Source organism: Lissotriton vulgaris, chromosome 9 (assembly GCF_964263255.1).
Source record: "Lissotriton vulgaris chromosome 9, aLisVul1.2, whole genome shotgun sequence".
Classification (NCBI taxonomy): Eukaryota; Metazoa; Chordata; class Amphibia; order Caudata; family Salamandridae; genus Lissotriton; species Lissotriton vulgaris.
The window spans coordinates 1,238,130,795-1,238,202,690 of record NC_141697.1 but is presented as its reverse complement, the minus strand read 5'-3'; positions in this window follow the sequence as shown (position 1 = coordinate 1,238,202,690).

The following is a 71,896-nucleotide window of genomic DNA, read 5'->3' as shown; positions in this document are numbered from 1 at the left end:
AGTGCGAAAATGAGAGGAAAGATATAGAGGTCGAACAGTAAAGGGGAGAGAGAGGAACCCTGGGGAACACCACAGGTGACGGGGAGTGAGGTGGTCGTGAAGTCTCCTAGCCGAACCGCCTGGGTGCGGTCCCTCAGGAAGGAGGAAAGCCAGACCAGGGCTGATCCCTCAATTCCAGCCGCCTTGACACGGGACAGTAAGATGGTGTGGTCCACCGTGTCAAAGGCGGCGGAGAGATCGAGGAGCACCAGCGCCTGGTGTTTGTTATGATCCATACCCTTCCTGAGGTTGTCTAGGACCGATACCACAACTGATTCGGTCGAGTGCCTGGGGCGGAAGCCGGCCTGGCGGGAAGCCAGACCCCCATTTGCCTCTACGTGGGCGCTGAGTACCGCGGTGACATGGCGCTCCAGCACCTTGCCCAAATAGGGCAGCAGGGAAATGGGGCGGTAGTTGGCTGAGATGGACAGGTCAGCGCCAGGCTTCTTTAAAATGGGCACTATGGTGGCTGATTTGAGCGCAGGGGTCACTACTCCCTGCGCTAGGGAACTATTGAGGAAAGTAATGGGGGGTTCGGGACAGAAGGAATAGATTTGTTGCAGGATTCGTGCCGGACAGATGTCTGCCGGAGAACCCGATTTTACTTTGGGGAGTATCTCCAGGAATGCTTCCTCAGTGAGGGGGGGAATGGAGGTAAGATGGCATTGAACAGTGGGAGGGGAAGGATCGACAAAGGCAGACGAGGGGAGGGGGATGTTGGCCTTGATGGTTACGATCTTATCCAAAAAGTAGGTGTTTAGTTGGTCGCACAGAGGCTGGGATGGGGGAATTTGGGGTGAGGCTCTGTCGGAGAAGGCTAGGTCATTCACTATACCGAAGATCTCCCTAGGTTTATTTTCGGCAGACGTTATTTTAGTTGAAAAATAGGTGGTTTTGGCGGCGAGGATTGCTGTTTTATATTCGGCAAGTGATGTGAGGTAAAGGGTTTTTAGTGAGGGGCAATCATTTTTTCTCCAATGCCTCTCTGCCTGTCGAACGGTCAGTTTTAGCTCTTTTAGGTGGTCGTTGAACCACCTGTTGGAGTCCTTGGGTCGTCGGATGGAAATGCGACGCAGAGGAGCCACTGAATCACAACCTCCAGCCAGCCAGGCATTAATAGCATTGGCTTGAAAGTCGGATGAAAGACCAGAGAGGGTCGGAATGGAGTTCCGAAGCAGGGAGGTCAAGGAGGGAAGATCAACTCTGTTCCAATTCCACGCCCAGGTGTTTGATTGTGTGTGATGGAAACACAAATAAGGAAACGGAACATGTTCATGACGTAGAAGCAATCCTTTCTAACATCCTGTTTGAATTGCACGTAAGTATACTCAGTTTCTGTTTCCTGCTGCAGGCAAAAGAGCTTTGCCAATGAACAAATTGGCTATATTAACACCATCTGGGTGAAAGTGGTAGCTCTTTCATCCTAAACGATAGCAATCAACGCTGAGCGCTGACCAGCTAACTTTTACAAAGAGTGTGTGGTTCTGAGGCACTCCATGGACACTGTTTTCAGTATGTTTTGATTCGTTTAAGTAATAAAAGTTCCTGCATTCTGCAAATTAAGGAGCAAAAGAAGAATTGTGTGAAAGAGAGGCAAATCCATAAGTATGAAAAACTGTGGAATAACTAGGTTAAAAGGCACAATGGCATAGAGATAGTAATGATGTGGGAAAAAACCTATGGAATAACTAGGACAAAGGGTACATTCACATAGAGATGGGAATTACGTGGAAAAAACGTAGGGGCATATTACCAAGGCGGCGCTATATTTTCGTCCGAAAAGTGGCGATAATTTTATCGCTTTATCAGCAAAGACACACTTGCATAAAGATGGAATTATGTGGAAAAAACTGCGGAATAGCTCAAACAAAAGACACGTTTGCATAGGATGGGAATTAAGTGGAAACAAGCATTTGCAAAGCAATAGGTCTCGCATTAGGAAAGTGTGAGCTATTAGTACTGTAAATGACAATTTTTTATATATGTGTTGGCTTTCAAAATATATAAATTAATAGCATTGTTATTCACAAAGCCAATAGCTTACATTTTCCTAATGCGAGTCCTATTGGCTCTGGCAATGCTTGGTGGTAGCAAGCAAGGACAGTGCTGCTGTGGTGCTGAGTGATGCTGTTGTGGTGCTGAGTGATGATGTGGTTGAGCTGAGTGATGTGGTGGTGTATTAGAGTGACGTGGTGGTGTATTAGAGTGATGTGGTGGTGTTCCAGAGTGATGTGGTGGTGTCCCTGAGTGATGTGATGGTGTCCATGAGTGATGTGGTAGTGTGCCTGAGTGATGTGGTGGTGTTCCTGAGTGATGTGGTGGTGTTCCTGAGTGATGTGGTGGTGTCTGTGAGTGATGTGGTGGTGTCCCTGAGTGATGTGGTGGTGTCTGTGAGTGATGTGGTGGTGCCCCTGAGTGATGCCCCTGAGTGATGTGGTGGTGTCCCTGAGTGATGTGGTGGTGTCTGTGAGTGATGTGGTGGTGCCCCTGAGTGATGCCCCTGAGTGATGTGGTGGTACCCCTGAGTGATATGGTGGTGTCCCTGAGTGATGTGGTGGTGTTCCTGAGTGATGTGGTGGTGTCTGTGAGTGATGTGGTGGTGTCCCTGAGTGATGTGGTGGTGTCTGTGAGTGATGTGGTGGTGCCCCTGAGTGATGCCCCTGAGTGATGTGGTGGTACCCCTGAGTGATATGGTGGTGTCCCTGAGTGATGTGGTGGTGTTCCTGAGTGATGTGGTGGTGTCTGTGAGTGATGTGGTGGTGTCCCTGAGTGATGTGGTGGTGTCTGTGAGTGATGTGGTGGTGCCCCTGAGTGATGTGGTGGTGTCCGTGAGTGATGTGGTGGTGTTTCTGAGTGATGTGGGGGTGTCCCAGAGTGATGTGGTGGTGTCCCAGAGGGATGTGGTGGTGTCCCAGAGTGATGTGATTGTGTCCTATAGTGATGCAATGGTGTCCTATAGTGATGCGATGGTGTCCTATAGTGATGTGGTGGTGTCCTAGAGTGATATGGTGGTGTCCCTGAGTGATGTGGTGGTGTGTGTGGCATTCAGCAGTGTGAGGCGTGCAGCAGTGTGAGGCATGCAGCAGTGTGTGGCGTGCAGCAGTGTGTGGCATGCAGCAGTGTGTGGCATGCAGCAGTGTGTGGTGTGCAGCAGCGTAAGTACTGCAGCAGTGTGCAGCGTGCAGTATTGTGAGGCGTGCAGGAGTGTGAGGTGTGCGGCGGTGTGAGTCATGCGGTAGTGTGCAGCATGCAGCAGTGTGAGTATTGCAGCAGTGTGCAGAGTGCAGAAGTGTGCAGTGTGCAGCAGTGTGAGGCGTGCAGCAGTGTGAGGCATGCAGCAGTGTGAGGCATGCAGCAGTGTGTGGTGTGCAGCAGTGTGTGGCCAGCAGCAGTGTGTGGCGTGCAGCAGTGTGAGGCTTGCAGCAGTGTGAGGCATGCAGCAGTGTGTGGCGTGCAGCAGTGTGTGGCATGCAGCAGTGTTAGTACTGCAGGAGTGTGCAACGTGCAGCAGTGTGAGGCGTGAGGCAGTGTGAGGCGTGCAGCAGTGTGAGGCGTGCAGTAGTGTGCAGCATGCAGCAGTGTGAGTATTGCAGCAGTGTGCAGCGTGCAGCAGTGTGCAGCGTGCAGCAGTGTGAGGCATGCAGCAGTGTGAGGCGTGCAGCAGTGTGTGGCATGCAGCAGTATGTGGCGTGCAGCAGTGTGTGGCCAGCAGCAGTGTGCGGCATGCTGCAGTGTGCGGCATGCAGCAGTGTGAGGCGGGCAGCAGGGTGTCGTGCAGCAGTGTGTGTCGTGCAGCAGTGTGTGGCGTGTAGCAGTGTGTGGCGTGCAGCAGTGTGAGGCATGCAGCAGTGTGTCGTGCAGCAGTGTGCAGCATGCAGCAGTGTAAAGAATGCAGCAGTGTGAGGCATGCAGCAGTGTGAGGCGTGCAGCATTGTGAGTCGTGCAGCAGTGTGAGGCATGCAGCAGTGTGTGGCATGCAGCATGTGTGGCGTGCAGAAGTGTGAGGCGTGCAGCAGTGTGAGGCGTGCAGCAGTGTGAGGCGTGCAGCAGTGTGAGGGGTGCAGCAGTGTGTGGTGTGCAGCATGCAGCAGTGTGAGTAATGCAGCAGTGTGCAGCAGTGTGAGGCGTGCAGCAGTGTGCAGCATGCAACAGTATGAGTAGTGCAGCAGTGTGTAGCGTGCAGCAGTCTGAGGCTTTGAGCAGTGTGAGGCTTTGAGCAGTGTGAGGCATGCAGCAGTGTGAGGCGTGCAGCAGTGTGCAGCATGCAGCAGTGTGAGTAATGCAGCAGTGCACAACATGCAGCAGTGTGAGGTGTGTAGCAGTGTGAGGCGTGCAGCAGTGTGAGGCGTGCAGCAGTGTGAGGCATGCAGCAGTGTGTCATGTAGCAGTGTGAGGCGTGCAGCAGTGTGAGGCGTGCAGCAGTGTGAGGCATGCAGCAGTGTGAGGCATGCAGCAGTGTGCAGCATGCAGCAGTATGAGTAGTGCAGCAGTGTGCAGCGTGCAGCAGTGTGAGGGATGCAACAGTGTGAGGCGTGCAGCAGTGTGTGGCATGCAGCAGTGTGTGGAGTGCAGCAGTGTGTAGCATGCAGCAGTGTGTGGCATGCAGCAGTGTGAGGTGTGCAGCAGTGTGAGGCGTGCAGCAGTGTGAGTCATCCGGTAGTGTGCAGCATGCAGCAGTGTGAGTAATGCAGCAATGTGCAGCATGCAGCAGTGTGCTGCACGCAGCAGTAAGCGGCGTGCTGCAGTGTGAGGCATGCAGCACTGTGAGGCGTGCAGCAGTGTGTGGCGTGCAGCAGGGTGTGGCGTGCAGCAGTGTGTGGTGTGCAGCAGTGTGTGGCGTGTAGCAGTGTGAGGCGTGTAGCAGTGTGAGGCGTGCAGCAGAGTGAGGAGTGCAGCAGTGTGTGGCGTGCACAGTGTGTGTCATGCAGCAGTGTGTCATGCAGCAGTGTGCAGCATGCAACATTGTGAGTAATGCAGAATTGTGCAGCGTGCAGCAGTGTGATGCGTGCAGCAGTGGGATGCGTGCAGCATTATGAGGCGTGCAGCATTGTGAGGCATGCAGCAGTTTGAGGTGTGCAGCAGTGTGAGGCATGCAGCAGTGTGAGGTGTGGAGCAGTGTGAGGTGTGTAGCAGTGTGAGGCGTGCAGCAGTGTGAGGCATGCGGCAGTGTGAGTCGTGCGGCAGTGTGCAGCATGCAGCAGTGTGCGGCGTGCAACAGTGTCTGGCGTGCAGCAGTGTGAGGCGTGCAGCAGTGTGAGGCATGCAGCAGTGTGAGTTTTGCAGTGGTGTGCAGCATGCAGCAGTGTGAGGCGTGCAGCAGTGTGAGCCGTGCAGCGATGTGAGGCATGCAGCAGTGTGAGGAGTGCAGCAGTGTGTGGCATGTAGCAGTGTGAGGCATGCAGCAGTGTGTCATGCAGCAGTGTGCGGCATGCAGCAGTGTGAGGCGTGTAGCAGTGTGAGGCATGCAGCAGTGTGAGGCATGCAGCAGTGTGAGGCGTGCAGCAGTGTGTGGAGTGCAGCAGTGTGAGTCGTGCGGTAGTGTGCAGCATGCAGCAGTGTGAGTAATGGAGCAGTGTGTAGCATGCAGCAGTGTGTAGCGTGCAGCAGTGTACAGCGTGCAGCAGTGTGAGGTGTGCAGCAGTGTGAGGCGTGCATCAGTGTGAGGCATACAGCAGTGTGAGGAGTGCAGCAGTGTGTGGCGTTTTATAGGAAATAGAGTATGTGTTCCAGGTTTAGTGCGTGATGCTTTTAAGGTTAAATCCTTTGATCGTTGATTCAAATTATCATTCAACAGATGAAATCGATCCAAGGTTAAGGAAAAGTATAAAATTTTTATTGATACAAAATTGAACAAAGACAGCCGACACGTGTTTCGCCCTCTTTGGCGAATTGCACCAGGGCTTTCTCAAGGCTAAATTCAGTTTCTCAGCAATAGTCAAATGAATTCTCAAAATACATCATAATTGATATATACACAGGCAAGTTCCTTAAGTGTGTGGCGTGCAGCAGTCTGAGGCATGCAGCAGTGTGAGGCGTTCAGCAGTGTGAGGTGTGCAGTAGTGTGTGGCGTGCAGCAGTGTGCGGCGTGCAGCAGTGTGAGGCTGGCAGCAGTGTGCAGCATGCAGCAGTGTGAGTAATGCAGCAGTGTGAGGCGGGCAGCAGTGTGCAGCATGCAGTAGTATGAGTAATGCGGCAGTGTGCAGCGTGCAGCAGTGTGAGGTGTGCAGCAGTGTGTGGCGTGCAGCAGTGTGAGGCGTGAGGTGAGGGGGTGTGAGGGGGTGAGAGGGTGTGAGGGTGAGAGGGTGTGTGAGGGTGAGAGTGTGTGTGAGGGTGAGAGTGTGTGTGAGGGTGAGGGGGTGTGAGGGTGAGTGAGGGTGTGTGAGGGTGTGGGGGTGTCAAGTCAAGTCAAGTCAAAACATTTATATAGCGCACTACATACCCAGAGGGTTTCAAGGCGCTTAGGAAGGGGAGGTGGATTATTTGTCAAATGTCCACGTTTTAAGCTGCTTTCTGAACGCTAGGTGATTCTGGGTGAGGCGAAGGTAAGCGGGGAGAGAGTTCCATGTTTTGGCAGCCAGGTATGAGAAGGATCTGCCTCCCATGGTGGTCTTGTTGATGCGAGGTACAGTGGCGAAGGCTTGGCTGGAAGAGCGAAGTTGGCGGGAGGGGGTGTAGAAGGACAGTCGGGAGTTGAGGCAATCTGGTCCGATGTCGTAGAGTGATTTGTGTGCGTGGGTAAGCAGTCGGAAAGTGATCCTCTTATTGACGGGTAGCCAGTGGAGGTCTTTAAGGTGACCAGAGATGTGTTCGTTGCGTGGGATGTCTAATATGAGCCTGGCTGAGGCGTTTTGGATTCGTTGTAGTTTCTTCTGGAGTTTAGCGGTGGTACCTGCGTAGAGGGTGTTTCCGTAGTCCAGTCGGCTCGTGACTAGAGCGTGGGTGACTGTTTTCCTTGTTTCGGAGGGGATCCAGCGAAATGTTTTTCTGAGCATGCGAAGAATGTTAAAGCAGGAAGAGGATACGGCGCTGACTTGTCTGTTCATTGAGAGTGAAGAATCCAGGATGACGCCAAGGTTCCGTGCGTGGTCTGTCGGGATGGGTGCATTTCCGAGGGCTTCCGGCCACCAGGAGTCGTCCCATGCAGAGGGGGATTTACCTAAGATGAGGACTTCTGTTTTGTCTGAGTTCAGTTTCAGACGGCTTTGTTTCATCCATTCGGCGACTTCTTTCATTCCTTCGTGTAGGTTAGTTTTAGCGGTGCTGGGGTCCTTGGTGAGAGATAGGATCAGTTGAGTGTCATCCGCGTAAGAGATGATGTTGAGGTTGTGTTGGCGGGCGATGGCCGCGAGGGGGCTCATGTATACGTTGAAGAGGGTGGGACTGAGTGAGGATCCTTGTGGTACGCCGCAGATGATTTCAGAGGCCTCGGACTTGAATGGTGGTAGGCGGACTCTCTGGGTTCTTCCGGTGAGGAACGAGGTGATCCACTCCAGTGCCTTTCCTTGGATTCCGATGTTTCTGAGGCGTTGTAAAAGGGTGCTGTGGCAGACTGTGTCGAAGGCTGCAGAGAGGTCGAGGAGGATGAGGGCGACTGTGTCTCCATTGTCCAGTAGAGTTCGAATGTCGTCTGTTGCTGCGATGAGGGCGGTCTCAGTGCTGTGTTTGGCTCGGAAGCCAGATTGTGAGGGGTCGAGTGATTTGTTGGCTTCGAGGAAGGCGGCGAGCTGGTTGTTGACAGCTTTCTCGATGACTTTGGCCAGGAATGGAAGAAGCGAGATGGGGCGGTAGTTTTTGAGTTCGGTGGGGTATGCTGTTGGTTTTTTCAGAAGGGCGGTGAGTTCAGCGTGTTTCCAATCTTCTGGGAAGGTAGCGGAGTTGAAGGAGCAGTTGATGACGTCTCGGAGGTGCGGAGCTATGACGTAGTCTGCTTTGTTGAAGATGTGGTGGGGGCATGGGTCTGTGGGGGATCCAGAGTGGATGGAATTCATCAGGCGGATGGTGTCCTCAGTGGAGATTGAGTTCCAGGCGTTAAGGGTGTTAACGGGGGGAAGATGGTCAGTTGATGGTAGGCTGGGTTGGTTTCCGGGTTGGTTGTCAAAGCTGTTGTGGATGTCAGCAATCTTGTTGTGGAAAAAAGAGGCTAGGGAATCGCAGAGGGTTTGAGAGGGGGTGATGTCGTTGGAGTTGGCCGAGGGGTTGGAAAATTCCTTGACGATGTTGAAAAGTTCCTTGCTGTTGTGGGCGTTGTTGTCAAGTCGATCTTTGAATGCTGTTTTCTTGGCTTTTCGGATCAGTTGGTGGTGAGTGCGGATGGCGCTTTTGAAGGCGTCCTTGTTGCTGGTGGATGGGTCTTTTTTCCAGGCCTTTTCAAGGGAGCGGCACAGTTTCTTGGATTTCTTGAGGTCGTCGTTGAACCATGAGGCCTTCTTGATGCCAAGTTTGTGTTGACGTTTTTTCAGTGGTGCTAAGGTGTCGGCGGTGTTGGATAACCAAAGGGTGAGGTTGGAGGCGGCTTCGTTGGCGTTAGGAGAGAGGGCTGGGGAGGTTTGAAGGAGTGATGTGGAGATCTGCTCTGTGGTGATTTTGTTCCAGTTTCTTTGTAGAGTTGGTTGGAGGTGGATGATGGGTTTCGGCTTGTTGTAGGTGAAGTGCACGCAGCTGTGGTCAGTCCAGAGGAGATCTGTAGTGTGGCTGAAGGAGACATGGTTGCTGGAGGTGAAGATGGGGTCGAGAGTGTGACCTGCGATGTGGGTGGGGGAAGTGACCAGTTGTTTAAGTCCGAGGTTGGCAAAGTTGTCTAAGAGGGTGGCGGTGTTGCGGTCGTTGATCTTTTCAAGGTGGAAGTTGAGGTCTCCCAGAAGGATGTAGTCATTGGAGGGGAGCGCGTGTGGGGTGATGAAGTCCGTGATGTCTTCACTGAATTTTGCGCGTGGTCCTGGTGGTCTGTAGAGGAGGGTGCCTCTGAGTGTGGTCTTGGGGTCGATGTGGATCTGGAAGTGAAGGTGTTCGGAGTTGGCGAGGTTGGCATCAGAGCTGGTTGAGATGCGGATTGTTTTCTTATGGACGATAGCGATTCCACCTCCTGTATGGTCGGTGCGGTCTTTGCGTGTGATCTTATAATCATCAGGGATAGCGATGGCGATGTCAGGGGCGGAGGAAGCGTTCATCCATGTTTCCGTTAGGAAGGCGACGTCAGGAGAGATGGTGTCTAGTAGGTTCCAAAGGTCAATGGCGTGCCTGTGGACCGAGCGGGTGTTGAGAAGGATGCATTCTAGGTGGTTGGGGTCGGGAATCTGTGGTGTGGTCGTAGCGGAGATGTTGTCGGTGCCGCTAAATTTGCAGGAGAAGCAGGAGAACGGTCCATGGGTGCGTCCAGGAGCGGCTTGGACGCAGTTGGGGGCGCGACCGGGGTTAAGGGCTAGGAGGGTGGCGGCATCGTAGGTAACGCGGGGGGGCTGGGCAGCGCGAGGGGCAGGGGGTCTGGCGCTGGGCGCGGTCCAGGCGCGGACGGGCGTAGACGGGCTTACCTTTGGCGCACCTTCGGCGCGGGTTGGGCGCGGACGCTGCGCGTGAACGCTGCGCGCGGGAGCAACTGTCATAAATGGATAGTGGAGGGGGAGGGGCGAGGCAGGCTCAGCTGGGAGGCGGGAGCGTGATTGGAGGGACGGGGCTTGGACGTCACACTAAGCAAATGGCTGCAACAATAACAACTTTAAGCAGGGGGAGGTTGGGGCGAGCAGTGGAGCGCTATTACTGCAAAATGGAATTAAAAAATAATAATGCTGAGTGGAGGACGCTATGATGGGCAGCACAAAGCAGCGCTATGAGCAGAGCACGTGAAGGGTAGAAAGCGGCGCTATGATTTTAGTACAGTGCAAATCAATTACAAAGCAGCGCTAAGGTCAGAGCGCAATTAAATCCCAATGCGGCGCAGTGATAAAGTTTAGGATGAAAGCAGGCACAGAGCACAGAGCAAAGCAGCGTAGGGATAGCGCTACGATACCCAGGAGGACAGAGGGGAGCAACCGGATCTGCACGAGTCAGGACGGTGTGAGGGTGAGGGTGAGGGGTGTGAGGGTCAGAGGGTGTGAGAGGGTGTGTGAGGGTGAGAGGGTGAGTGAGAGTGAATTTGTGTGCGGGTGATGGGTGTGAGGGGGTGTGAGGTTGTGGGGGTGTGAGGGGGTGTGAGGGTGAGAGGGTGTGTGAGGGTGTGTGAGGGTGAGGGGGTCTGAGGGGGTGTGAGGGTGAGGCATTTGAGAGTGAGGGGGTGTGAGAGGCTATGTGAGGGTGAGGGGGTGTGGGGGTATGAGCGTGTGTGGGGTTGTGAGAGGGTGAGGGGGTGTGAGGGGGTGTGTGAGGGTGAGGGTGTGAGAGTGTGTGAGGGTGAGAGGGTGCAGTAGGAGAAAAGTCAGCTTGGTAAAAGAATGGTAAACAAGCTCTCGGCATTGCTGAGGTGGGGCGGCACTGGAGCGCATTCCTTTGAAGACTGATGGGGGGAGCAGGGGAGCGGTAGCTCTGATGCGAGGCACAGACAAATGGTGGTTTGTGACGTGGCTGGTTTGTGCACGCGCATAGATCACATGAACTGTGGCTAATCCGCCGTTGGCAGACCTTTCGGACTGCTTACTAGAAATCTCGACAACAAGCATTGCTAAAAGCAATGCTTTAGGTCAAAACCTAACAAGCAGGGTGGGAATGGGTAGAGGAATAAACAGACTAGCTAGGTTAGGTGCGATCAACATGGAGAGAGTGGGTGGTAAGAGGCATTGGTGCGCGGAGATAGAGAAAGAAAAAGCATGCAATCCCACAGTGTTAACAATTTCCTGAATGTAAGCAGCAGTAGGAGAAAAGTCAGCTTGGTAAAAGAATGGTAAACAAGCTCTCGGCATTGCTGTGGTGGGGGCAGGGCGGGAGCGCATTCCTTTGAAGTCTGATGGGGGGAGCGGGGGAGCGGCAGCTCCGATGCGAGGCACAGACAAATGGTGGTTTGTGGCGTGGCTGGTTTGTGCACGCGCATGGATCACATGAACTGTGGCTAATCCGCCGTTGGCAGACTTTTCGGACTGCTTACTAGAAATCTCAACAACATGCATTGCTAAAAGCAATTCTTTAGGTCGAGACCTAAAAACTGTGGGATAGATAAAACAAAAGGCCCATTTACATAGGGGCCGATTCACATAGCTAATCTGAGATAAAATCCTAAACTTACTACTTTTGATATTCACAGAAGGCATTTAGTAGTAGTAAAGTTAGGAACTGTGGATTAGCTCAAATAAAAGTTACATTTGCATAGACATGAGGATTATGTGGGAATAACTGTAGAATAGCTAAGACAAGAGGCTCATTTACATAAGAGAAGAGAATTATGTGGATTAAACTGTGGAATAGCTAAGATTTAAATTTGCATAGACATGAGAATTATGTGGACAAAAACTGTGGAATAGTTAGGACAAAGGGCACATTCACAAGGCGATGGGTCATGGCGGCGAGGAGTGAACCATGCACACGATGGTGGGAGACATCGAATGCGACACGGGCCACAAATGCATTCTAAACTACGAAGGTAGGTTGTTTAGGAGAGCCGGAGTTCTGGGTGAAAGAGGGTGGTAAGGAGCTGACCGTGCAGGGCATTCCGCAGGAGGGGGCTGACCCCTTTTAATGATGGAGGCCTCGAGGCACTGCAGGAGGCGGTGCAGGAGGTGCTGCAGGAGGCGGTGCAGGAGGTGCTGCAGGAGGTGCTGCAGGAGGCGGTGCAGGAGGTGCCGCAGGAGGTGCTGCAGGAGGCGGGGCAGGGCGGATTTGTTAGCAGGTGTCCTGCAAGGGTGTGGAAGAGGTGTGCACGTACTCTGGGGAGGAATGAGGGTGACGGACTGCACGCCGTCTGACCACAAGCCGCCAGCTTGGTGTTTACGATGGAGCAAGAGCCTTGTTGCATTAGGGAGCTTTACCTGCCCCCTGTGTCCCTTGTGGCCCCTGTGTCTCTGTGGGCCTTGTGGTCCTGTGTCTTTTTGGCCCCTTGTGGCCATTGTGGCCCCTGTGGTCCCTCTAGCCCTTGTGGCCCCTGTAGTCCTTGTGGCCCCTCTGGCCTTTGTGGCCCCTGTGGCCCCCTGTGCCTTTGTGGCCCCCTGTGCCTTTGTGGCTCCTTTGGCTCTTTTGGCCGGGCCCTGTTGTCCTTGTGGTCCCTGTGGCCTTTGTGGCCTCTGTGGCCCCCTATGCCTTTGTGACCCCTGTGGCCCTTGTGGCCAGGCACTGTGGCCCTTGTGGCACAGTTAATAAGTCTGTCAGGGACAAAGAAGGACAGTAACACTGTTAAACTAACGTTGCCACCTGGAGTCTTCATCCCTAGAGTGTTCACTAGTGACCTGGTGGTCTGGAGAGGGAGGCGAGGAGGCACTGAACAGATGGACCGTGGACCCTGGCCCTGTGGCAGGAGAGGAGATAAAAGACTCACTTCTCAAGTGGACATCAAACTCCCTGGTAGTGGGAACTGGACTTAAAAAAAACCTAGAGGAGGACGACAGAGGAGGACAGAGTTGTTGAAGCGGAAGAGGCTGAAAAGTAAATAACAATTCTTTAGGTCTCACCTACAAGACACGTAAGCTCTTTGTTGGTGAAAAGAGATATTGTGAGCTTTCAATGAGCTTAAAGCCCACCCCTTGCTTACCATTGGTCGGCATTACTGTCACTCTCATTTGCTTCCATTTTATTCACTTATGTGGAGTTTCCGTCCTCCTCTTTGTCCCTCCTCTGGAGCATGGACGCATTACTTGTGCGCTTCCAGTGCTTTCTTCTCAAGCACTACTTTTTCTTTTGGGTTTATCAGTCCATTGGAGTGTCTGTTTTTTCCAGATGAGGAAGGGAGGCTTTGGGCAGTTTTTGGTGCATGAGCGAGGGCCATGACATCTCAAGTCAACACAGGGGGCACCTTCTGCTTGCACACCCTACACATGCTATGAAAGATCTTCAAATGGTTGCTTCAGACCACAAGACAGACCGTCACACATGCACTCATCACCAGCAGGTTGGACTACAGCAACACACTCCACACTGCATTTTCAAAATACCTACTACAGACTCCAGACCATCCAGAACGCTGCCTCAAAATTCATATTCGACCTCCCACGCTGCATTCACAGGAAGCTTCACTGACTCCCCATTCACAAGCGCAGCCAGTTCACACTTCTCACGCACACATACAAAGCCCTACACAGCAAAGGACCAGAATACAGACTGGCTGCCATTCACTTTCACCAACCCACCAGACACTTATGCTATGCCTCGCTCCCACTCGTTCACACTCTCTGCATCTGCGAAAGCCAAACGAGAGGTCTCTAATTCTCCTACATCGCACTCAAGACATAGACCGACCCCCTCAACACATCAGAGCCTCCTCCTCACTTCTTGAGACCTCCCTCAACACATCAGAGCCTCCTCCTCACTTCTTGAGACCTTCCTCAACACACCAGAGCCTCCTCCTCACTTCTTGAGACCCCCCTCAACACACCAGAGCCTCCTCCACACTCCTTGAGACCCCCCTCAACACACCAGAGCCTCCTCCTCACTTCTTGAGACCTCCATCAACACATCAGAGCCTCCTCCTCACTCCTTGAGACCTCCCTCAACACATCAGAGCCTCCTCCTCACTTCTTGAGACCTCCCTCAACACAGCAGAGCCTCCTCCTCACTTCTTGAGACCTCCCTCTACACTTCAGAGCCTCCTCCTCGCTTCTTGAGACCTCCCTCAACACATCAGAGCCTCCTCCTCACTTCTTGAGACCTCCCTCAACACAGCAGAGCCTCCTCCTCACTTGTTGAGACCTCCCTCTACACTTCAGAGCCTCCTCCTCACTTCTTGAGACCTCCCTGTACACATCAGAGCCTCCTCCTCACTTCTTGAGACCTCCCTCAACACATCGGAGCCTCCTCCTCACTTCTTGAGACCTCCCTCTACACTTCAGAGCCTCCTCCTCGCTTCTTGAGACCCCCCTCAACACACCAGAGCCTCCTCCTCACTTCTTGAGACCTCCATCAACACATCAGAGCCTCCTCCTCACTCCTTGAGACCTCCCTCAACACATCAGAGCCTCCTCCTCACTTCTTGAGACCTCCCTCAACACAGCAGAGCCTCCTCCTCACTTCTTGAGACCTCCCTCTACACTTCAGAGCCTCCTCCTCACTTCTTGAGACCTCCCTGTACACATCAGAGCCTCCTCCTCACTTCTTGAGACCTCCCTGTACACATCAGAGCCTCCTCCTCACTTCTTGAGACCTCCCTCAACACATCGGAGCCTCCTCCTCACTTCTTGAGACCTCCCTCTACACTTCAGAGCCTCCTCCTCGCTTCTTGAGACCCCCCTCAACACACCAGAGCCTCCTCCTCACTTCTTGAGACCTCCATCAACACATCAGAGCCTCCTCCTCACTCCTTGAGACCTCCCTCAACACATCAGAGCCTCCTCCTCACTTCTTGAGACCTCCCTCAACACAGCAGAGCCTCCTCCTCACTTCTTGAGACCTCCCTCTACACTTCAGAGCCTCCTCCTCACTTCTTGAGACCTCCCTGTACACATCAGAGCCTCCTCCTCACTTCTTGAGACCTCCATCAACACATCGGAGCCTCCTCCTCACTCCTTGAGACCTCCCTCAACACAGCAGAGCCTCCTCCTCACTTCTTGAGACCTCCCTCTACACTTCAGAGCCTCCTCCTCACTTCTTGAGACCTCCCTGTACACATCAGAGCCTCCTCCTCACTTCTTGAGACCTCCCTCAACACATCGGAGCCTCCTCCTCACTTCTTGAGACCTCCCTCAACACATCAGAGCCTCCTCCTCACTTCTTGAGACCTCCATCAACACATCAGAGCCTCCTCCTCACTCCTTGAGACCTCCCTCAACACATCAGAGCCTCCTCCTCACTTCTTGAGACCTCCATCAACACATCAGAGCCTCCTCCTCACTCCTTGAGACCCCCCTCAACACACCAGAGCCTCCTCCTCACTTCTCGAGGTCTGCGAGAAGCTGCAGGCCTGGCTCTTGTTCTGAGCACCTTGAGACCACGCACCTGCACACCTGCCCAAGCTCTTGGATACCGTCTGCTGTGATTAGTCCACTATACAAATTGCCATAAGATAGCATACCATACCAACCTACAACATACCATACCAAACCATAACATATATCATAACATATAACATAACATGACATAACATTATCGAATCTTTATCGAACCATGGACTGCATTTGTAAATTAATAGTGACTGTGCAAATAATATGTATTTATTTTTATACATGTTTTTAGTATGCTTTTATGGTCATGTGAAATGTACCGAATAAAGCTTTTTGAATTTGATTTGAATTTGACATAACATAACATATAACACAACATAGCATATAATGAGATAACATAACACAACATGGCATAACATAACATATAAAATGTACAAATACATAACACATAACATAATATGACAATACATTACATGACATAAAATAACATATAACTAATCATGTAACAACATAGCAACAAAACATGATCTGACATGGCATAACATATAACTTAGCATAACAAATAGCAATACATATAACATAATATGACCTATATCATGACATCGAATATCACCCTCTGTGAGTGCATGAAGCTGTCTTGGTCAGAGGGGTGGGGGAGGATCGATGCAGGTGTCTGAGAGGGTGACAGTGGCAGTGAAGGGTGTCAGGGGTGCAGGTGGTGGCATTGCACATGGACCAGGCTTTCCTCACACCCACCCCGTCAGTGTGCTGCTGCTTCACTCAATCTGTTCTCTCTTCCTTATCACACTCCTCACACTGGGCCCGATTCACAGAACTAACTTAAGACAAAATCCTAAACTTACTACTTTTGGTATTCACAGAAGTTAGGATGTTGTCTTAAGTTTGTCTTAAGACAGACTTAAGACAGACTTAAGTTAGGATTTTGTCCTAAGTTAGTTCTGTGAATCGGGCCCTCTGCGAGGATGAGTTCTGTATGAGAAGCAGGGTAGCGTGCTAGCCCAGGGCATCCCCACCTGACCTCCCCCTAGGAGCCCTGTTTATTTGTTTCCAGGAGGCTGAGTCTTCATGTGATACATCTTTCCATGCCCTCTTTGTTTGTTTTACTTTCTTTGCATGTTTGCTGACTTTGGAGTGTGCTGTGGGGGCAGGGCCTCTGCATTCCTTATGTGATTCCACCCAGACACAAACTTAGATTCTTCATTCTTTGTTGATCCGGGGGGGGGCAGGGGGGGTGGTCTGAGGAGGCAGAGTGATGTCCAGGAGCCCTGGGGTTCCCTATGAGAACTGATGCTTCCCAGCAGGCTCCTCGCTGCCTCTAGCCAGGCTGCACCGGATGTGGAGGTTGTCTGAGCCCCAGGTCTTTCACCTGTTTGTCCCCATGGACAGTTGTTTAACCTGTATTTAGGGTGGCAAGGGTCATACCATGTGCCCCCCCCCCCCCAATTTCTCTCCAATCACCAATTTCTTTCTCAAAGGCTAGCACATTTTTGTTGTTGTGGGAAGGGAGTTGTACAAGACCAGAGGTGTGTATGGCTGTGTGAAGAGCATGAGTCGCGACCTGTTTATGGGACCTTGCGGTGGGCTGTTACTCGCCTTTCCGCCTCAGGAGTTGGAAGGGCCGCAGTGGTGTTCATCGTCCCAGTTGTTCTTTGCTCCTAGCGGTGGTGGATGTCACCCTCTTCCCCCTGTCCTTAGCTTTAAGTTCCCATTGAGGTGTTATAATAATAATAATAACCCGGTATTTGTAAATCGCGAACAAATCACCCCTAAGGGTCTCAAGGCACTGGGTTCCGTCAGGAAGATTAAGCGAGCTATTGCCCAGAGTCACATGGTGCTGAGCTGAGCTGTCGCCAGAGCCGCAGATTGAACCGTGAGCCCCATGCTCCAGAATCAGCTGCTGTGGCCGCTGTGCCATACCTCTCCCCTGTTGTGGGTTATTCTCCTGTGTGAGTGGTGCTCTCATACACCCCCCGCCCCACAATGAGCAGCACGGATACAACTCACAGCTTAGAGATGTCGAGGCCTATTGAGGGTAGGTCGATGCTCCGCTGATGATGAATATTCCTGAACCAGATCCTCAAATACGTATTTTAGGTCTGACTTCACAGCGCTTCTAGAGCGCGACCGTATGTGATCATCCTAAGACACCAGAGCTTTCAGGAGCACTCCACAGAGAGCCTGTGACTGCACTCAATGCTGGTGGGTAGGAGTACATGGCCAGAGGAGTCGAGGAGTGGGGGCAAGGTACCACAAGCACCAGGTGTGCTCCTCGCACCACAGCGCCACAGACCGCGCTAGAGGGCGCATTCAGCCCAAGAAGGTGTCCCGCAGGGTGGGACGTACGTGGTACGTGCCCAGGCGAAGACTGGGCCAAGAGTCGGACTAGTCTGGGCAACCCCAGGTGGTTCCATCCTGAGGTACGTTTACTTACCCATTGTAATTGATTTGCATACATCCCCAGCCATTATTTGTGGCATATCTGATTTGTTATAATGGGGAAGAGAAAAGTGGGAGGCCCTTTGATTGCATCTACGCCTCCCCCTATGTCAACGTCAGTCGATAGAATATTGCAAAGAGCGATGAATGTCTCACAGAGAGGACTCTCAGTTCAGTTACTATGGCTACAACCCTTGATCAATCACCTGCTACCCTAAGCTTGGACACACCCACCACAAGGCCATTGGATTCTCTGACTCAGATACCATCTTTGGCCGGGGAAAAGACTCTTTCAAGTTCTACACCATTCCCCAGACGCTCAAAGTGGCTAGCTAAATCTGGCCCAAGGAGAATATCTACCCAGACCGATGTGTCATCATCAACCCCTGTACCAACATCAATTCCCTTCTGTGATCACTCTCACCCCCTGCTGGGGGAGGCAGTTCTATTGGTCTCATGCCAAAGCTGGTAGAAGGAGTGCTCGCCTTGGAGGATTGGTTAAGTTTGATCATCTGATGCAAGCGGCTATGTCAACGGTTATTGCACGGCTAGAAGCTATTGGATGTTTGTTTTTGTCTTTGAGTTGCCGGGGGCCTTTAGATTGTCCAATCCCCATTGCAGTACCAGTCTTTAATCTTGATTTGTCCGTAGGCCAAAGGTGGGTGAAGCATCCAATGCCCACTTGCCTCAGCACAGGGAGATACATCTGTTAGGGCACCAATTACAAGGTAAACCCAGCGCACTTTCCCCAGGCGGGAAAAAATTCCAAACAATCAAGCAGCCGGTGATGAATCTTCCTTCCAGCTCCTTGTCCTGAGGGGAATTCCTTCACCATGAAAGGTCCGGCAGGAGTCACCTGAGGCTCTGCTTAATAAGACTTTGCGTTGGCTATCCAGGCTTAGGAGCTTCATCCCTAGGTTGAAAAGAAACATTTTATTGGCAAGACGATGGGTTGGATTGGACCGGGCCTGTGGACCGACAAGGTGAGTGTATAGTTGTAACTTCAAAGTCACCCTCTTTGGTTTGAAATGCCAGAAACTGGTCCTCGGAAGCTTGTTTCCAGTCCAGGGAAGACATGGCTTGGCAGTTCGGGCTGGACTGTTCCCATGAGGCACAGGGTCAGACTGATTTGCATATAGCCATGTCTGAACTTAGGTGGCAGAGTGGGCTAAAGAACGGTGATGCATTAAACCCAGATCTTTTGACTGGGTGTGAGTGTTTGATTGATTCAGATGCTCCGTCCATCACCACCCCCTTTTGTACCGCTTTTGGCCGCCATAAGTGTGGCAGGGTATGCTCAGACGTGAGTCCCTTGCTCACTTTGCCACTGGATTCAAGCAAGCCGGGCTGAAGACGGCTGGAATGCCAGAAACCGGTCCTCAGAAGCTTGTTTCCAGTCCAGGGAAGACATGGCTTGACAGTTCGGGCTGGACTGTTCCCATGAGGCACAGGGTCAGACTGATTTGCATATGGCCATGTCTGAACTGGGGTGGCAGAGTGGGCTAAAGAACGGTGATGGATTAAACCCAGATCTTTTGACTGGGTGTGAGTGTTTGATTGATTCAGATGCTCCGTCCATCACCACCTCCTTTTGTACCGCTTTTGGCCGCCATAAGTGTGGCAGGGTATGCTCAGACGTGAGTCCCTTGCTCACTTTGCCACTGGATTCAAGCAAGACGGCTGGAATGCCAGAAACCGGTCCTCGGAAGCTTGTTTCCGGTCCAGGGAAGACATGGCTTGGCAGTTCGGGCTGGACTGTTCCCATGAGGCACAGGGTCAGACTGATTTGCATATGGCCATGTCTGAACTGGGGTGGCAGAGTGGGCTAAAGAACGGTGATGGATTAAACCTAGATCTTTTGACTGGGTGTGAGTGTTCGATTGATTCAGATGCTCCGTACATCACCACCCCCTTTTGCACCACCCCCTTTTGTACCACCCTCTTTGGTTGAGCATCTGCACGTTGGGCAACTAAAAGAAGACACCAGGTGGCCACTAATATCTTACACTACCTATGTGTTACTTCTATGAACCTAGCCCACCTGCATTCAAGCCTCTTTGTGTTGAAGCGGCTGCTCCTAATCTTCCGATCCCCTCACTTGTTGGCATTCTGGTCCACAACCGCTAGGATGTTCTGGTGGATGTGGACTGACTTGATAATTTAGGGAGGGGAAGTCATTTACGCCTTGTTGCTCCCGATGACACAAGTGTGACTTTAGCTTCTTCTATCAAACTAGTTGGTTGGAACATTGCAGGATTGCACTCTAAACTTTCCAACGTGGAGCGGTGCAACTTTATTGGCTCATATGATATACACCTGTTCAGGAGACTTGGTGCACTGTCCCGCTCTTTCACCAAGGGTTTGCTTCCTATAGTGGGTTGGCCATCTCCTCAGAGAAGGGCAGGCCCTCGGGGGGAGTCACAATAAAGGTAAAGACCATCCTTTGTGCTACCATCAAAGAAGTTAAGCTGGGCTCACCTGAGGTACTCAACGTTAGCCTTGCATTTCCAGATTCTACCCAATGTCATATTTATAATGTATATTGTAGGCCCCGGGGCGGTAAGCCCAAGTTGGATGTGATCCATTTTTTATCTACACATCTAGCTTTACTCCCTACTGAGGCAATGAACATTTTTTGGAGATGACCTAAGCTACCAGTATGCGCTGTTAGATAATAATAAAAATCCTGTATTTGTAAAGCTCACAGCTACCCGCAGGTTTCCCGGCGCTGGGGGCCGTCGGGAAGATTAAGCAAGCTATTGCCCAGAGTCACATGGTGCTGGGTTAACCTGCCGCCGGTGCCAGGGAACGAACCATGATCCCCAGGGTCCGGCGCCAGTCGCCCTGGCCGCTGCGCCACACCTCTTCCAAAATATGCCCATTTTAAATTCATTCCCTTGAGGAGGATCAAGTAAAGTCTATACCACAACTGTCAATCACAGCAGAGGTCAGATGGTCTCCTTTTGTAGTCCGACTAGTCGCCTTTAACTGAAATTTAGGCTTGAAGGCCTGCACTGGTAGGAATAACTCAGACAGGGTGAAAAATCATACATTTAATCAATCCCAGGGCTCTAATCTTTTAGAGTATAGTTTATTGGATGCCCAGTTGAGTCTGTTTATAATAGATATACAGTGATTTCCCATTCTGGTAGCGATCACCACCCTTTATCGCTAGAGTGAAGGTGACAATGTCTAAAGTGCGAGTTAACTGAGATGGACCTTTTGACAGAAGGCTGGCCCTGTCTACTAATAAGCGCAGGGTTAAATGGAGTGCGATTTCACTCTTGGAAGAGATAACTGGCAGAATCTACGGATGAGTTACTGGGGATTGGGTGACATATGGTGGTTACTTGAGCAGTTCCAACCTGAGTTGAGTAATTTGACTGACCTTGCTAATGTGCATTTGCAATTGTTTTCTAAATTATGTGAATTCTTTTTTGTAGAATCTCATAGGTTGAGCAAAGGGCCAAAAAACCCACATCTGGAATAGTTTAGATTGCATAACGGCTAGAGGGGCGATGTCATTTGGTATAAAGTAGGGGTGGGTGGAATTTGCATAGTCGCGCTACGCAATGCTCCGCAATGCTCCGCGAAACAGTAAAAAATCTCTGCAAGCACGCAGAGTTCAGCGAAAACGCAGAATTGCTTGTTCTGCTCATTCGCGAGGCTTTTTTCCTGTTCATGAACGCTGTTTGCGTGCTCGGGATGAAATATCTCGCGAACACCCATTTTGAAAGTGCAAACAAGCAAAAAATTCTGCGAAGCTGCAGATCGCAGAATTTTTGCCAATTCTGCGTTCTCTGCGGAACGCGAAATTACCCAAATTCCACAAATTCCTTGAGGGGAACGGAATTTACCACCCAGGCCGACTATTAAACCGCAAGATCGGTCTAAGATTCAAAAAGCTAGAAAATTGTATAAAGCTAACAGTCGGGAGGCCAAGAGAATTTGGCAGACAAGGATGTGGGAAAGCCTGATGGCAGCCATAACAAGCATTTACAATGCAACGGTCTCTCCTTTGCGAAAGTTAGAGCTATTGGCATTGTAAATGACAACATTTTTATTTATGTGTTCGTTTTGAAAACAAATAAATAAATGGCATTGTCATGTACAATGCAAATAGCTTAATCTCTCGCAAATGCGAGACCTATTGCATTTGCATCCACACACACACACAGAGCCACACACACACACAGAGCCACACACATACACACAGAGCCACACACACACACACAGAGCCACACACACAGAGCCACACACAGACACACACACAGAGCCACACTCACACAAACAGAGTTACACACACAGAGCCACACACACACACACGCAGAGCCACACATACACACACAGAGCCACACATACACACACAGAGCCACACACAACACAAGAACAGAACCGGCCCCACAGGACTGTGGAGCACTCCAGCAACTGCCCAACAACGGTGGAGCGGCCCACTGCCAGACGTTGCCGCTCTGACTCTTCCTCCCCAACACGGACTATGTTAAGCCCCACTCACCGGCTCTCCTCAGGCTGCTTCTCGGGTGGAGTTTCAATCGCTGTCTGGGCTCTTGGGAGGCTGCACGCGGGGCTGACATGCGGTGGGGGCAGGCACCGACAATGTGCCTTGTGCCCCCTCGGCGTTACCTCCCCACCGACTGCTGCACTTGCGGGGCTCTCCCTACTCCTGGGAGCCCTGCCTCGCCAGGGCCCCGTTTCACCAGGTCCATCTCAGGACCGGGACTTTGTGTGGAGCCAGCGAGACTCCCAGCTGCCGTCTCCAGCACTTCCAGACGGATTTCAGGCCCCGCCCACATCACGGCCAGGAGGTGCCTGACGTCCAGTTTGGACACACGGGCCGCGGCGGTGAGTCTCACTATTCATTACATAATAATTAGAGACGTGAACCTTTTAAAGTTACTTTATTTCTGATCGTCCGTGTTTTGGTGCCAAGTCAACCCTATACCATCCGATAGTACATTTGTTTTTAAATTAAGCTTTTAGCACTATTTATGTTGCGTTTAGTAAGACAATATTCATGATCGCCCAGTTAAATGTCTATATGGGAACTTTACGAAGAATGTTGATTGCAGTTAGAATATACTCTAATCCAGCTAGCACCTCCACTCTACACCTTCTCCCTCTAGCCGCACATCATCAAACGGCACAATACGCTAGTTAAGTAAATAAGCATAGCAACAATACAACACAAAGCATTTCTTTTTTGAGAAATTAAGAGCCTGTCAGATACAGAAACTAATTAATACAAAGAGCTCTCCGTCATTTTGGAACGCTACCGACTCACAGCAGTCCATAAAGATCGGTATTGTGCGGCAGAAAGGACAGAGTCTACACACAAGCGCAACTCACACAAGACTAAGAGTTTATCAGGCACAGCTTTCGCAGACAGCTGCAAGCACACTTGCAATCAGATGGTCTTAATCTTGGACGAGAGAAATGTGTGGCACAGTCAGACTGCTTGAAGCGCAAAGCAGGCGGGCTCAGAGGTTGGCAGTTGGCCAATGAGTACTACCAAACCGGTGCACGTAACAATTTGAGACCGAGATGTGATGCTCACTTGCGCATGAACCACAGAGTCCCGCCCATTAGGTTCCTGTCAGAATAGTCTATGTTCCCAGTACAACAAAGAAATTACATATTTTTAGAGTGGGTAACTGTATTATATCAGAGTTAAGGTCCCTCACATGCAAGTACTGTAGGTACACAAAAATATGTTTGAAATCTAAAATCGTTCTGTAGGTTCCTCTTTACTCGTTGTATATAGGCGTTGTCAACACAAAGTTTGTGTCCTCGAGAGGCAGCCAGCCCCGTCCTTTCCAGACTGGGGAGCGTGTTTTTGACTGATTTTTACATTCCAGCCAATGGAGAAGAGGGGAGAAAGAAAATAAAAAAAAACGCCCCCAATCCGAAAAGGACGGGGCTTGGATCGAAAGAAGGACGTCACTGGGACCTCTTCTCCAATGGCTGGCCACCGTTTAGAAGGCAAGCCAATGGAGATGAGGGGCGGGGCTTAACCTCGCTACTCCAAGTCATTAAAACTCGCCAGTGAGACTGCGCATGTACACAGCCTACGGTAGCCGAGACCTAAAAAGGGGGAACTCGTGCTCCTTCTGGAGCATACTTGCTTATGGCTCCATAGAGGCTAGCCCCCCGATTGAGCACCATATACCTTTGGCAGCTTGGGTTGTTCATTTTTCCAACTCATATTCTCCCCAAGATCCTAGTGTATCATCTGGTATTGAAATCCCAATTCCTTGTAGTAGCGTAACCACTACTGAGAATAGCACAGAATCGTTCATATATGTTACTACGTGTGATTCCCCGACTGCTTAGATATTACTAACAAGGAGGTTGTTGCAGTAATTAACAAAATTGTCCTTCTACAAGGCCCCTGGACTGGATAAGGTTCCAGGAGATACATTTTTAGGAAGACCTGAAGTGTGGGGTCCCTACTTTCCCTTCATATTTAGTGCAATAATCAGGGCTGATATTATATCCCCTACAGGGGCTGGGGCTGAGATCATCCCAATTTTTAAAGAAGGGAGCCCCGGACATCCCGCCCAATTATAGACCCATTAGTTTAATAGATTGTGCTCGAAAACTATTTGCAAGAGTTATTTTGAACAGGCTCCAGGAATGCGCAGATACTTTCCCCCTTTCAGGCTGGGTTTAGACAACAGACTATTACATTCGATCATGTGCTTTAGTTTCAACCTCTTTATTGGACATTTGTTTTTCTAGGACGGGGACAGTTATATGTAGCATTTGTTGACCTTAGATCAGCTTTTGATTTGGTTTCTAACCCCAACCTATGGCAGGCGTTGGCTGATCTGGGGGTGTCGCATTACTTGCTAAACATGATTAGGCGTGTGCATGAGAATAACTTTGCACAAGTAAGATGCGGCCAGATGGGAGAACTGACACAGCCTTTCCCTGCTAAAAGGGGAGTGAGACAGGGGTGTATTTTAGCCCCAACCCTCTCTCCCTCTTTATGAATGATTTAGCAACTTTTGTGGATTGTGGTGGCTCTGATGCCCCATCTCTTGCAAACATCAGTGTGAGGACCCTGATGTTTGTGGACGACACGCTGCCTATTTCAAACTCCCCCACGGGCCTGCAAAAGATTTTAGATATGTTTGACACCTTCTGTACCCTGAGGTATAGATATTAATATCTCTAAAAACACATATATGGTGGTACATCCTTGTAACATCACAAATCCGAACCCAACCCTTAGAGGTTCCCCCTTGGAATGTGTACGCATCTTTGAGTACTTGGGAGTTATCCTCAGAGCCCGCTACTTGGCATTTGCACATAAATAGGAGTAGGATATGTTTAGAGCAAACCTCTGGGGTTTTGTAAAAGTGCAGAAGGGGTCTCCTTTTTGTCCCTTTTCCTTTGCATTGCAAATTTTGAATAGTCGACTGCTTGCCTCAGCTCTGTACGGAGCGGAGCTCTTGGGTCATGGGGATGTGTCCATCTTTAGATATGTTGAACCCGGCCTCGTGGCGTGGTCCTCGCTGATCTCCCCAGCTCCAGATCTACGGGTGGAGCTGATTCCCGTCCACCCAGAACTGTACCTGACACTCCTACCCCGGACCTGAGACGATCCCCAGACCGCGTGCCTGCCCCCATGCACGTGACCATCAGACTCCATATCTGGCCACCCAGGCCGGCCGGCCGCCTTCTTTCCTTTCGGCAGCCCCTGGCTGCTCCTGGCTACAGCCAAGCATGCGCGTCCGACGCGCCCAGATCCGCCCGGGGGGTGAACGACTCCCCAAGTACCCGAAACCAAGACCTCCATCGCACCTCCGGCCCCCTCCCGAGGAACTGGTTTCTCTCACACCTCTGAACTATCCCTGGGGGCTGGTTTCGATCACACCTTGGACCTCCTAGCGAGCTGGCTCCAAGCCTTGATGGGCGTCTGGGATTCCCCTGGACGCATGGTCCAAAGCATCAAAGAACCAACCGCCAGACCATCGGGCGCCTGGCCCTCGGACCTACGGCCTCCTGCCTCTGAGGGTCCGGACATCAAAGAACCCCAGCAGTATAAGACAGCCTGCCTTCCATCTAGTCGGCAGTTGTATCTTGGACAAGAAAGCCCTGCTGATCTGATCGCGGCTGACTTTGAGGAGAACAGAATCTGACCAACTGAGCCCTGCTGACGTCGTCACGGCTCATCCTCGAATCTATGAGACCTGAACCATCGGAGCCCTGCTGACGCTGTCGCGGCTCCCTCTCGGAACACGAGACCTGAACCATCGGAGCCCTGCTGACGCTGTCGCGGCTCCCTCTCGAAGCACAAGACCTGAACCATCGAGCCCTGCTGACGCTGTCGCGGCTCCACCTGCCTACGAGTACGACGGAGTACTCCTGACCAAGCCCTGCTGACCTCGTCGCGGCTTGACAAACTCTCTGGTCCGGCTGGACCATCGACGCTACCCTCACGATCATCTTGAACTAGAAGTGAGTAGGACAGCAAGCCCCATCGCCAGCCCCCCCGTACCCCCCAGTTCGAGGATTGAGAACTGTGCGCAGGGTGCGTGATGTGCCAGCGGGCCCCCTAAGACTGTCCCGCTTCCCCGATCCTTCGTTACGAGACTTTTGCTCCTTACTTTTAATCTTGATAAAGTCATTCTTGATAAAGAATCACGGTGTGGTGTACGTTCATAAGTGTGGTGTGTCGACAGTGTGTACGATCAGTCCTCCCCGGCGGGGACTCCCCCCTCGATCAGACTCGGCAGTAATTGTGGGAGAGGAGGTCCCGGGTGGTTAGGAGAGTCATCTTGACCCCTGGGGTCACCGCCTTCCAACAAGATAGCACAAGATGCTTGTAATAAAATATTACAATCTTATCGTTATGAAATTTCTGCCTTATTACAGTTGGGTTGTGGCATAAAAACTCTTGTAAAAATATGAATTACACAACTACTTAGGGATGTATACCAACATTCATCAGTCATACTACAGACCAGAAACAGCTACATTCGCCAGGTGTGGTGTAATTTCATATTCTCAGCTCTCCTGCTCAAATGGAGGTATACAATGCTGAAAAAGAACTTTGGGGCATATTATCAAGACAGGCGATAAAATTATCACCGCTTTAGCAGCAGAAAACTGCTGCTAAAGCGGCAATAATTGGCTTGATAATATGCTCTATGGAATTCCAATTGAAGCCTATGTTAAATGTGAAGACATCTAACATGGGCTTCAATTGGAATTCCATAGAGCATATTATCAAGCCCATTATCACCGTTTTAGCTGCAGTTTTCTGCCGCTAAAGCAGCGATAATTTTATCGCCTGTCTTGATAATATGCCCCTTTGTTAGCAATTACTGCATGTTTTGCGTCTTTTCCATCATTTTCCACACTAAGGGGTATATAATCAAGGGCATTATCGCCGTTTTAGCGGGACTATTTTCCGCGAAAGCAGTGATCATTTTATTGCCCTATTAGCAAGCTGTCACTAACAGCAGTTAGCAACAGCTTGTAGGCGATAGCGACCGGTTTGGGGCCCTCTTTGCATGTCAGCGATATTTATCGCTAATGACATGCAAAGTCGGCGCACCCAAATTGTTAGCGACTGAAAGCAGTCGCTAACATCGCTATCGCCTATTATCAACGCAGGGGAAGCAATTAGAAAATGTGCGCTAAGCGCGAATATCACCAAAACGCCTGCTCAGAGCACTTCTTAACCTGTATATCCAATGGGAGGTGGATATTCAGGTTAAGAACCCATTCGCGATGATGCCTGAATATCGATATTCACGCATTGAGCCGCTATCGCTGGATATTTTATCGCATTTGAGATAAACGTTGCTAATAGCACGTTATCTCTGCTATAAAATCCGGCGATAGCCGGTGATAAAAAAATTAATCGCTAAGCTCATTTAGCGATAATTATCGTTATTTGTTGCTAATATGCCCCTAACTTTTTAAGAGGATTTTCCATGGTGAAATGAGAAATTGAAAAAGTATGAGTGCTTTCCCCCCCGCACAACTTGTATGGTCGACTAGAAGGGAAGGTCCCATTCTCCTGAATCAGGATTACAAAGAGGCTCAGATTGAGACCAGGATTAGGAGGGTCTGTAATGAGGGCGTGTGTGCTGATGGAGTCGCTGAACTGTGGTCGGGGTCCGGGCGGTCTGTAGATAAGGGTTCCTCTAAGGGTGGTGTTGGGGTCGGTGTGGATCTGGAAGTGCAGGTGTTCGGCGGTGCTGAGGGTGTCGTCGATGTTGGGCGAAACTCTGAGAGTGTTCCTGTGGACGATGGCGATTCCTCCTCCCGCTCTGTTGGTGCAGTCCTTGCAGGTGATCTTGTAGCCTTCCGGGACGGCTATGGCTATGTCAGGTGCCAAGGCGGGGTTCAGCCAGGTCTCTGTCAGGAAGGTGACTGTTAAATAATCCACAGGTACTGGTGGGAATGCAGGTTGATTTATTAAGCAGCACAGCAACATAAACAGTAGTCTCTTGGTCCACAGGAACAGTGCAACTGACCTGTAGGCAAGAACACAGTAGTGTTCTAAGAACACTTAAAGAAAAACATGCAGGATTTAAAGGTACAGGAAAATGCAATGAGGTGAAAATGTAACACATCTCCCTTTTATAAAAAAGAAGGAAAAAAGGTTAAGAAACATAATCATGAAATTTCACAGGAAACGATCTGGGGCGATTAGATAACTTAACCCTGGAAGCAATGAAACTGCTGGTAGGCTTGGGAGCAGGGGAAATGGAAGTTTGCTGCACAGTGGGACACTTTGCAACCCGCTTAAAATTCCATAACCTGCCATCCTGGGTAATGACACTATTTCTAAAAACTTTTACAAGTTTCATTGGCTTACTAAACTTATCAGAACATTTTGAAAGAATACCAGGTCTCTTGATCCTCACCACATCTCCCACAGAAAAATCAGGAGATTTAACGTTCCACTTTCTGTCATACCACAATTTACTTTTAGATTGTTTATTCTCAACTTTCTGAGATGCTTGTTCAACCAACTCTTGTGAAAAAGACTTGTTGAGACATTTATCCCTGAACCACCAAGGACAAATGGTAGAAGCAGGATCACGTCCTTTAAGCAAACGAAAGGGACTGACTTCAGTGGTTGAATGAGGAGTAATTCTGTAACACCACAACTTTTCTCTTAAGGAAGTTTTCCAATCTGACCCAGACTTACAGACCTCAGATATAAAACCCTTCAAAACTCTATTAAAACGCTCCACCAAACCATTTTCATGTGGTTCATAAAAAGAAACAGTGTTGTGCTTGATGGAATGTAATTTGAGAAAACTCTCCATTTCTAGTGAGGTAAGTTGCACGCCATTATCCGTGACCAAAGTGGACGGACAGCCCTCTCTAGAAAAAACTTCCTTAAAAAATTCTACCACAACATTGGTGGAAGTAGAAGAAACAAATTTAACTTCTGGCCATTTTGAGTGGTAATCCATAAGAACAAGTGCATAGCGGGAATCAGAGGGAAGACACATAAAAGGACCAGAAATATCAAAGGCAAGTTTTTTCCAAGGCAAAGTGGGCCAAGGGGTCGTCTTCAATGGAGGAACATTAACTTTCAACATTTTGTCGTTTCCTACACAAACAGAACACTCTCTGACCTTGTGTTCAACCAAACGATCCAACGATGGCCACCAGAAATAATTCCTAATCAATCTTTTCATGGCCGACATACCTGGATGTGATTTATGTGCAAGATCTAGAATCAAATTTTGTATATCAAACGGTGGAACACATTTACCAGATTTAAAAACTAAATCATTCTCCAACTCAAGCTCAGTTGAAATATTAAAAAATGGCATAAAATTTTCTTTTAACAATTTTTTATCAGGCCAACCTTCCAGAATGAATTTTTTAATATTTTGTAAAGTGAGATCTTGTTCATCAGCAGTTTTCCATAAGTCTTCAGAAATCTCATTGAAAGAGGTAGAAAGGACATCCTGCAAACAAGTGACCACATCAGTGTCATTCAAACTCTTGCACACAGAAGCTGGAGATGGATGACGAGACATAAAGTCTGCCACCACATTTCTTTTACCAGGGACATACTCCGGAGTGAAAGAATATTCTTGGAGTCGTGAAGTAAGTCTGGAAATGCGAGCTGTGGCATTCCAACCTCCACCTGGGGACAGAATGTTAACCAATGGCTTGTGATCAGTTCTCAGACCAAATTTATTTCCCCAAATAATATTTCTAAAGTGCTCAATAGCCCAAACACAAGCTAAAAGCTCTTTTTCAATGACCGCATATCTACGTTCCGTATCATTGAGAGTACGGGACGCAAAACAAACATTCCACTCATCTTTGCCAGACCTTTGAGACAAAACAGACCCAAGACCATACATACTGGCATCCACCGTGATGACACACAATTTATTCAAACAGAAAGGTCTAAGTGTTGGAGCATGCAAAATATCAGACTTGATGCGTTCAAATGCTACCTGTTGTTCCCCTTCCCAAACAAACGAATTACCATGTCTCAAAAGCTTCCTCAGAGGCTCCATTTTGGTGGCAAAATTATTTACAAATTTACTATAGTATTCACACATTCCTGCAAAGGATAATAACTGGTCTTTATTTGTTGGCGGAGGAGCATTACTAATACCATCTACATTCGATCTTTTCGGCACTACACCATCACCTGATAATGTGTGTCCCAAATATTCAACTGAAGATTGAAATAACTTGCACTTGCTGGCTTTCAAGGTTAAACCGCTTTTCCTTAACTTTTCACACACAGATCGTAAATGACCAATATGGTCCTCCACAGTACCAGAAAAAATTAAAATGTCATCTTGAAAACACTTTACAAACTGATCCACATCCCTAAAAATATTGTACATGACCCTTTGAAAAACTGAGGCAGCTGAGGCTAAACCAAACGGCATTCTGTTATACTGAAAGAGACCATGAGGAGTAATAAATGCTGTTAGACACTTGGATTCATCAGTAAGTGTGATCTGGTGATAGGCCGATCTTAAATCCAGGGTAGAAAAAACCTTAGCACCTTCCAACATAGAAACCACCTCATTTATATTTGGAAGGGGATGACAGTCCACAATAATGGCCAAATTAAGTGCCCTGAGGTCCACACACATTCTTAAAGATTTGTCCGGTTTCCTGACCAAAACAATCGGGGAAACCCATTCTGCAGAATCAATTGGTTCAATGATTTTTTCAGCCACTAAATCATCTAACATTTTCCTCAGATCTTCCCTCACATTAATGGGTACCCCTCTCAGCTTTTGCCTAACTGGAACAGCACCAGATCTCAGTTTTATTTTGTGAGAAAAAATTTTAAGCATACCTAACTTATCAGAAAAAACATCCTGAAATTCACTTTTAATGATATCGGTTCCTCCTTCATTTGAAATAGAGGAAATGCTATTATCTTCAAAAAATTCACCTAAAATAACAGGATCTTTGGCACGGGGATTTAAAATAATACCAAATTTCCACAAATCTTTCCATCCAATGACATTCACGCCTTTGACTGCAATATACAAGTTAATCTCAACAGTCCTGGGTTTGAAAGTAATTTTGACTTGAAAAAGACCTAACATTGCTACATTAGTACCATTGAAACTAATTGCACTAATCTCAGAGGGAAGAATGTCTTTGAAATTCAGAACCTGTTTTAACCGTTCTTCAAAATAATCCTTGGTAATAATGGTCCAAGGTGAACCCGAATCAGCCATCAAGTTAAGGCTGACACCCAAAACAAACATCTCACAAATGGGTTTCTTAATAAGCTGATCATTGTCATCGATCAAAGAAATCTCTTCAGCCAAATAAACTACAAAACCTTTATTGGGTGTATCACAATACTCTGAACTAATACAGGCACAACTGCAAGTTTTTGAAGGACCTTCTGTAACAACTGCTACTTTATCTTTGGGACTTTGAATAGACATCCTTGAATCTCTACAAACAGTGGAGAAATGTCCTAACCTTCCACACTTCCTGCACTCTTTGTTGATAGCAGGGCATCCAGCATATGAAGCAACATGCATTTTACTACCACATTTATAACAAATCATAGATTTCCCATACCTCTTAAAATTACTTGTGTTGTTGAATCTATTGGTATTGGCAATTGCATGTTGACTTTCATTGATTTGCCCTTCTTTATGTTTAATCAGACAAACTTCATCATGGGAATCAGGCTTATTGGTAACATGTTTTTGGACAGTGAGCATCCATTTCTCAGACTGTTCTAAAGACTTCGCAATAGCGATAGCTTCTGATAACTTTGGATCACCTAACTCCCATAAGCGTTCTTGCGTTTTCTTGTTTTTCACATGGACTATAATCTGATCTCTCAACATCTCATCACAAATGGTACCAAAATTACAATGAATAGACAAAGATCTCAATGCAGTCATAAATTCATCAAACGATTCAGATTCTTGTTGCGCACGAGTGTAAAATTTGTACCTATTTAGTGCTATATTTGAAACTGGTTTAAAACGTTTCTCAATTCTAATAAGAGCCTCTTTATATACATTAGTACTTTCTCCTTCACCTAACTCAGGTGGAATAGGAGGTAAAGCTCTAAATACCATTTGCCCCTCAGAACCCAGACAGTGTAAAAGAATACTTTTCTTCCTTTCAGCACCCATGCGTTCCCCATCTATTGCCTTCATGTAGTTGAAAAATTCTTCTTTCCAACGAGTCCATGGAATGGGTGGATCACCCTTATTCTGCAAAAAATGTTCAGGTGGGTCAAACTGCATATTCTCTATTTTAGTGCCTCTTTTTTTTTAAAATAATAAAACAAAATAATAATAACTAATTTGCCAAATAAAACAAGTGAACACAGTTTCATATAAATGTTTTGTAAATAACTTCTGAACAAACAGAAATAGCAGGTAAGTCAAAACACAACAGTAAATAACTATATAAGCCTTCTGTAACTTCCTGATGTGAACCTTGTCCCATGCGTTTTCCTTCAGAGTAAGAAAATAATTTGAATTAAAAAAAAAATGTGTAATACCAGAGTAGTGAAGATTTTCTTAAGTCATATCCTTGTTTCTCTTATGTTTCCTTCTAAAAGTATCCTCGTTTCTTAGTTAACCACTTTAAAAGAAACACGAGTGAAAAAGAAAACCGGAGAATTGCGGTGATCGGTTGCTGTGGAAACGCGATCTGATTCAATCCCAATTCAAAATGGCCGCCGCGCTTGAGATGAATGCGTGATTACGTCACCACGCGCTGATCTGCCTTTGCGCCAATGTCTCTCCCTGCTGACGTCTTGCAGCGCGAGCACTTCTCAGATGAGCAGCTGGCGCGGATGACAAGCCTCGCGCAAGATAAAGAGGTGATGCAATCTCGAGCGGAACCTCGAGCGCCGACGAGCTCGTGCCACAACAACAGCTGATGCGGACTCGCGCTGATGCAGTCTCGCGTCTGTCACACGCACAACTACCGATCCACCAGCCAGAGTCAGATAATTCAAAGGTAAACAAGCAGAAATACCTTGAAATGTAGCAAAATCAACCAGTTTGCGTTGGTAGGAGTTCTTTAAATCGGATTTTCTTCTTTTGTTGAATAAAGTTCTTGTCAATCCTCCTAGATGCTTCTTAAAGGGAAGAAATTCTTGATAGTAGGTTTTTTTTTTAAATAAAAAAAAAATAGATGAACTCCACCTCTGTGCTGCTCTTCAACCAGATTAAGGTCACCCTCGTCGCCAATTTTGTTAAATAATCCACAGGTACTGGTGGGAATGCAGGTTGATTTATTAAGCAGCACAGCAACATAAACAGTAGTCTCTTGGTCCACAGGAACAGTGCAACTGACCTGTAGGCAAGAACACAGTAGTGTTCTAAGAACACTTAAAGAAAAACATGCAGGATTTAAAGGTACAGGAAAATGCAATGAGGTGAAAATGTAACAGTGACGTCTGGGGAGGTTGAGTCGAAAAGGTCCCAGAGTTCAACTGCATGTTTTCAGGCGGAGCGGGTGTTGAGAAGGATGCATCTGAGGTGGTTGGGTTCTTTCCTGGTCGGCAGCGTGGTGGGGCGGATGCTTGTGAAGCTGCAGTTCCGGCAGGTGAAAGCTTCGTGGGTGCGCTTCAGGGCGGCCAGGACGCAGGTGTGTGATCGTTTGGTGTTGAGTGCATGGAGGGTTCTGGCATCATAGCGGTGTCAGGCGTCGTGGCGTTCGTGGTGTCCAGGGGTCCTGGCGCTGGGAGCGGTCCAGGCACGGACGGGCACAGACAGGCTTGCCTAAGGTGCACCAGCGGTGCGCCAGCAGCGTGCCCGCTGAGCGGATTCCATATGAGGGGATGTGGGAGGGAGGAGCAGCTGGGAGGCGGGAGCGGGGTGGCGAATGGGATTACAGGTGGGCGGGGCCACAGGGATGCAACGGCGGGAAAAATGGGCGGGCCGCGGGAGAACTGGGCACAGCAGCGTGGGGAGCGACCTGCCTGCGAGCAGGGTCGTAGGTCGCAGGGCGTATATCGCCACCACAACATCACAGAAAGTGACTTGGTGGTGGCGATAGGGGCTTGTAAATATGCCCTAAAGTGCTATTAGCAAAGATGAAAAAGGAGCCTTTCGCGCTTCGGAGGCAGGATCAGTGCGAGTAAAAAATATGGCCAATCAGCCTTTAGATGTTGTAAACTTAGTCACAGGGCTGCAGATTTCCATTCGCCAGTTCTGCCAGGAGCTTCTCTCTGAACCCCACTTTTAACATGTCTTCAGGGTCAGGATGTGCTTCAGGGAAGTAAAATGGAAGGCAGTTTTGGACAAATATGTAGGATGGTTCGAAATGGTGTAATAAGTCATAAAAAGGTTTACCCTATTTATGAAAAGTTTGTGAAAATATGGTAGAAACAGCTTTGTGAATAAAGTCATTGAGGGAGCTAAAAAAACACAGAATAAGAAAGGGAGAGCAGGCAGGAGCCCCGGCTCAGAATAAACCCCTGTATGTCAACAAAGTGTGCAGCGCGCACCTGATGCCTGTGCCAAGGGCACAGGGCACGCGACAGGGCATGGTTTACCATCCAGCACACAACGTGCCTTCCCTGGAAAGGGGAACTCTTCCCAGCACAATAAACCTGCAGCCCTGCAAAGCTTTGCATCAAGGCCCAGGGATGTTCCTGTACCCCCAGGTATGGCTGCAAAGACCCATCTATGCCGATTACCAAACCATAACAGGGGGACAGGTTTTCATTTCTCAAACAACAATGCATTGCATGTGTGCCGCAGGACACAGCACACACCCAGAGCACATTCTGAGGCTGTGTGCCATAGAAAGGGGTGTGCAGTGTGCTTCCAGTAGAGTGCTGCAGGGCGCAGCACACATCCATAGCACAGGATCACTCTGAGGTTGTGTGCACCCAGGAATTAGTGCTGGAGGGGTGTGCTTCCAGTAGAGTGCTGCAGGACACAGCACACACCCAGGGCACAGGATCCATCTGGGGTTGTGTGCACCCAGGAATTAGTGCTGGAGGGGTGTGCTTCCTGTAACGGGTGTGCTGCAGGGCACAGCACACATCCATAGCACCTTCTGAGGTTGTGTGCCATAGAAAGGGGCATGCAGTGTGCGTCCAGTACGTATGCTGCAGGGCACAGCACACATTCAGAGCACGGGATCCCTCTGAGGTTGGGTGCGCACAGGAATCAGTGCTGGAGGGGTGTGCTTCCAATACGGTGCACAGGATCCTTCTGGGGTTGTGTGCACCCAGGAATTAGTGCTGGAGGGGTGTGCTTCCTGTAATGGGTGTGCTGCAGGGCGCAGCACACATCCATAGCACAGGATCCTTCTGGGGTTGTGTGCACCCAGGAATTAGTGCTGGAGGGGTGTGCTTCCTGTAATGGGTGTGCTGCAGGGCGCAGCACACATCCATAGCACAGGATCACTCTGAGGTTGTGTGCGCACAGGAATCAGCGCTGGAGGGGTGTGCTTCCAAAACGTGTGGCACAGGGCACAGCACACATCTATAGCACGGGATCCCTCTGAGGTTGTGCTGCACACAGCAATCAGTGCTGGAGGGGTGTGCTAGAGGGCACAGCACACATACAGGGAACAGGGTCCTTCTACGGTTGTGTGTGTACAGGAATCAGTGCTGGAGGGGTGTGCTGCAGGGCACAGCACACATCCATAGCACGGGATCCCTCTGAGGTTGTGTGCACACAGGAATCAGTGCTGGAAGGGGTGTGCTGCAGCGCACAGCACACATCCATAGCACGGGATCCCTCTGAGGTTGTGTGCACACAGGAATCAGTGCTGGAAGGGGTGTGCTGCAGCGCACAGCACACATCCATAGCACGGGATCCCTCTGAGGTTGTGTGCACACAGGAATCAGTGCTGGAGGGGTGTGCTGCAGGGCACAGCACACATCCAGAGCACAGGATCCCTCTGAGGTTGTGTGCACACAGGAATCAGTGCTGGAGGGGTGTGCTTCCAGTATGTGTGCTGCAGGGCACAGCACACATCCATAGCACGGGATTCCTCTGAGGTTGTGTGCGCACAGGAATCAGTGCTGGAGGGGCGTGCGTCCCATACGTATGCTGCAGGGCACAGCACACATTCATAGCACGGGATCCCTCTGAGGTTGTGTGCACACAGGAATCAGAGCTGCAGGGCACAGCACACACCCAGAGGAGAGGATCCCGCTGTGGTTGTGTGCGGACAGGAATCACTGCTGGAAGAGTGCGCTGCAAGGCACAGCACACATCCATAGCACGGGATCCCTCTGAGGTTGTGTTCACAAAGGAATCAATGCTGGAGGGTTGTGCTTCCAGTACGTGTGCTGCAGGGCATAGCACACATCCATAGCACGGGATCTCTCTGAGGTTGTGTGCGCAGAGGAATCAGTGCTGGAGGGGTGTGCTGCAGGGCACAGCACACATCCATAGCACGGGATCCCTCTGAGGTTGTGTGCACACAGGAATCAGTGCTGGAAGGGGTGTGCTGCAGCGCACAGCACACATCCATAGCACGGGATCCCTCTGAGGTTGTGTGCACACAGGAATCAGTGCTGGAGGGGTGTGCTGCAGGGCACAGCACACATCCAGAGCACAGGATCCCTCTGAGGTTGTGTGCACACAGGAATCAGTGCTGGAGGGGTGTGCTTCCAGTATGTGTGCTGCAGGGCACAGCACACATCCATAGCACGGGATTCCTCTGAGGTTGTGTGCGCACAGGAATCAGTGCTGGAGGGGCGTGCGTCCCATACGTATGCTGCAGGGCACAGCACACATTCATAGCACGGGATCCCTCTGAGGTTGTGTGCACACAGGAATCAGAGCTGCAGGGCACAGCACACACCCAGAGGAGAGGATCCCGCTGTGGTTGTGTGCGGACAGGAATCACTGCTGGAAGAGTGCGCTGCAAGGCACAGCACACATCCATAGCACGGGATCCCTCTGAGGTTGTGTTCACAAAGGAATCAATGCTGGAGGGTTGTGCTTCCAGTACGTGTGCTGCAGGGCATAGCACACATCCATAGCACGGGATCTCTCTGAGGTTGTGTGCGCACAGGAATCAGAGCTGGAGGGGTGAGCTGCAGGGCACAGCACACATCCAGGGAACAGGGTCCTTCTATGGTTGTGTGTGTACAGGAATCAGTGATAGAGGGGTGTGCTTCCAGTACGTGTGGTACAGGGCGCAGCACACATTCAGAGCACAGGATCCTTCTGAGGTTGTATGCACACAGGAATCAGTGCTGGAGGGGTGTGCTTCCAGTACATGTGCTGCGGGGCACAGAACACATCCAGAGCACAGGATCTCTCTGAGGTTGTGTGCACACAGGAATCACTTCTGGAGGGGTGTGCTGCAGGGCACAGCACACATCTGGAGCACAGGATCCTTCTGAGGTTGTGTGCACACAAGAATCAGTGCTGGAGGGGTGTGCTTCCAGTACGTGTGCTGCAGGGCACAGCACACATCCATAGCACGGGATCCCTCTGAAGTTGTGTGCGGACAGAAATCAGTGCTGGAGGGGCGTGCGTCCAGTACATATGCTGCAGGGCACAGCACACATCCATAGCACGGGATCCCTCTGAGGTTGTGTGCACACAGGAATCAGTGCTGGAGGGGTGTGCTGCAGGGCACAGCACACATCCATGGAAGAGGGTCCTTCTATGGTTGTGTGTGTACAGGAATCAGTGCTAGAGGGGTGTGCTTCCATTACGTGTGGCACAGGGAACAGCACACATCCAGAGCACAGGATCCTTCTGAGGTTGTGTGCACACAGGAATCAGTGCTGGAAGGGTGTGCTTCCAGTACGTGTGCGGCAGGGCACAGCACACATCCATAGCACGGGATCCCTCTGAGGTTGTGTGCGCACAGGAATCAGTGCTGGAGAGGCGGGCATCCAGTACGTGTACTGCAGGGCACAGCACACATAAAGAGCACAGGATCCTTCTAGGGTTGTGTGCGCACAGGAATCAGTTGTGGAGGGCTGTGCTTCCAGTACTTGTACTGAAGGGCACAGCACACACCCAGAGCAGAGGATCCCTCTGTGGTTGTGTGCGGACAGGAATCACTGCTGGAAGAGTGCGCTGCAGGGCACAGCAAACATCCATAGCACGGGATCCCTCTGAGGTTGTGTGCACACAGGAATCAGTGCTGGAGGGTTGTGCTTCCAGGACGTGTACTGCAGGGCACAGCACACATCCATAGCACAGGATCTCTCTGAGGTTGTGTGCGCACAGGAATCAGTGCTGGAGGGGCATGCGTCCAGTACGTATGCTGCAGGGCACAGCACAGATCCATAGCACGGGATCCCTCTGAGGTTGTGTGCACACAGGAATCAGTGCTGGAGGGGTGTGCTGCAGGGCACAGCACACATCCAGAGCACAGGATCCTTCTGAGGTTGTGTGCACACAGGAATCAGTGCTGGAGGGCTGTGCTTCCAGTACGTGTGTTGCGGGGCACAGCACACATCCGTAGCACGGGATTCCTTTGAGGTTGTGTGCGCACAGGAATCAGTGCTGGAGGATTGTGCTTCCAATATGTGTACTGCAGGGCACAACACACATTCATGGCACGGGATCCCTCTGAGGTTGTGTGCACACATGAATCAGTGCTGGAGGGGTGTGCTCCCAGTACATGTACTGCAGGGCACAGCACACACCCAAAGCACAGGATCCCTCTGAGGTTGTGTGCACACAGTAATCACTGCTGGAGGGGTGTGCTGCAGGGCACAGCACACATCCAGGGAACAGGGTCCTTCTATGGTTGTGTGTGTACAGGGATCAGTGCTGGAGGGGTGTGCTCCCAGTACGTGTCCTGCAGGGCACAGCACACATCTAGAGCATGGAATACTTCTGAGGTTGTGTGTGCACAGGAATCAGTGCTGGAGGGGTGTGCTTACAGTACGTTTGCGGCAGGGCACAGCAAAAATCCACAGTGCAGGATCCTTCTGAGGTTGTGTGCGCACAGGAATCAGTGCTGGAGGGGTGTGCTGCAGGGCACAGCACACATCCAGAGCACAGGATTCTTCTGAGGTTGTGTGCGCAGAGGAATCAGTGCTGGAGAGGCATGCATCCAGTATGTGTACTGCAGGGCACAGCACACACAAAGAGTACAGGATCCTTCTAGGGTTGTGTGTGCACAGGAATCAGTTGTGGAGGGCTGTGCTTCCAGTACTTGTACTGAAGGGCACAGCACACACCCAGAGCGGAGGATCCCTCTGTGGTTGTGTGCGGACAGAAATCACTGCTGGAGGAGTGCACTGCAGGGCACAGCACACATCCATAGCACGGAATCCCTCTGAGGTTGTGTGCGCACAGGAATCAGTGCTGGAGAGGCGTGCATTCAGTACGTGTACTGCAGGTCACAGCACACATAAAGAGCACAGGATCCTTCTAGGGTTGTGTGCGCACAGGAATCAGTTGTGGAGGGCTGTGCTTCCAGTACTTGTACTGAAGGGCACAGCACACACCCAGAGCAGAGGATCCCTCTGTGGTTGTGTGCGGACAGGAATCACTGCTGGAGGAGTGCGCTGCAGGGCAAAGCACACATCCATAGCACGGGATTCCTCTGAGGTTGTGTGTGCACTGGAATCAGTGCTGGAGGGGTGTGCTTCCAGTAAGTGTGCTGCAGGGCACAGCACACATCCATAGCACGGGATCTCTCTGAGGTTGTGTGCGCACTGGAATCAGTGCTGGAGGGGCAAGTGTCCAGTACGTATGCTGCAGGGCACAGCACAGATCCATAGCACGGGATCCCTCTGAGGTTGTGTGCACACAGGAATCAGTGCTGGAGGGGTGTGCTGCAGGGCACAGCACACATCCAGGGAAGAGGGTCCTTCTATGGTTGTGTGTGTACAGGAATCAGTGCTAGAGGGGTGTGCTTCCAGTACGTGTGGCACACATCCAGAGCACAGGATCCCTCTGAGGTTGTGTGCACACAGGAATCAGTGCTGGAAGGGTGTGCTTCCAGTACGTGTGCTGCAGGGCACAGAACACATCCATAGCACGGGATCCCTCTGAGGTTGTGTGCGCACAGGAATCAGTGCTGGAGAGGCGGGCATCCAGTACGTGTTCTGCAGGGCACAGCACACATAAAGAGCACAGGATCCTTCTAGGGATGTGTGTGCACAGGAATCAGTTGTGGAGGGCTGTGCTTCCAGTACTTGTACTGAAGGGCACAGCACACACCCAGAGCAGAGGATCCCTCTGTGGTTGTGTGCGGACAGGAATCACTGCTGGAGGAGTGCGCTGCAGGGCAAAGCACACATCCATAGCACGGGATCCCTCTGAGGTTGTGTGCACACAGGAATCAGTGCTGGAGGGGTGTGCTTCCAGTACGTGTGCTGCAGGGCACAGCACACATCCATAGCACGGGATCTCTCTGAGGTTGTGTGCGCACAGGAATCAGTGCTGAAGGGGCATGTGTCCAGTACGTATGCTGCAGGGCACAGCACAGATCCATAGCCGGGATCCCTCTGAGGTTGTGTGCACACAGGAATCAGTGCTGGAGGGGTGTGCTGCAGGGCACAGCACACATCCAGAGCACAGGATCCTTCTGAGGTTGTGTGCACACAGGAATCAGTGCTGGAGGGCTGTGCTTCCAGTATGTGTGCTGCGGGGCACAGCACACATCCATAGCACGGGATTCCTCTGAGGTTGTGTGCGCACAGGAATCAGTGCTGGAGGGTTGTGCTTCCAGTATGTGTGCTGCGGGGCACATCACACATTCATAGCACGGGATCCCTCTGAGGTTGTGTGCACACAGGAATCAGTGCTGGAGGGCTGTGCTTCCAATACGTGTACTGCAGGGCACATCACACATTCATAGCACGGGATCCCTCTGAGGTTGTGTGCACACAGGAATCAGTGCTGGAGGGGTGTGCTTCAACTACATGAACTTCAAGGCACAGCACACACCCAGAGCACAGGATCCCTCTGAGGTTGTGTGCACACAGGAATCAGTGCTGGAGGGGTGTGCTGCAGGGCACAGCACACATCCAGAGCACAGGATCCTTCTGAGGTTGTGTGCGCACAGGAATCAGTGCTGGAGGGTTGTGCTTCCAGTATGTGTGCTGCGGGGCACATCACACATTCATAGCACGGGATCCCTCTGAGGTTGTGTGCACACAGGAATCAGTGCTGGAGGGCTGTGCTTCCAATACGTGTACTGCAGGGCACATCACACATTCATAGCACGGGATCCCTCTGAGGTTGTGTGCACACAGGAATCAGTGCTGGAGGGGTGTGCTTCAAGTACATGTACTGCAGGGCACAGCACATATCCATAGCACAGTATCCCTCTGAGGTTGTGTGCTCACAGGAATCAGTGCTGGAGGGGTGTGCTGCAGGGCACAGCACACATCCATAGCACGGGATCACTCTGAGGTTGTGTGCATGCAGAAATCAGTGCTGGAGGGGTGTGCTTCCAGTACCTGTGCTGAAGGCACAGCACACATCCAAAGCACGGGATACTTCCATGATAGTCTGTGCACAGGAATCAGTGCTGGAGGGGTGTGTTTCCAGTACCTGTGCTTCAGGGCACAGCACACATCCTTAGCACAGGATCCCTCTGAGGTTGTGTGCGCACAGGAATCGTTGCTAGAGGGGTGTGCTTCCAGTACATATGCTGCAGGCCACAACCCATATCCATAGCACAGGATCCCTCTGAGGTTGTGTGCGCACAGAAATCAGTGCTGGAGGGGTGCGCTTCCAGTACACATCCATTGCTAGACAGTGCGCTGTCCCCCCTGCACCATGGCATAAAACTCAGCGCCAGTGTTGGACAGGCCACGTGAAAGGCTTGCTCCCTCCCCGCACGACCAGGCCCGAGCCTGGCTCTTCAGGTGTTACACGCAACAACCACCCGTTTCCCGTCTCATATGGGACCCCTGCCCCTGGACATCTTCCCATCATGGGCCCGATTCCCTACCGGCCGCCTCGCCCGGCCCGGGCGCCATCTTGGACACAGCACCACGAGGCCGCGTGGCCTCCGATCGACCCCAACCCTGGGCCTGGCCAGGCCCCGACATCCCGGCACCACCATCCACCCAGGAGGTGAGCGGACTACTTGGCAGGTCAATGGGAGAAAGAGGTGTCGATGGCTCTCCCCCGCCAGGTGCCGATCGCCCCAGCTCCCCCGGGCGCTGGCTCCACCCCCCTGCTGGGTGTCTGGACTCCCTCATCCTGGACCTCCCGACCTCCAAGTGCGAGGGTCCGGACATCAAAGGGCGCCAGACCTATAACTGGGGCAGCTCCAGAGCAGGAAGGCAGTTGTATCCTGGAGTCGAGAGACGCAGTGAAGAACTCATCCTTGACGGACTACTGGCGTTGCCGTAGCCCTGCCTTATGAACTATCGACCTGCCTGCTGGCGCTGCCGCAACCTTCTGAAACCTTCATCGTCGTCGGGACCTGCTGGCGTGGCCGCGGACCGTTTGTAACCACCACCTTCATCGGGACCTGCTGGCTCCGCCGCGGACCGTCGCTACCTTCAACCATCCCGGGACCTGCTGGCTCCGCCGCGGCCCGACCATCTAGAACGCCGAGCTCGAGGATTGTGAGCTATTCCATCTACCAGATTGGTAACGAGACTGTCCCGCTACCCTTTTCCCAACCAAGAGACTAGAATAGAGGGGACCTCTGAGTCCAGACCTCCTTGTACCATTTCACCGTACTTGAAGAATTGCTTATAAAGAACGTTGAACCTTATCCTTGTGTGGTGTACATCTGTGGGGGGGGAAGTTACTTGTCTGTACGATCGCTGGAGACGGCTCTCCCCGGAGACCTCTCCCCTTGTCCTCGGCCGACCCTCCAGGTCCCGTCTAACATTGGTGGCCAGCGGCGCGATCCGAATCAACGCGTAATCGTACAGAGAGTAGCTCACCCCACGACAAAACCACAATGTCAACCAAAGAAAGCGGATCCACCGAGAAATTCCAGATGGAGAAATTGGAAGAATACAGCCATCGTGAGTTGAAACAATTCTGCATGGAACTAGGTATCGCTACCACCGGTCTGAGTACTAAAGACGATTTCAAGCACGCCATTGAGTCATGGGCAGAAACCGGGGCCGTCAGACCCCCGGACCAAAATGTCGCAGCAGCAGAGAAAAACACCACGGCTTCCGAGGAGCAAAGAACGGGTCTCTCGCAAGATGAGATCCAAGAACGAGAAAGAAACCGACTACATGAGCTAGAAATGGCCCGGCTCAAAATGGATGGCGAACTCAAATTAGCCGAACAAAAACTGAACCTGGAACACCTGCGGCTCCGAGAAGAACGGGAAGAGAAACAGAGACAAAGAGAGCTCGAAGAGAAGAGACTGGCGTATGAACACGAGCGCAAACTAGCTGAGATAGACTTACGCAAGCAGAACAAAGAATTAGGGGTGCCCGAGCAACCGCGCACCCCGGGGGCAACAGAAAAGACGGTACACATCCCCAAGGATGTCGTTCGAGAATATTTTCCGAGATGACGACATACAGCAGTGGTTCAAGGCCTATGAGATCGCTATGACCTCCCACCGGATCGATCGCAGCGACTGGGGAGCCGGTCTATGGGGGAGGTTCGTCAATGAGGGCCGCGATGCCCTGCTACAGCTTCCCGATCATCTGATGACCTCCTATGACCACATGAAAGCTACCCTCCTCACCCGCTATGGGCTCACACCCGAAATGTACCGCCAGAGGTTCCGAGACTGCGACCGGATCCCAGGTACAACTTGGGTGGAATACGTGAACTATTTCAGCCGAGCCTTCGAGGGTTGGATCAAGGGGAGCAACGTAACGACCTACGAGCAACTCTTCAATCTCATAGTATGGGAGCATCTATCAAACAACTGCTTCGTCGAGCTCAGGCAGCACCTCCCCGACAGTAAATTGACTGATCCGCGGCAGCTCGCCGCCGAGGCTGACCGGTGGGAAATTACCCGAGTGGGCCGAAATGGGTCACATGAACAGAACCGGAACAACCACGGTCAGCACCGTCCCCGAGGAGGAGGAGGGGGCCAGGGCCGAGGAAGAGACAACGCCCCGGCCGCTCCCGCTACCAGCACCCCACCCCCGGCCAACCGGGGCAACACCCCGGCGCGGCCGGGATACAGAGCCAATGTCACCTGTCACCGATGCCAGCGAGTCGGCCACTACGCAAACGACCCGAATTGTCCACAGAGCCAGACTCCGAGACCCCGCCAGATGGCTGCCGCCGCCCTGGGGGAAGAACAAATCTCCGAAGAACACGAGGAATGTGAACAAGAACACCAAGAATGGGAACCCGCCGCCATGGTTCTAGCGTGCCTAGGGGGAAGAGACATGGTCCCGCGGGTCCCCCTACCCGCCAACACCCGGAAGTACAGTCAGTGGGTGAACATTAATGGACGCCGGGCCGAAGCCCTACGTGACACCGGGGCCAGTGTAACGGCCGTCCGCTGTCACCTGGTGACCCCAGAACAGATCCTGCCGAACGTTCTCTGCCCTGTCCGTTCAGCCGACAATTCGGAGAGTCTATGTCGGATGGCCTGCGTCCCCTTCGAGTGGGGAGGAGTCTCCGGCATGTTGAAGGTGACGGTCCGAGATGATGCCCCCGTAGACTGTCTCCTGGGAAATGATCTTGAGAGTTCCCCGTGGGCCGCCGTAGAGAGGAGAGAGCACCTGGGGATGTTGGGCATCCCGGACTGGGCGTGCGTAACCACCCGGTCCATGGCTGCCCGTGCCACCCCTCGACCCGAAGAACATGAATGGCCGGCACCTCCTCCCCCGGTCGCTCCAGTAGAAGACACCGACCGTGCCGTCCCCCCAGAGCAAACTCCCGAGGAGCTCGTTCAGCCTCAGGACCTTCCCGGCCTGGCTCAGTGGCGTCAGGAGGGGGGGCCCACCCAGGAACAGTTTCGCCACGAGCAGAAGACCTGTCCCTCCCTCGAGGGACTCCGCCAACAAGCCCTCGCCCAGAGTGCAGGGGATACCTCCGGAACCCATTGGGTCTATTGGGACAATGACCTGTTGTACAGCGAACAGAGAATCGCAGAGTTAGGGGCCAGTCGAGTGCTAGTGGTGCCCCTACGCTTTAGAGACTTCTTGCTAAACCTGGCCCACGATGTCCCCCTAGCTGGCCACCTGGGTCAGGGCAAAACCTACAGTCGCCTGGTGACTCACTTTTTCTGGCCCAAGATGAGGAACGACGTACTCCAGCACTGCCGGTCTTGCCCCACGTGCCAGGCCAGCGGGAAGAGCGGCCGCAAGCTTAAAGCACCTCTGCAACCTTTCCCGGTGGTCACCACCCCGTTCGAGAGGGTGGGGATAGACATTGTGGGGCCCCTGGACCCCCGTACAGCACAAGGACATCGGTTCATCCTGGTACTGGTGGACCACGCCACTCGCTACCCCGAGGCTGTTCCCCTGCGAACTGTGACAGCCCCGGTAGTCGGCCGGGCCTTGATGGGGATCTTCTCCCGGGTGGGCTTCCCCCGAGAAGTCGTCAGCGACCGGGGCACAAACTTTATTTCAAAATACATGAAGTCCCTCTGGCAACAGTGTGGGGTCACCTACAGATTCACGACCCCCTATCACCCCCAAGGAAACGGACTGGTTGAGCGGTTCAACCGCACGCTCAAAGGAATGATTGGGGGGTTGGAAGAGCCCCTCCGTCGCCAGTGGGATGTGCTACTGCCGTGCCTTCTCTTTGCCTACCGAGAAGTCCCCCAGAAGTCCCTCGGCTTCAGCCCGTTCGAACTCTTGTATGGACACCCTGTGCGTGGGCCGCTCAGCCTAGTCAAAGAAGGCTGGGAAATGCCCCCTCTAAAGAACCCTCCAGATGTTTTCAAGTACCTCCTAACCCTCCGCAACCAGACCAGACGGTTCAGGGAGATGGCAAAAGCAAACTTGGAGGCCAGTCAGGAAGACATGAAACGGTGGTACGATCAAAATGCCTCCTCCATCGAATTTGAACCCGGCCAACAAGTGTGGGTAATGTCTCCCACCGAACCATGCGCCCTGCAAGACAAATGGACGGGGCCCTTCAAAGTAGTCGAGCGCAAGAGCCCTGTCACCTATCTCATCGATATGGAATCTTCACGGAACCCTCTCCGGGTCCTCCACGCCAATAGACTGAAACCCCACTTTGTGCGCTCAGAGCTCAGCCTCCTGATGGCAACAGACAGCGGAGCCGAGGAGGACTCCGAACCACTTCCCGACCTCCTACGGACTCAGGAGAAGGACGGCTCCGTGGACGGGGTCCGACTCTCGGAGGCCCTCACCCCGGAACAGCGCCAAGGCTGCCGAGACCTCCTGCTGCAGTTCGCCACCCTGTTCTCCCTCACCCCAGGGGTCACCCCCTGGTGCTTACACGACGTGGACACCGGAGAGAGTCCCCCTGTTCGCCATCGGGCCTACCGCGTACCAGATCGGGTACGGGCCTGCATCCAAGAGGAGGTGGCCAAGATGCTCACGCTCTGGGTCATCGAGCCCTCAGACAGCCCCTGGGCCAGCCCGGTGGTACTGGTCCCCAAAGCGGCCGCCCCCGGCACCACGCCTGAGCTCCGGTTCTGCGTCGACTACCGGGGCTTGAATGCGGTCACCAGAACAGACGCACACCCCATTCCCCGAGCAGATGAACTAATCGACCGCATGGGAGCTGCCCGCTACCTCAGCATCTTCGACCTGACAGCGGGCTACTGGCAGATCGGTCTCACACCCCGGGCCCAAGAACGATCTGCCTTCTCCACCCCTGATGGCCACTACCACTTCAAGGTCATGCCATTCGGCATGAAGAATGCCCCAGCAACCTTTCAGCGGCTAGTAAACCAGGTCCTGGCGGGACTCGAAGAATTCAGCGCCGCCTACCTGGACGATATCGCTGTGTACAGCCGCCACTGGTCCGACCACCTCCACCACCTCCGAGAGGTGCTGCAGGCCCTCCAACGAGCTGGCCTCTTGATCAAGGCCAGCAAATGCCAAATTGGCCAGGGGTCCGTGACCTATCTCGGGCACCAGGTGGGAAGCGGTCTGGTGGCCCCTCTGCAACTCAAGATCGCTGCCATCCAGGCTTGGCAGCCCCCCATCACCCAGACCGAGGTCCGTGCCTTCTTGGGACTCACAGGCTACTACCGGCGGTTCGTGAGGGACTATGGCAGCATTGTGTGCCCCCTCACGGAACTCACATCCAAAAACCAACCAACAAAAGTCAACTGGACCCCCGACTGTCAAGCGGCCTTCGAGAAGCTGAAGGCCGCCATGTGCTCCGCCCCTGTGCTCCAGGCCCCCGACTACAGTCAGGAATTCATCGTCCAAACGGACGCCTCCGACCATGGCATTGGGGCAGTCCTTTCCCAGCTGAACCCCGAAGGACTTGACCAGCCAGTGGCTTTCATCAGCAGACGGCTCCTGGCCCGAGAACAACGCTGGAGCACCATCGAGAGGGAGGCCTTTGCCGTGGTGTGGGCCCTCAAAAAGCTCCGGCCTTATCTCTTCGGTACCCACTTCCGGGTACAGACCGATCATCGGCCCCTGCAGTGGCTAATGCAGATGCAGGGGGAAAACCCGAAACTCTTGCGTTGGTCCATCTCCCTGCAGGGGATGGACTTCACTGTGGAACATCGACCCGGGCAAGACCACGCCAACGCAGATGGCCTGTCACGCTTTTTCCGCCTTGTTAGACGGACCGGGAGGGTCGGCCGAGGATAAGGGGAGAGGTCTCCGGGGAGAGCCGTCTCCAGCGATCGTACAGACACGTAACTTCCCCCCCACAGACGTACACCACACAAGGTTAAAGTTCAACGAGACTTTATAGGCAATTCTTTAGTTACGATGGAATGGTACAAGGAGGTCTGGACTCAGGGGTCCCCTCGGTTCTGGTCTCTGGCTTGGGAAAAGGGGTAGCGGGACAGTCTTGTTACCAAAAAGATGAAAGTAGCTCTCAATCCTCGAGCTCAGTGTTCTAGATGATCGGGCCGCGGCGGAGCCAGCAGGTCCCGAGATGGACGAAGGAAACGACGGTCCGCGGCGGAGCCAGCAGGTCCCGATGAAGATGATGGTTACAAACGGTCCGCGGCCACGCCAGCAGGTCCCGACGACGATGAAGGATATGAAGGTTACGAAGGTTGCGGCAGCGCCAGCAGGCAAGACGATGGTGCACGAGACAGAGCTATGGCAGCGCCAGTAGTCCGTCAAGGATGAGTTCTTCTCTGCGTCTCTCGACTCCAAGATACAACTGCCTTCCTGCTCTGGAGCTGCCCCAGTTATAGGGCTGGTGTCCTTTGATGTCCGGACCCTCGCACTTGGAGGTCGGGGGGTCCGGGATGAGGGAGTTCAGACACCCAGCAGGGGGGTGGAGCCAGCGCCCGGGGAGGCGATGGGCGAGCGGCACCTGGCGGGGGAGAGGCATCGACACCTCTTTCCCCCAGTGACTTGCCAAGTAGCCCGCTCACCTCCTGGGTGGATGGTGGTGCCGGGATGTCTGAGACCTGGCCAGGCCCAGGGTTGAGGTCGATCGGGGGCCAGGCGGCCTCGTGGTGGAGTGTCCAAGATGGCGCCCAGGATGGGCGCGCAGGCCGGCAGTGGATCAGGCCCACGAGGTCGACATGTTCGAGGGTAGGGGTCCCGGAGGGGACGGAGGACGTGTAATGGTGGTGTGTGATACCTGCGTGACCGGGCTCGGGCCTGGTCGGGCCGGGGGAGAGTGGCCCTTCATGTGGCCTGTCCAACATGCGTCCCCCCCAGCTGAAGGCGGGGAGAGTTACCCATCCTCTTGGGGACTCTCCTCGTCGAGGCGGAAGAACCGGGACAGGCCATCCGCGTTGGCGTGATCTGGCCCAGGCCGATGTTCAACTGTGAAGTCCATCCCTTGGAGGGAGATGGACCAACGTAGTAACTTTGGGTTTTCTCCCCGCATCTGCATCAGCCACTGCAGGGGTCGGTGGTCGGTCTGCACCCGAAAGTGTGTGCCAAAGAGGTAGGGCCGGAGTTTCTTGAGGGCCCATACCACGGCGAAGGCCTCCCTCTCAATGGTGCTCCAGCGTTGTTCTCGTGGTAGGAGTCGCCTACTGATGAAGGCCACTGGCTGATCAAGGCCTTCGGTGTTCACTTGAGACAGGACTGCCCCGATGCCATGGTCGGAGGCATCCGTCTGGACGACGAACTCCCGGCTGTAGTCGGGGGCCTGGAGCACAGGGGCGGAACACATGGCGGCTTTCAATTGTTCGAATGCTGTTTGACACTCTGGGGTCCAGTTGACTTCCTTGGGTTGATTTTTTGACGTAAGTTCCGTGAGGGGACCCACTATAGTACCATAGTCTTTCACGAACCTTCGGTAGTAGCCCGTGAGGCCCAGGAAGGCTCGTACCTCGGTCTGGGTGATGGGGGGCTGCCAGGACTGGATGGCGGCAATTTTGAGCTGCAGAGGGGCCACCAGGCCGCTTCCCACCTGGTGTCCAAGGTAGGTTACAGACCCTTGACCAATTTGACATTTGCTGGCCTTGATCGTGAGGCCAGCTCGCTGAAGGGCTTGTAGCACTGCTCGGAGGTGGTGGAGGTGCTCGGTCCAATGGTGGCTGTATACAGCGATGTCATCTAGGTAGGCGGCGCTGAACCCTTCGAGCCCCGCCAGGACCTGATTGACGAGCCGCTGAAAGGTTGCTGGGGCATTCTTCATGCCAAAGGGCATGACCTTGAAATGGTAATGGCCATCGGGGGTGGAAAAGGCAGATCGTTCTTGGGCCCGGGGGGTGAGGCCGATTTGCCAGTAGCCCGCCGTCAGGTCGAAAATACTGAGGTAGCGGGCAGCTCCCATGCGGTCGATTAGTTCATCTGCCCGGGGGATGGGATGTGCGTCTGTTCTGGTGACCGCATTTAAGCCCCGGTAGTCGACGCAGAACCGGAGTTCCGGCGTGGTGCCAGGGGCGGCTGCTTTGGGGACCAGTACTACAGGACTGGCCCAGGGGCTATCTGAGGGCTCGATGACCCCGAGCGTGAGCATTCTTGCTACCTCTTCCTGGATGCAGGCCCGTACCCGATCTGGCACGCGGTAGGCCCGGTGGCGGATAGGGGGGCTGTCCCCTGTGTCCACATCGTGCACACACCAGGAGGTGACACCTGGGGCGAGGGAGAACAGGCTGGCGAACTGTGACAGGAGGACTCGACACTCCTGGCGTTGCTCTCGGGTGAGGGCCTCCGAGAGTCGGACCCCATCCACGGAGCCGTCTTTCTCCTGAGTCCGTAGGAGGTCAGGGAGGGGCTCGGAGTCCTCTTCAGCCCCATTGTCTGTGGCCATCAGGAGGCTGAGTTCTGAACGCACAAAGTGGGGTTTCAGTCTGTTGGCGTGGAGGACCCGGAGGGGGTTCCGGGAAGATTCCATGTCGATGAGATAGGTGGCAGGACCCTTGCGCTCGACTACTTTGAAGGGCCCCGTCCACTTGTCTTGCAGGGCGCAGGGTTCGGTGGGGGACATCACCCATACCTGTTGCCCAGGTTCAAATTCGATGGAGGAGGCATTCCGGTCATACCACTTTTTCATGTCCTCTTGACTGGCCTCTAGGTTGGCTTTTGCCAGCTCTCTGAACCGCCGGGTCTGGTTGCGGAGGGTTAGGAGGTATCGGAAGACATCTGGTGGGTTCTTTAGAGGGGGCATCTCCCAGCCTTCCTTGACTAGGCTGAGCGGCCCCCGCACTGGGTGTCCATATAGTAGTTCAAACGGGCTGAAGCCCAGGGACTTCTGGGGAACCTCTCGATAGGCGAAGAGGAGGCACGGCAGCAGCACGTCCCACTGGCGACGGAGGGGCTCTTCCAACCCCCCGATCATCCCTTTGAGCGTGCGGTTGAACCGCTCAACGAGTCCGTTTCCTTGAGGGTGATAGGGGGTCGTGAATCGGTAGGTAACCCCGCACTGTTGCCAGAGGGACTTCATATATTTAGAAATAAAGTTCGTGCCTCTGTCGCTGACGACTTCTCGGGGGAAGCCCACACGGGAGAAGACCCCCATCAGAGCCCGGCCGACTACCGGGGCTGTCACAGTTCGCAGGGGAACAGCCTCGGGGTAGCGGGTGGCGTGGTCCACTAGCACCAGGATGAATCGATGGCCTTGTTTGGTGCGCGGGTCCAGGGGCCCCACGATGTCGATCCCGACCCTCTCGAACGGGGTGGTGACCACGGGAAAAGGTTGCAGGGGGGCTTTTAGTTTGCGGCCGCTCTTTCCACTGGCTTGGCACGTGGGGCAAGATCGGCAATGCTGGTGTACATCGTTCCTCATTTTGGGCCAGAAGAAGTGGGTCACCAGACGACTATAGGTTTTATCTTGACCCAGGTGTCCCGCCAGGGGGACATCGTGGGCCAGGTTTAGCAGAAAGTCTCTAAAGCGGAGGGGCACCACCAGTACTCGGCTAGCCCCCAGCTCCGCGATCCTTTGCTCACTGTACAGCAGATCATTGTCCCAGTAGACCCAGTGCGTTCCGGAGGTATCCCCTGCGCTTTGGGCGAGCGCTTGTTGGCGGAGTCCCTCGAGGGAGGGACAGGTCTTCTGTTCTTGGCGAAATTGTTCTTGCGTGGGCCCCCCCTCTTGAGGCCACTGGTCGAGGTTAGCGAGGTCTGGAGGTTGAGCTGGTTCTGGGGGGACGTCACGGTCGGTGGTTTCGGCTGGGGCGACCGGAGGCGGTGGCGCCGGCCATTCGGGTTCCTCTGGGCGGGGGTTTGCACGGGCGGCCATGGACCGGGTGGTGACGCACGCCCAGTCCGGGACGCCTAACATCCCCAGGTGTTCTCTTCGTTCTACGGCTGCCCACGGAGAGCTTTCAAGGTCATTCCCCAGGAGGCAGTCTACGGGGGCATCGTCTCGGACCGTTACCTTCAACATGCCGGAGACCCCTCCCCATTCGAAGGGGACGCAGGCCATCCGACACATACTTTCCGAGTTATCGGCTGAACGTACAGGGCAGAGAATGTTCGGTAGATATTGTTCTGGGGTCACCAGGTGACAGCGGACGGCTGTTACACTGGCCCCAGTGTCACGAAGGGATTCGGCCCGGCGTCCATTGATGTTCACCCATTGACTGTACTTCTGGGTGTTAGCGGGTAGGGGGACCCGCGGGACCATGTCTCTCCCCCCTAAGCAGGCTAGAGCCATGGCGGCTGGCTCCCATTCTTGGTGTTCCTGTTCATATTCCTCCTGTTCCTCTGAGATCTGTTCCTCCCCTAGAGCCGCAGCAGCTACTTGGCGGGGCCTTGGGCTCTGGTACTGGGGGCAGTTTGGGTCGTTTGCATAGTGTCCGATTCGTTGGCATCGATGGCACGTAACATTGGCTCGATATCCCGGTCGCGCCGGGGTGCTGCCCCGGTTGGCCGGGGGGGTGGTGCTTGTAGCGGGGGCGACCGGAGCGTTGTCTCTTCCGCGTCCTTGGCCTCCTCCTCCTCCTCGGGGACGGTGTTGACCATTGTTGTTCCGGTTTTGTTCGTAGGACCCATTTCGGCCTACTCTGGTGATTTCCCACCGGTCAGCTTCGGCTGCGAGCTGCCGGGGATCCGTTAACTTGCTGTCGAGGAGGTGCTGGCGGAGTTCAATGAAGCAATTGTTCGACAGATGCTCCCAGACCATAAGATTGAACAGTTGTTCGTAGGTTGTGACCTTGCTCCCTTTGATCCAGCCTTCGAAGGCTCGGCTAAAGTAGTTTACATAGTCCACCCAAGTTGTACCCGGGATGCGGGTGCAGTCTCGGAACCTCTGACGGTACATCTCGGGTGTGAGGCCATAGCGGGTGAGGAGTGCAGCTTTCATATGGTCATAGGAGGTCATCTGGTGGTCCGGGAGTTGCAGCAGGGCGTCGCGGCCTTCATTGAGAAATCTCCCCCATAGACCGGCTCCCCAATCGCTTCTATCGATCCGGTGTGCAGTCATAGCGATTTCATAGGCCTTAAACCATTGCTGGATGTCGTCCTCTCGGAAGTACTCTCGAACGACATCCTTGGGGATGTGTACCTTTTTCTCTGTTGCCCCTGGGGTGTGTGGTTGCTCGGACACCCCTACTTCTTTATTCTTGCGTAGGTCGATCTCAGCTAGTTTCCGCTCATGCTCATATGCCAGTTTCTTTTCCTCGAGCTCCCTTTGTCTCTGTTTCTCCTCTCTTTCTTCTCGGAGACGCAGGTGCTCTAAGTTGATTTTTTGTTCGGCCAATTTAAGTTCAATGTCCATTTTGAGCCGGGCCATTTCCAGCTCGTGTAGTCGGGTTTTCTCTCGTTCCTGGATCTCGTCTTGCGAGAGACCCGTTCTTCGCTCTTCAGGGGCCGTGGTGGTTTTTGCTGCGATGCTTTGATCGGGGGTTCCGGCCGCCCCGGTTTCTGCCCAAGATTCTAGGGCCTGCTTAAAATCGTCTTTGGTACTGAGACCGGTGGTAGCGATACCTAGTTCGATGCAGAACTGCTTTAGTTCACGATGGCTGTACTCGTCCAATTTCTCCATCTGGAATTTCTCCGTTGATCCGCTTTCTTTAGTTGACATCGTGATTCGCCGTGGGGTGAGCTACTCTCTGTACGGTTATGCGGTGATTCGGATCGCGCCGCTGGCCACCAATGTTAGACGGACCGGGAGGGTCGGCCGAGGATAAGGGGAGAGGTCTCCGGGGAGAGCCGTCTCCAGCGATCGTACAGACACGTAACTTCCCCCCCACAGACGGACACCACACAAGGTTAAAGTTCAACGAGACTTTATAGGCAATTCTTTAGTTACGATGGAATGGTACAAGGAGGTCTGGACTCAGGGGTCCCCTCGGTTCTGGTCTCTGGCTTGGGAAAAGGGGTAGCGGGACAGTCTTGTTCCCAAAAAGATGAAAGTAGCTCTCAATCCTCGAGCTCAGTGTTCTAGATGATCGGGCCGCGGCGGAGCCAGCAGGTCCCGAGATGGACGAAGGAAACGACGGTCCGCGGCGGAGCCAGCAGGTCCCGATGAAGATGATGGTTACAAACGGTCCGCGGCCACGCCAGCAGGTCCCGACGACGACGAAGGATATGAAGGTTACGAAGGTTGCGGCAGCGCCAGCAGGCAAGACGATGGTGCACGAGACAGAGCTATGGCAGCGCCAGTAGTCCGTCAAGGATGAGTTCTTCTCCGCGTCTCTCGACTCCAAGATACAACTGCCTTCCTGCTCTGGAGCTGCCCCAGTTATAGGGCTGGTGTCCTTTGATGTCCGGACCCTCGCACTTGGAGGTCGGGGGGTCCGGGATGAGGGAGTTCAGACACCCAGCAGGGGGGTGGAGCCAGCGCCCGGAGAGGCGATGGGCGAGCGGCACCTGGCGGGGGAGAGCCATCGACACCTCTTTCCCCCAGTGACTTGCCAAGTAGCCCGCTCACCTCCTGGGTGGATGGTGGTGCCGGGATGTCTGAGACCTGGCCAGGCCCAGGGTTGAGGTCGATCGGGGGCCAGGCGGCCTCGTGGTGGAGTGTCCAAGATGGCGCCCAGGATGGGCGCGCAGGCCGGCAGTGGATCAGGCCCACGAGGTCGACATGTTCGAGGGTAGGGGTCCCGGAGGGGACGGAGGACGTGTAATGGTGGTGTGTGATACCTGCGTGACCGGGCTCGGGCCTGGTCGGGCCGGGGGAGAGTGGCCCTTCATGTGGCCTGTCCAACACGCCTCGACGAGGAGAGTCCCCAAGAGGATGGGTGACTCTCCCCGCCTTCAGCTGGGGGGGACGCATGTTGGACAGGCCACGTGAAAGGCTTGCTCCCTCCCCGCACGACCAGGCCCGAGCCTGGCTCTTCAGGTGTTACACGCAACAACCACCCGTTTCCCGTCTCATATGGGACCCCTGCCCCTGGACATCTCCCCATCATGGGCCCGATTCCCTACCGGCCCCCTCGCCCGGCCCGGGCGCCATCTTGGACACAGCACCACGAGGCCGCGTGGCCTCCGATCGACCCCAACCCTGGGCCTGGCCAGGCCCCGACATCCCGGCACCACCATCCACCCAGGAGGTGAGCGGACTACATGGCAGGTCAATGGGAGAAAGAGGTGTCGATGGCTCTCCCCCGCCAGGTGCCGATCGCCCCAGCTCCCCCGGGCGCTGGCTCCACCCCCCTGCTGGGTGTCTGGACTCCCTCATCCTGGACCTCCCGACCTCCAAGTGCGAGGGTCCGGACATCAAAGGGCGCCAGACCTATAACTGGGGCAGCTCCAGAGCAGGAAGGCAGTTGTATCCTGGAGTCGAGAGACGCAGTGAAGAACTCATCCTTGACGGACTACTGGCGCTGCCGTAGCCCTGCCTTACGAACTATCGACCTGCCTGCTGGCGCTGCCGCAACCTTCTGAAACCTTCATCATCGTCGGGACCTGCTGGCGTGGCCGCGGACCGTTTGTAACCACCACCTTCATCGGGACCTGCTGGCTCCGCCGCGGACCGTCGCTACCTTCAACCATCCCGGGACCTGCTGGCTCCGCCGCGGCCCGACCATCTAGAACGCCGAGCTCGAGGATTGTGAGCTATTCCATCTACCAGATTGGTAACGAGACTGTCCCGCTACCCTTTTCCCAACCAAGAGACTAGAATAGAGGGGACCTCTGAGTCCAGACCTCCTTGTACCATTTCACCGTACTTGAAGAATGGCTTATAAAGAACGTTGAACCTTATCCTTGTGTGGTGTACATCTGTGGGGGGGGAAGTTACTTGTCTGTACGATCGCTGGAGACGGCTCTCCCCGGAGACCTCTCCCCTTGTCCTCGGCCGACCCTCCAGGTCCCGTCTAACAGCCAGGTAAGGTGCCACCGCAGGAGATGGCACCAGCACAGGCTGGAACGGGGCGGGGGGAGTTACTGGTTTTTCTTTTGCAGGGATGTTTGGGATGGGGCTATTACATGATTTCTCCTGCTTGCGTAATTTGGTGGAAAAATGAGGCCTGGGCGGTAAATTGTGTTCCGCTCGCGGAATTTGCAATATTTTGACATTTTCGCATTCCGTGGAGAGTGCGAAAATGTCAAAACTTTCGCAATCTGCTGTGAAACGGAAGTATTTTCTTGATTGCGCTTTATAAATGCGTTCTCACGTGCGTGGTAGCGACTTACCGGGTCCCTGCGTTCGCCGATGAGTTTTCCTATCCGTTTGCGTGCACCACGAGATGTTGGATTGTTGGTAGCCGGTCGCACTATCCCGCACGAGTTTGCGATCGCGAACACGTCATTCGACCCGGAACAGGAAATAAGCATCGCGAGCAAGATGGCCGCGCCCATTAGCAACCGCATGGGCAAGTTGGAGATAAATTTCCTTGCGAGCACGCGAAAAACACATCGTGGGAAAAGCAATCTATGCATCTTCGCGAAAGTTTTGCGTGCTCGCGGAGATTTTGAGCAATTTCGCGATAAGTAGCGAAAGTCAATTTCGTTAATTCCGCCCACCCCTAAAAAAATCCTACTTATGAGAACACAGTTAGGAGCATATCATCAAGGAGAGGCAATAAAATTATCGTTGCTTTAGCGTCCGTTTTTGGGCAAAAAGCGGCGATAATTTCATCGCCTTATCAGCAAAGACACGCTATTGCGTGTTTTGCCGATTTAGCGCCTGTTACATCACCGCCCAGCTTTGCATCACTAATGAGATGCAAAGTGGGCGTAACACACAGAAATTATCAATCTGCATGCATACCTGTGCAGCGATGGTAAAAGGAGCGCTCATCGCAAGTTTCTTTACGCCTGATTTTCTTTTGACTAAACCATGTTAGCCTATGGGTGGTGGTTTATAGGGCTGAGACCACCCAGCCCTAGCAACAAGATAACCCCTGTCCCTGTGCGTTTATCGCTGGATTTCCAGTGATAATCGCACCTTTTTGCGACTATCGCTGGTTTATATATCACATCAGAGATAAGCGTTGCTGATAGCACGCTATCTCGCTGATATAAACCAGCGAAAGCCGGCGATAATTATCCTCGTGCTAAGTGCGTTAGTGATAATTATCGCCGGCTGTTGCTGATATGCCCCTCAGTGAGAGTGAGCGGCCACTCACTACTCCTGTTAAGCCACATTTAGCGCTCTTTCTTATCGCAAAAATGCATCCAAATTCCATTTTAGATGTGAGGGTGCTTTTTGTGCTAACAAAATAGCGTCAAATGGCAGGAGTAAATTGGGGAAAAATCCTACCTCAAAAGCAAAGTTAGAGAGGGCCCACTGCTAATCGTGTTCTGCTGCCTTTAGCTCTATTTTTTAATGCAAACATGCATTCCTGCGTTCTTTGTGGACGCGAGGGGGCATTTTTGCGCTAAGAAATAGTGTTAAATGCAGAATGACTTTTTTGCATAATTCTGCGTAATCTCCTGGAATTCTGAGATAATTCTGAGTGATTACCTACAGGGAATGCCGCGAGATACGCCCACCCTAGTTGTGGTCTGTTTGCTGCCCTGCATAGCGCCTCCCACAGGTATCCTTGTGCGCAGTGTCTTCCCCGAGACAGTCATGTCTGTCTCTCTCAGACTCTCCTTCAGATAAGTCTAACCCTGGCTGTCTCTGGGCTCCCAGCCCAGCGGCCTCTGTTTACCTGGGTGTCTGCGGCTCTCCCACACACGGCTGCTGGTGCCCTGCACACCGCCTGCACAGGGCGTGTCCTGGAGCAGTGTGCGCACAGGGGACACCACGGGCCTTCAGAGGGGTCCTTCCTTGCGTCGGAAGGCCACACTCTAACCCTGGGCCATGGATTGAAAAACGTGCTCGACCACTATTGACGCACTCGGGCGCATTAGTATAACACCTCTGATGCACGCAGACTGGCATGAAACACGTCATTGCACTTAGCGCCCCTCGGCGCGTGCCTAGAAGCTGTGAGACCGGTTCATAACCGCGGCTAAAAATACCGGGTCATTGAAAAAGAAATAATATTTACTTTGCGACGTGTTTATTGTTTACCTTTGGAGTGAGGTAAGGGTAGGCGGGGCCGAGCAGGGAATGGGCACAGCAACACCGTGACGTCAGGCGGTACATCAAAGTTCACCTGTACAATGCAAGCAGTGTTCGACTGGCCCATGGGGCGAGCTGGCAGCGCCACTCTGACAGGGCAGGAGATGGGATTTATATTTATATATATGGAACTGGGGAGCAGATTTGAATCCCAGCGGCCGCTCAACAACCTGTGATTCTGGGCAAATCACAAAAACTCCCCATGCATAAAAAAAACTGGCCATCTATAATGTAATCCGGTGGTCATTAAGCGTTCTGAAGCCCTTCGGCAGAGTTTGTGCTGCATGAAAACTGGAACAGAAAACAAGAGGGCTGGTCTGACAGGTCATTGCATGCGCTTGATTGATGGTCAGGTGGGCGGCCTATTTTATGGTCTGGTGTAGATTCCCTGATGTTACCACACACAGTGCCTGCAGCAAGCACACATGCCTGCAGTCTCCTATACCTTGCAAAACACCTGCACAGAGTGTCGTTACAAGCTCCAAGCTGCCCCAATCTGCAAATGTTGTCCACTGTGTTTTTTAGCTGCTTGCTTCGTCAGTGGGGGCCACTTGTATGGCCAAGCAAATGTTTGCCTTAGAGTAGACAAACCCCAAGTGGAGGTGTTTACGTGGCCTGTCTGGTCAGTCCCCCAAGTGAAACAAGCATTTACAATGCAATGGTCTCGGCATCATTAAAGGTAGAGCTATTGGCATTGCTCATGACATTTTTTTTTTTTTCTTTAAATCATAAATAAATGGCATTGTCATTTACATTGCCAATACACAGCACTCTGCACTCAACAGCACACACCACTCTGCACCTGCACTCACTGCTCTGCACACTCACTCTGCACTCACTACTCTGCACTCACTACTCTGCACTCACTATTCTGCATTCTGCACACTCACTCTGCACTCACTACTCTGCACTCACTATTCTGCATTCTGCACACTCACTCTGCACTCACTACTCTGCACTCTGCACTCACTACTCTGCACTCTGCACTCACTACTCTGCACCTGCACTCACAACTCTGCGCACTCACAACTCTGCGCACTCACAACTCTGCGCACTACCAACTCTGCGCACTCACAACTGTGCGCACTCACAACTCTGCACTCACAACTCTGCGCACTCACAACTCTGCACTCACAACTCTGCGCACTCACAACTCTGCACTCACAACTCTGTGCACTCACAACTCTGCACTCACAACTTTACCGCCTGCTTTCAAAGAGGAAGCAGTTTCCATTCTAAGGAGCTCTGACAGTCTTATAGTGTTGAAGATGTCAGCAATGTGAAGCCACTTCTTGCCATATGCTTACAATTTGGTGAGTGTTGGTTTGGATTGGAGTCCTACAGTCCATCCACAACATCAAATACACAGTGGCACAAGTGTCAATGAGGGAATCAGTTCGGATGATGTATAGTTGCCACCTTGGTTTTGTTTGTTTCTCACGCCTGCCACTTTTTGTAAGAGCTGAAACGAGGTGCAGGCTTTAGGCAACTAGGTGTTTCAGAGATTTCAGTGATTTTATATGTTAGTTACAATTACAGGTTGTGTGCGCAAACCTAAGGATCCCTCAATTGACAAATGCCAAGGGGCTGTTTGGATGTAGGAATAAATCACAAATTGCACATGCCTCAAATCCATTTAAAAGAGCAGTCATGATAAAGAGTAGCATGTTGATGAAGAAAACTTTAAGGGGTGCGGAATTGAAATGCGTGGAGGTGGTCATCAGGGATGAGAAGCAAATAGCATGGCTTAAGAATTAATGTAAAGTGGGGCTGGCGTGGCGCCTTCTCCACAAACTGTGTCTGTTACCACCTTTTGCTTTTTTCCCCATGCACAGCATTAAGGGTAGAAGTGGTCAAATACAACTCCACTTTCACTTGTGAAAATTTCCCGAGGCATATGGGACTGACTCACTTAATATCAGAAAGTCTGGGAAACATCTCCAGAGCGCGGGGGGGGGAGAGACTCGCGCGGGGGGGGGGACGGGAGAGACTCGCGCGGGGGGGGGGGAGACTCTCGCGGGGGGGGGGGGGGAGACTCTCGCGGGGGGGGAGACTCGCGGGGGGGAGACTCACGGGGGGGGGAGTGACTTGCGGGGGGGAGGGGGGAGTGACTTGCGGGGGGGGAGGGCGGAAAGTGACTTGCGGGGGGGGGAGTGACTCGCGGGGGAGGGGGTAGAGACTCGCGGGGGGAGGGGGGAGAGAGACTCGGGGGAGGGGGGGAGGGGGGGAGAGAGACTCGGGGGGAGGGGGGGGAGGGGGGGAGAGAGACTCGGGGGGAGAGACTCGAGCGGGGGGGAGAGAGACTCGAGCGGGGGGGGGGGAGAGAGACTCGAGCGGGGGGAGGAAGTGTTGCAGATGAGAGCGGGGGTCCTCGCAGGTCAGTTTCTTTTCCACAGACAGCTCATATCAGACTTTAGGAAGACATGGGATTTGCCGGACAGAGAACCCAAAACGCACCCCACACTACATGCGATACTAAACACGGGCGCAGGGCAACACATCATATGGCTATGGAGATCTACCATAGATCTCATGTGCGTGCCACTAACGAGGCTCCGATTAAAATGGGAGGAAGAATTCGGTCAGGCACTGCACGATAATGAATGGCTCACAGCCCTAGCGCACCATAAATAAGTGTTGCGTAACCATTGCTTCAAAACATCCCATTCAACATACTACATTGTGCATATCTCACACTGGAGCAACTAAAGTGTTTCTTCCCTGCAACAGTTTGAATGCCCATGCTGCCACATGCCCGACGGCACATTTGTCCATATGTTATGGACATGCCCCACACTGCAGATTTACTGGGCGGGAGTACACACCATGATACTGACAATCACAGGGCTGATGGGCCTCACCACATGGGAGACCAGATTCATCACCTTATTATCATACAACGGTAATGCAATGCACTAAAAGCTAAAACAACGTAAATGGTGCAGAAATGTATGTACCCTGGTTGAATATGAAAAATCCAACAAAAAGGGTTACACAAAAAGGGGGGGGGGGACACACTACAAAGGAAAGTCAAGATGGCGGGAATTTCACAGATGAAAAAGAAAAAAAAACAATAAGACAAAGCATAAAAATCAAAACGCAAAAAAAAGGTGCAATTAGGTATAACAGCTTTAAATAAAGCAGGAACTTCCTTGTAGTGGAAACAATGAAATTACTATTATCTTTCATGAAAACATAATGAGCTACCGCAGTCTTTAAAAGTTTCTTAAATGAGTAGGGTCTGATTCAATTATTTGTATACTTAGCACTGGGGCACCACTTACTTACAGATACCCCCAGGTGTCCCCAAATGACATCTTGTTGAAACTCTACATTTCAACCACAATCCAATGGATAATTTTCTTTCAGAATTTTAGCTACTGGGGTACATTCACCCCATTTAAGAGATGCACTGACATTCATAGAATACTAGCAGATATGTTGTCTAGGTGCCATGTTACTGGTTTCTGCCCCAACAAACTGCCCTTCGCCTGGTGTATTTTCTTTACCCACTTGGCGAATTGTGCGATCTTTCTTTAATCACTTCATCTCCCACTGCCTTTCTTCCTTTATCTACAAACATTACGAGTCCTGAAGAAGAAAGCACTAGACAATATAACAGGTATATGCTAACGCTGAATAGAAGCTTAAGGCCACTAAAGGGTAAAATTGGTTCTAGACTTGATCAGAAAGAAGGGTAGGAAAACAGATTACAGAAATGCATTGAAAGCAGCGGCAGATTTAAACTTTAAAGTTCATCGAGACTGCTCAATATCTTGCCTGCTGAATATTCTCAACCCGTCTTCAAGGAGCACTGTGACCCTGTAAAGAAAAGAGCTACAGGGCAACACCCAATCAGAGAGCCCAATGGAGTCAGCTCTTCCCAGCCAAGGGGGGGACGGGAGAGACTCGCGGGGGGGGGGGGGACGGGAAAGACTCGCGGGGGGGGGGGTGGGGGGACGGGAGAGACTCGCGGGGGGGGGGGGACGGGAGAGCCTCGGGGGACGGGAGAGCCTCGGGGGACGGGAGAGCCTCGGGGGACGGGAGAGCCTCGGGGGACGGGAGAGCCTCGGGGGACGGGAGTAGGAAAACAGATTACAGAAATGCATTGAAAGCAGCGGCAGATTTAAACTTTAAAGTTCATCGAGACTGCTCAATATCTTGCCTGCTGAATATTCTCAACCCGTCTTCAAGGAGCACTGTGACCCTGTAAAGAAAAGAGCTACAGGGCAACACCCAATCAGAGAGCCCAATGGAGTCAGCTCTTCCCAGCCAAGGGGGGGACGGGAGAGACTCGCGGGGGGCGGGGGGGACGGGAGAGACTCGCAGGGGGGGGGGGGGGAGAGACTCGCGGGGGGGGGGACGGGAGAGCCTCGGGGGACGGGAGAGCCTCGGGGGACGGGAGAGCCTCGGGGGACGGGAGTAGGAAAACAGATTACAGAAATGCATTGAAAGCAGCGGCAGATTTAAACTTTAAAGTTCATCGAGACTGCTCAATATCTTGCCTGCTGAATATTCTCAACCCGTCTTCAAGGAGCACTGTGACCCTGTAAAGAAAAGAGCTACAGGGCAACACCCAATCAGAGAGCCCAATGGAGTCAGCTCTTCCCAGCCAAGGGGGGGACGGGAGAGACTCGCGGGGGGGGGGGGGGACGGGAGAGACTCGCAGGGGGGGGGGACGGGAGAGACTCGCGGGGGGGGGGGAGAGCCTCGGGGGACGGGAGAGCCTCGGGGGACGGGAGTAGGAAAACAGATTACAGAAATGCATTGAAAGCAGCGGCAGATTTAAACTTTAAAGTTCATCGAGACTGCTCAATATCTTGCCTGCTGAATATTCTCAACCCGTCTTCAAGGAGCACTGTGACCCTGTAAAGAAAAGAGCTACAGGGCAACACCCAATCAGAGAGCCCAATGGAGTCAGCTCTTCCCAGCCAAGGGGGGGACGGGAGAGACTCGCGGGGGGGGGGGACGGGAGAGACTCGCGGGGGGGGGGGGGGACGGGAGAGACTCGCGGGGGGGGGACGGGAGAGACTCGCGGGGGGGGGGGACGGGAGAGCCTCGGGGGACGGGAGAGCCTCGGGGGACGGGAGAGCCTCGGGGGACGGGAGAGCCTCGCGCCACAACGACTTTCGGATTCGGGGCGGGAACGAGGACAGCGGGAGCATGCGACCTACCTCATGTACAACAAACAGCTTAATGGCGGCCGGCGCTCCTGAAATTTTTCGGAATTGGGGGCGTGGTTTTGATGTTCTGAGTGACGGACAACGTCACTGTCTAAAGAACATCAAAAATGACGCCCCCAAATCCGAAAAGGACGGGGCTACATTGGAGTGACTGATCTCTCCTCCAATGGCTGGCCTCCGTTTAGGAAGCCAGCCAATGAAGGAGAGATGGGGCACGGAGGCGGGACCTTCGGCGCTACTCACACTCATTAAATCTCCGGCCTAAGACTGCGCAAGCGCAGCCTTTTAGGCCTTCGACCTAAAAAAGCCAATTGGGGTGGAAGAAGTTTAATCGCTTGTGCTGCAAAAGCTTGGAACAACTTACCAGCACATTTCAGGAAAGCTACTGAGCTCGTCTCCTTCAGGAGGGGGCTGAAAACATGGCTGTTTTCTGAATATAAATCTTCATTTCTGGTAACGCCAGGACACCTTTGGGTAGAAGTGCGCTTTAAAAGCTTATTAACATAAAATAAGATAACATTTCGGTCTCACAGCGAGATTAAGGGGTTAATACTCCCACACAGTGTCTGTAAGTCTACTAAACTGATCATTATTTTTACCTTTAGCTGCGAGAGCTCCTTCCAGAGACCCTAGCCGCCTGGTGACTGAATGTTGCACAGTTCTGCTCCTGGCCATCCTGTCTGTTCATGGGCAGGGCCGGCACTTGTTCTTATTCCACCGTTTAATCCCAATACATGCCTTGCCCAATACATCCAACAGCAAACTGCCAAACATCCACACCAGATGGTGCTTTAAAGCTTCAATCTTTGGGGATTTTAGACTTTCTCAATATATCTGGGACCCCAGAAAGCATGGCGCACTTTATGCTGGAGGAAATACCCAGTGTTGGAATGGGGTGACCTCAGGGGTCAAGATTGCTCTCCTAACCACCCGAGACCCTCCTCTCCCACAATTCCTGCCGATTCTTATCGAGGGAGGGTCCCCACCGGGGAGCACTGATCGTACACACTGTCGGCACACCACACTTACGAACGGAACCCACACCGTGGATCTTTATCAAGTATGAACTTTATCAAAGGTAAAAAGGTAGCAATATACAGCGATCGAGGGATCGTGAAAGTCTTGTAACACAAGGGAACGGGGGAGCGGGACAGTCTCAAGGGCCGGCCAGTATGTAGCGTACCCTGCGCACAGTTCTCAATCCTCGAACTGGGGGGCACGGAGGCGGGCGATGGTACTTGCTGTCCTACTCACTTCGGTTTGAGGTAGTCGTGAGGGTAGCGTTGATGGTCCCGCCGGACCAGAGGGCTCCTCAAGCCACGACGAGGTCAGCAGGGCTCGATCCGGAGTGCACCGTAGGGCTCGTAGTTCAGGAGGAGCCGCGACAGCGTCAGCAGGGCTCAGGATGGTAGCAAGAGTCTCTTGTTCTCAAGAGTGGGCCACGACGAGGTCAGCAGGGCTCTGATGGTTCAAGTCTTTCTCTTCGAGGGGGAGCCGCGACAGCGTCAGCAGGGTTCGGCGGGTCAGAGTCTGTTCTCCTCAAGGTCAGCAGCGATCAGATCAGCAGGGCTTTCTTGTCCAGGATACAACTGCCGGCTAGGTGGGAGGCAGGCTGTCTTATAGTTCAGGGGCCCTTTGATGTCCGGACCCTCATAGGCAGGGGGCCGGTGGTCCGAAGGCCAGGCGGCCGATTGTCTGGGCGGCTGGTTCTTTGATGCTTTGGACCGTGCGTCCAGGGATTCCCAGACGCCCATCATGGTTTGGAGCCAGCTCGCTAGGAGGCCAAAGGTGTGATCGAAACCAGCCCCCAGGGGTAGTTCAGAGGTGTGAGGGGAACCAGTTCCTCGGGAGGGGGCCGGAGATGTGATTGAATTCTTGGTTTCGGGTACTTGGTGGGTCCTTCACCCCCCGGGCAGGTCCGGGCACGCCAGACGTGCACGCCTGTCTGCAGCCAGGGTCGGCCAAGAGCTGCCGAAAGGGAAGAAGGCGAGGTAGAGGGGTCGTGTACAGTTCTGGGCGGGCTGGGGTCAGGTCCACCAGTAGTCCTTGGGTTGCGGGGATCAGAGAGGACCACGCCACGATGCCGGGTCCAACATGCGTCCCCTCCAGCTGAAAGACGAGGAGAACTACCCATCCTCTTGGGGGTTCTCTTCGCTGAGGCGGAAGAAGCGGGACAGGCCGGCGGCGTTGGCGTGGTCGGCACCAGGCCTGTGTTCAACAGTAAAATCCATCCCCTGGAGGGAGATAGACCAGCGTAGCAGTTTGGGGTTCTCTCCTCTCATCTGCATGAGCCACCGGAGAGGACGGTGGTCGGTCTGGACCAGGAAGTGGGTACCGAACAGGTAGGGCCTCAGCTTCTTCAAGGCCCAAACCACTGCGAAGGCCTCTCGCTCGATGGTGCTCCATCTTTGCTCTCGGGGTAGTAGCCTCCGGCTGATAAAGGCTACTGGGTGATCAATTCCCTTGTCGTCCACCTGGGAGAGCACAGCTCCAATGCCATGTTCGGAGGCGTCGGTCTGGACCACGAACTCTCGGGAGTAATCGGGTGCCTGCAGTACTGGGAGGTGCACATGGCATTTTTCAGTTCCTCAAACGCCTTCTGACAGGCGGGGGTCCAACTAACCTTCTTGGGGTTTGCTTTGGCTGTCAACTCTGTGAGGGGGCCTACAATACTCCCGTAGCACTTGATGAATCTACAATAGTACCTTGTGAGTCCTAGGAAAGCCCGCACCTCGGTTTAGGTCGTGGGGGTTTCCCAGGCATTGATAGCGTCTATTTTGGGTTGGAGGGGGGCTACGAGGCCGCTTCCGACCTGGTGCCCGAGGTATACCACGGAGCTCTGTCCTATCTGGCACTTGCTAGCTTTAATGGTGAGGCCTGCACGACGCAGGGCTTCCAATACCTCCCAGAGGTGTTGCAGGTGCTCGGGCCAGTGGGCACTGAACACGGCAATGTCGTCGAGGTATGCCGCGCTGAAAATTTCCAACCCTGCCAGGACCTGGTTGACCAGTCTCTGGAAGGTGGCGGGGGCGTTTTTCATGCCGAAGGGCATGACTCTGAAGTGGAAGTGGCCATCCGGAGTGGAGAAAGCGGATCTTTCTTGGGCCCTCTCCGTGAGGCCGATCTGCCAGTAGTCACTGGTGAGATCGAAGGTACTGAGGTACTGAGCCGACCCTAGGCGGTCAATGAGTTTGTCGGCTCGGGGGATGGGGTGTGCGTCGGTTCAGGTGAATGCGTTGAGTCCACGGTAGTCTACGCAGAACCTCAGCTCAGGAACAGTGCCGGGGGCGGCGGCCTTCGGAACCAGGACCACGGGGCTAGCCCATGGGCTGTCGGAGGCTTCTACTACTCCTAGGGCCAACATCTTGTCAACTTCGGCCTTGATGCAGGCTCCAACTCGGTCAGGGACCCGGTAGGCTCTGTGCCGTACCGGAGGGCTGTCCCCGGTGTCCACGTCGTGGATGCACTAATTGGTGACGCCGGGGGTGAGGGAGAAGAGGTCCAAGAACTGTCCCAACAAACAGCGACAGTCTTCACGCTGCACGGGGGTGAGGGAGGAGGAGAGACTCACTCCCTCTACGGAGCCATCTTGGTCCTTTGCACACAGGAGATCTGGTAGAGGGTCCGTTTCTTCTTCCTCTCCGTCGTCAGTGGCAAGGAGTAATCCCAACTCGGTGCGCACAAAGTGGGGTTTGAGCCGGTTCACGTGAAGAACCTTCAAGGCATTCCTGGCCGATTGCGTATCGACGAGGTATGTGACCTGGCTCTTACGCTCTATAACTTTGAAGGGTTCAGTCCACTTGTCCTGAAGGGCACAAGGTTCCACCGGGGACATGACCCAGACCTGTTGGCCGGGCTGAAACTCAACCAGAGTGGCATTCTGGTCGTACCAGCGTTTCATCTCTTCTTGGCTGGCCTCCAGGTTGGCCTCGGCCTGCTCGCGAAACCGTCACGTCTGGTTCCGGAGGGCCAGGACGTAGGAGAACACATCGGGGGGTGTGCTCGGGGGGGCTGTCTCCCAGCCTTCCTTGACCAGGCTGAGGAGACCCCGGACGGGGTGCCCGTAGAGCAGCTCGAAGGGGCTGAACCCCAAGGACTTCTGGGGAACTTCTCGGTATGCGAACAGGAGGCAGGGCAGGAGGACGTCCCACTTGCGCAGGGGCTCCTCGAGACCCATGATCATTCCTTTCAGGGTGCGGTTGAACCGCTCAACCAGGCCGTTACCTTGAGGGTGGTATGGGGTGGTGAACTTGTACGTCACCCCACACTGTTGCCAAAGGGACTTCATGTATCGGGAAATAAAGTTTGTGCCTCGGTCACTCACCACTTCCCGCGGGAATCCCACCCGGGAGAAGATCCCCATGAGGGCCCGGCCCACGACAGGGGCCGTCACCGTCCGGAGGGGAATGGCTTCGGGGTATCGGGTGGCGTGATCTACCAAGACAAGAATGAACCGGTGACCTAAGGAGGTCCGGGGGTCCAGGGGTCCGACAATGTCGATTCCCACCCTCTCAAAGGGGGTACTGACAACTGGGAAGGGTTGGAGGGGAGCCTTGCACTTTCCTCCGCTTTTGCCGCTAGCCTGGCACGTGGGGCAGGACTTACAGTGGGTTTCCACATCGGCACGCATACGGGGCCAGTAGAAATGGGTCACTAGTCGTTGGTAGGTTTTATCCTGGCCCAAGTGTCCCTCCAGGGGCACATCATGGGCCAGGTTTAGGAGGAGGGCGCGGAAACGTAGGGGTACCACCAGCACTCGGGCTGACCCTAGTTCGGCGGTCTTCTGTTTGCTGTAGAGTAGGCCGTTTTCCCAGTAAAGGCAGTGGGAGCCGGACTGGTCTCCGGCGGCCTGGGCCGCGGCCTGTTGCCGGGGCCCCTCAAGGGCAGGGCAGGAGGTCTGCTCCTGGCAGAACTCTTCTCGGGATGGTCCTCCCTCCTGGCGCCACTGGGCCAGCTCGGGGAGATCGGTCAGGGTGGGGATCGGGTCGACGGAGGGTCCGTGGGGACCGTCGTCGGATTCACTTTCTTCGCTGGAGGGTCGATCGGGGACCGTAGGTTGCTCCCCTCCCTCCGGGGCATCAGGTGCTGTACTGAGGACCTCGGATTCTTCATCCCCGGGGTTGGTTATTCTGGCCGTCATGGCTCGGGTGCTCACACAGGCCCAGTGGGGCAGACCCAACATCTCTAGATGGGTCCTCCTTTCTACCTCTTTCCACTTCGAGCTCTCTAGGTCATTCCCTAGGAGGCAGTCCACGGGCATGTCCGTGCGGACCGCTACCCGTAGGTCGCCCGAGACTCCCGCCCACTCAAACGGAACCTGGGCTATTTTGCATGTGCGGACGGAGTTGTCGGCTGCTATCACTCTGCAGGAGACGTGAGGGATGATCAGGGACTCAGGGACTAGCGTGTATCTGACTGACGTGATGCTGGCTCCTGTGTCTCTAAGGGCTCCTATGCTGCGCCCGTTAACCTTAACTGTCTGGCGATACTTTTCTGTGTTGTCGGGCAGGTAGTCTCCCGGGACCATCTCGCTATTTCCCAGGGAGGCTAAGACCATGGCTGCGGGCTCCCACTCCCCCTGCTCTTCTATCTCTTCCTCTTCTAGGGCTACCAAGGATATCTGCCTGGTGGAGGAGACAGTGGGGGTGGATTTCTGGAACATGGGGCACCGGGGATCACCGGCATAGTGCCCGGGTTGCTGACACTTATAACACGCTGTGCTGGGGCGGGGCCCCGGTGTACCTACGCTCGGGGCCGTTCTCGTCGAGGGGGGTGAACGGGGTGTCTGGTTTCTGGGGGGGCTACGCTGGGGCCCTGACTGAGATCCCTGCTGTTTACCTCGACCTCCCCCACCCTTCTGGCGGGAAGATCCTTGGTCGTTCCGTGGGAAGTCTCCCCCGGGCCCCTTCTGGACTCGGGTGGCCACCCAGCGATCGGCTTCGACAGCCAGTTTACGTGGATTGGCGAGCTTGCTGTCCAGGAGGTGCTGCCTCAGCTCCACAAAGCAATTCGCGGACAGGTGCTTGTAAGCGATGAGGTCAACCAGGCCTTCGAAGGTGGTCACATTGCTGCCCTTGATCCACCCATCTAAGGCCCGGGTGTAGTAGTTTACATGGTCCACCCATGTGGTGCCAGGAATCTTCTTGCACTCCCTAAACCGCTGGCAATACATCTCGGGCATGAGCCCGTAGCGGAATAGGAGGGCGTCTTTCATGTGGGTGTAGGCGTTCATGTGCTCGGTCGGCAGGTCCAGCAGGGTGTCTCTTCCCTCGCTGAGTAAGCGGCTCCACAGGCCGGCCCCCCAGTCCTTCTTGGGGACCCGGTGGGCGGACATGGCGACCTCGTAGGCCTTGAACCACTGCTGGATGTCGTCTCCTTTGTAAAACTCCTTCACGACATCTTTGGGGATGTGGACCTTCGTTTCCCGAGGAATCACCGGCTCCCCGAGTCCCGGTGGTCCGGTTGCATCTGCTCTTGCTTTTAACTCTAGTTCTTTGAGGCCGCGCTCGTGCTTGAGCTGGAGTTTCCGGCCCTCATGCTCCCTCTGGAGCTTCTTCTCTTCCAGCTCCCCTTGGAGCCGTAACTGCTCGACTGCCAACTTCTTCTCGGCAAGTTTGAGTTCTCCCTCCATCTTGAGGCGTGCCAGTTCTAGTTCATGGCTTCGGTCACGTTCTCGGTCGGCCATCTCTTCTGACGACCGATCCCTCCCGGTTGATGGGCTCCGGGTTTGTTGCTGGTTTCTCTCACCGGTCGGTGTACTGGGTTCGGTCTGTGGTCTCCCTTCCCCGTTGTCTTCAGGCGGGGGAAGGGATGACCCGGACTCCACCCAAGCCGTTAGCGCTTTTTGGAAATCCTCCTTGGTACTTAGTCCGGTACTAGCGATACTCAGTTCTTTGCAGAACTGCTTGAGCTCTCTATGGGTGTAGTCTTCCAATAGGTCTTTATCGAATGGCGTTTTCTCACTTGATTCTGCGGACAACATCGTTGCTCTTTCTTTCTAGTTCGCCGCTGCGTGTGGGTTCAGGTAGTGTGTCAGTGGTATGATCTCCAGACGTAGGTTTGTATCCCGTCGCTGCCACCAATGTTGGAAGGGGGTGACCTCAGGGGTCAAGATTGCTAACCTAACCACCCGAGACCCTCCTCTCCCACAATTCCTGCCGAGTCTTATACAGGGAGGGTCCCCGCCGGGGAGCACTGATCGTACACACTGTCGGCACACCACACTTACGAACGGACACCACACCGTGGATCTTTATCAAGGATGAACTTTATCAAAGGTAAAAAGGTAGCAATATACAGCGATCAAGGGATCGTGAAAGTCTCGTAACACAAGGGAACGGGGGAGCGGGACAGTCTCAAGGGCCGGCCAGTATGTAGCGTACCCTGCGCACAGTTCTCAATCCTCGAACTGGGGGGCACGGAGGCGGGCGATGGTACTTGCTGTCCTACTCACTTCGGTTCGAGGTAGTCATGAGGGTAGCGTTGATGGTCCCACCGGACCAGAGGGCTCCTCAAGCCGCGACGAGGTCAGCAGGGCTCGATCCGGAGTGCACCGTAGGGCTCGTATTTCAGGAGGAGCCGCGACAGCGTCAGCAGGGCTCAGGATGGTAGCAAGAGTCTCTTGTTCTCAAGAGTGGGCCGCGACGAGGTCAGCAGGGCTCCGATGGTTCAAGTCTTTCTCTTCGAGGGGGAGCCGCGACAGCGTCAGCAGGGCTCGGTGGTTCCGTTCCGTAGCTTCGAAGACGAGCCGCGACAGCGTCAGCAGGACTCGGCGGGTCAGAGTCTGTTCTCCTCAAGGTCAGCCTCGATCAGATCAGCAGGGCTTTCTTGTCCAGGATACAACTACCGGCTGGGTGGGAGGCAGGTTGTCTTATAGTTCAGGGGCCCTTTGATGTCCAGACCCTCATAGGCAGGGGGCCGGTGGTCCGAGGGCCAGGCGGCTGATTGTCTGGGCGGCTGGTTCTTTGATGCTTTGGACCGTGCGTCCAGGGATTCACAGACGCCCATCAAGGTTTGGAGCCAGCTCACTAGGAGGCCAAAGGTGTGGTCAAAACCAGCCCCCAGGGGTAGTTCAGAGGTGTGAGGGGAACCAGTTCCTCGGGAGGGGGCCGGAGATGTGATTGAAGTCTTGGTTTCGGGTACTTGATTGGACGCGCACGCCTGTCTGCAGCCAGGGTCGGCCAAGAGCTGCCGGAAGGGAAGAAGGCGGCCGGCCGGCCGGTGTGGCCAAACATGGAGTCTGATGGTCACGTGCACGGGTGCAGGTACGCGGTCTCGCGGTCTGGAGATCGGCTCAGGTCCGGGGTAAAGGGGTCGTGTACAGTTCTGGGCGGACTGGGGTCAGGTCCACCAGTAGTCCTTGGGTTGCGGGGATCAGAGAGGACCACGCCACGAGGCCGGGTCCAACACCCAGCTACACTAAACTTTATTTCAAGGATTTTCATGCAGGTTGCCAGGTCACCTTATCCAAAGCGAGAATTACTGGGACTTCTGGGCACTATTTAAGAGAGAGTGCTCAGAGTCACCAGCTTTCAGCCCTCAAGGTACACAATGCGCAACAGAAAGTGCGCCTTGAGGTGGAGTCTGGTCCCGAGGGAAGATGGTGCCCTTCGATAAAGCTCTGCACTGCCGCTCTGGGACAAGTGAAATGCCGGGTGGATCCCCACATGTACTACTAACGTAATGGAGCACCAGCTCTCACCGCTCCGTGTACCGCCTGAACTTTACAGAAATGTCCTAAAATGCTGGTTTATTCCCATAGAGAGAGTGCTACCGAACTGACCACTGGCGTCAGTCGGGAAGGGGTCCAGGACCTGCCGCCTGTGACCGACTCCTGCTGATGGAGGGGTTCCTG